Genomic DNA, 61,657 nt, shown 5'->3' with positions numbered 1-61,657 from the left:
AAGTGATTCGCCCGCCGCGTGAGGAAAGTGATTCGCTCAGTGAGGAAAGTGATTCGCTCAGTGAGGAAAGTGATTCGCCCGCCGCGTGAGGAAAGTGATTCGCTCTGTGAGGAAAGTGATTCGCTCAGTGAGGAAAGTGATTCGCCCGCCGCGTGAGGAAAGTGAGTCGCTCTGTGAGGAAAGTGATTCGCTCTGTGAGGAAAGTGATTCGCTCAGTGAGGAAAGTGATTCGCCCGCCGCGTGAGGAAAGTGATTCGCCCGCCGCGTGAGGAAAGTGATTCGCTCAGTGAGGAAAGTGATTCGCCCGCCGCGTGAGGAAAGTGAGTCGCTCTGTGAGGAAAGTGATTCGCTCAGTGAGGAAAGTGATTCGCCTGCCGCGTGAGGAAAGTGAGTCGCTCTGTGAGGAAAGTGATTCGCTCAGTGAGGAAAGTGATTCGCCCGTCGCGTGAGGAAAGTGAGTCGCTCTGTGAGGAAAGTGAGTCGCCCGTCGCGTGAGGAAAGTGCTAATACAGATCGACCGCCGGCCTATCAGTGGGTAAGTCAGTAGCTACTGGTTATATCACCTGTTTAGCATCCTACAAACCAGCGCTTTGATGGGCGTAGGCTGTTGCTTTCGCTCTCTCTCTCGCTCTCTCTCACGCGCTTCCGGTAGAATTGTCCGTAAGGCCCATACAAGGAAATTCCGCCCCCACTAACGTCAATGGGGACGCATGATCTCAAAAAACTTGCCGAAACTTATGACTAACCGGAAGTAGTATTTTTGACAAAGAAATACTCCCATCAAACGTCCACCTTAACTTTTGAAACTTTGTCTATGTTTAGTATGGGATTCCAAGTCTTTAACAGTGTAAAAAGATCAGTATGCATGAAACAGCATTTCACCCCCCCTTTAAGTTACCCTCTTGTGAAAACAGATGCTGCACTTTTCCCAAAGACACTAAACCATTTCTATCAAGTAAATATTCAACAGAAGTGAGTCAGTTACCGTAAGAAAGGTGTCAGGAACAGTTGTGTGTATTATTTGTGTGGTTTTAGGGACTAAACTCACCTGAAACTAGTGAAAACAGCGCCTGAGGAAGTGCTGCTCGTTTGACTCCGAGTCCCCGTTTCCATGGCAACTCTGCTCCAGTGTGGTTTGAAGAACGCGATTCGAATGTCCAACGCGCATGCGCATTAAAACGCCACTGCCACACATCATTTACATAAATAACCATCTAGATTTAAAACATTACATTAATAAAAAATCTCATTGATATTAAATCATGAATTTAAAATTAATTTAGTCATATATGAGCCATTCATAGGTGCAAAATGCCACCCCTGCACTAGATAGTGAGACAAAATGGCACTTTTTATTTGAAAGTGTGATTGTTTTTCTATGCAAACGCTTTGCTTTGGTTATACAATATTAAGCCAATCTCTGTGTTTTTTTTCATTGAAAAGTAAAATTCCATTAAAATAAATCAGAATGTCCAATAGGATTCTAAGAATTCAATAAGATCCAACAGGACAAAGTGAAATTCCATTAAAATAAATCAGAATGTCCTATAGATTCTAAGAATCCAATAAGATCCTACAGGACAAAGTGAAATTCCATTAAAATAAATAAAAATGTCCAATAGGATTCTAAGAATCCAATAAGATCCTTATAGGACAAAGAGGAATTCCATTAAAATGAATCAGATTGTCCTATAGGATTCTAAGAATCCAATAAGATCCTACAGGACAAAGAGAAATTCCATTAAAATGAATCAGATTGTCCTATAGGATTCTAAGAATCCAATAAGATCCTATAGGACAAAGTGAAATTCCAATAGGATTTTTTGACAAGGGTTGACACAATCGTGATTGTAAAAGCGCTATATAAATAAAGTTGATTGATTGATTGATATGAATCAGAGACTTCAGCAAACTATTTTAAAAAAATCTGCTGCTCATTAAGGCTGCCTTTATTTAATCAAAAATACAGTAAAAACAGTAATATTGTGAAATATTATTACAATTTCAAATAACCTGGAATCAAAATCTGAGTTTCCTGATCAACTAACGAATAATGACACCAATATTGGTGGTTGTCTATGTTACTAGAATGTTTGTTACATAAAGTTTGACAATAATAATATTTGTAACATGTGTAATGGGGCTAAGGAATGTTTTTTTTTTTTTTAAACTGCTCTTGACTATATCACTCTAATTTTATTTGGGTAGAAGATCCCAGTAGCCTAGAAATCTAGACGCACCCTAGTGGCAGCAAATGTCATTTGCTGCGAGTGAAGTCTAGCAACTCTCAATAGACTTGAAAAAACAAACTGGTTAGGCCAATCACATTGTGTAAAGAGTCGGTGGACGGACTTAACATGATGATGGCAGAGTTGCTTTCTACTTGTAAACAAAGAACCTGGCGAATGGCGAAGCTCTGGAAAGACTTTGGAAAGCCTTGGTAAGCTTTTTCTTGAGAAAAGAACAAAGAATGGAACTGAAATCATTCTTAAGAAGGAAAGAGGTGTTCAGAGTTTTCCCGACCGCATACGGCGGAAGTTTAATCTATCAATTAGCTCCGCTTCACATGGCTCTGGTTGGTTGTAGCACTATCCAATTGTGTGTGGAGGGAGTTTAAAAGACATCTGTTTATCCCGCCCCTCGGATTGAGCCCTGACAATGGTGAGTTCTGGCTAAGATCCCCGATCAAATATAGGTATTTCCGGCTATTAAATTCAATGAATATACTTAAGGCAAAATTACTATAAACAAAGCATATTTTTATTTAAATACATGGAATGTGGTCTCATTTGGTTTCACTCAAAAGCTGGCCTGACTTATACAAGGTAGCGGCGACTAGAGGGTATGACATAACACTTCAAAAGAAACACCCAATTAAATGATACAATTGCTACAAAATGCACAATCACACAAAATTAATTTAGTCCAATCTAAGACGCTAAGTAAGGTAGTGATTGGTACTCACGTCACTGCTGACATTATTTTTTGGACCACCCGTAACTTTATGTGTGGTTATGAGTACATTAGATGACCGCCTTCCCCCTCTATTAGTTTGGGACACTAGTCAAGGTCTTCTCCCTTGGCTGTATAAGAACACTCCCTAACAGGAGGCTGTTCAATCGATTAGATTGAATGTAAAGTGGGGAAAGTTGGTCAGCTGATTTAGCTAAAAAACTGGTGAGATTTCTAACTTGTAGAGCCTCTTCTATATTATCAGCACAAGCAAGACACAATTGTAATTGTAAAGTGTATAAACAAAGATAAACAAGAATAACTAATACAACTACCAAATGAATACTATGAATGATAAAAGAATAAAGTGCATAAAATACATGTGATTAAGTTGAGTGTAACTATGGAAGTGTTGCATTATCTTATTAAAAAGATAAACTGTTGTTTCTCTAAAACTAAGATGAAGAACCTTATTATGCATCAAATTAAGAAACAAACGATAATTTGTTCTTAACTAGATTCAGTTACATTACCTCTCTGGAAAGAAGTTTCATTAAGTGATATTTACGTTCCACGTGGTTGAATAAGCAGTCCAATAGCGATGGCTTGCCCTGAAGTAGATGCAGAAGGTCTTTAATCCGGAATGCACAGATGAGGCCCTGAAGTAGGTGCAGAAGGTCTTTAATCTGGAATGCACAGATGAGGCCCTGAAGTAGGTGCAGAAGGTCCTTAATCTGGAATGCACAGATGAGGCCCTGAAGTAGGTGCAGAAGGTCTTTAATCTGTAATGCACAGATGAGGCCCTGAAGTAGGTGCAGAAGCTCCTTAATCTGGAATGCACAGATGAGGCCCTGAAGTAGGTGCAGAAGGTCTTTAATCTGCAATGCACAGATGAGGCCCTGAAGTAGGTGCAGAAGGTCTTTAATCTGTAATGCCCAGATGAGGCCCTGAAGTAGGTGCAGAAGCTCCTTAATCTGGAATGCACAGATGAGGCCCTGAAGTAGTTGCAGAAGGTCCTTAATCTGGAATGCACAGATGAGGCCCTGAAGTAGGTGCAGAAGCTCCTTAATCTGGAATGCACAGATGAGGCCCTGAAGTAGGTGCAGAAGGTCTTTAATCTGTAATGCACAGATGAGGCCCTGAAGTAGGTGCAGAAGCTCCTTAATCTGGAATGCACAGATGAGGCCCTGAAGTAGGTGCAGAAGGTCTTTAATCTGCAATGCACAGATGAGGCCCTGAAGTAGGTGCAGAAGGTCTTTAATCTGTAATGCCCAGATGAGGCCCTGAAGTAGGTGCAGAAGCTCCTTAATCTGGAATGCACAGATGAGGCCCTGAAGTAGTTGTAGAAGCTCCTTAATCTGGAATGCACAGATGAGGCCTTGAAGTATTTGCAGAAGGTCCTTAATCTGGAATTCACAGATGAGGCCCTGAAGTGGGTGCAGAAGGTCCTTAATCTGGAATTCACAGATGAGGCCCTGAAGTAGGTGCAGAAGGTCCTTAATCTGGAATGCACAGATGAGGCCCTGAAGTAGGTGCAGAAGGTCCTTAATCTGGAACGCAAAGACAAATTTAGATTCAGATGGGAGAACATCTAGAACCTAATTCATTGATATCAGATCTGTAAGATGATTAGCTATAAAAGGTATGTTTTAGTACACTGTTCTCTGTATGTTTTTGCTTCCTTGCGTGAACATAGAACAGCTAGCCAAACTCTTTTCAAGAGCCAGGATTTGAGCGTCTTGCTCCTTTAATGATTTCAACATTTAGTGCAGGACGTTTTAACTCCTACAATATATTACAGACATATATATATTATTTAGACAAATTTACAGCCAATGATTTCCACAGTGTTTAGAAGGAGGAATGAATCAGCTACAATGTATGTTGGCTTTCACTGCACCATGAGCTTGTTATTTCCTGCTATTCACTCTGCGTTGCTCGTGAAGACACATCATAATAAAAGTCCTCTCATAAAACCTATACAATCACTGCAGGCAAATCGAAACTTAACAGAATATCAAAACAAACCATACAAAACTAAATATTTATGACTGCAAATGTCCATTAAAAACGACACAGCCTCTTAAGGTGGAAGAACACTCGCCGCTTGGCATGAATTATGCCACTATAACAGTCTGTCTACTCTTACTTAGTCCTCTTTGGCTAGCAGTAAGATCACATCAGAAATAGGTTGTAAGAATGTCTTCACGTTACCACCTGATGTTGTTTTAACCTCTACCTTGCGGACCTTTCAGTCACTGCTTGGGAAGACGGATGTGATTAAGCTCAAAAGCCAGTCATTTCTTGGGGACTAAACGTGTTTCAACAGCACAACATCTCCAGCATGCAAGTTTCTGTGAGTTTTGTGCCACTTGAGTTGAGGTTGGAGTGTATTCTTTTTGCCATCGGCTCCAGAACTCGTTGGCCAAAACTTGTACTTTTCTCCACTGACACCTTAGGAGATCTTTTTCAGCGTAGTTTTCGAATGGGACAGACAATCTCGGCTTTTGGGTTAAAAGCATTGTTGGAGTGAGTATGCATGGAGAATAGGGATCTGGTGAGACAGGAACCAAAGGTCTAGCATTTATGATTGCGGACACCTCTGCCATCAGTGTGCAAAGTACCTCATGAGTCAAGTGAGCATGTTTCTTCTCCAACAACAGCGCTCTGCCTTGAAACGTCACTGGTGCCGCCAAGCCCAAGGGGTTGAAAAGGCTGTTCACAGTGGAGAGCACTTCATGGTGAGTGTAGGGCTGGTCATTAGTTGCGACTTTGAAGGTGAAGGTATCCATTTTAATGTTCCAGTATAAACCCAGGCTTCTTTGTGTGGGCCAATTCTCATTCCCAAAATTCAGATCTTGGAGGTCAGAGGCCAGGTCTTCTAATGGGAAAGCTTGCATCACCTCAATACTGTTTGAGGCTATTTTGTGGAGCTTGACCTTTGACTTAGAAAGCGATTCTTGAGTACGCTTGAGCAGATCAATTGCTTCGGCTTCTGTGGGAAAGGACATGAGACCATCATCTACATAGAAATGCCTATTGACAAAGTGCGAAGTGTAAGTTCCGTACTCTTGCTCACCTTGCTGTGCAACTAACCGTATATGGCCACTGCCGGAGAAGGGCTGTTCCCGAAAACATGTACCCTCATACGGTATTCTACCACTTCCTTGCTCAAGTCACTGTCTCTGTACCAGAGGAATCTCAAATAGTTTCTATGATCTTCTTTAACCAGGAAACCATAGAACATATTTTGGATGTCCGCCATAATCATAACAAGATCTTTCCTGAACTGTAGCAGCACACCTAACAGGGAGTTGTTTAGGTCAGGGCCTGAGAGAAGCACATTGTTCAGAGAAATACCTTGGTGTTGCACGCTGGAATCAAATACCACCCGTATCTGCCCCGGTTTTTGTGGATGATAAACTCCGAAGATGGGTACGTACCAACATGACATGTCTTAGAGAGGCAAAGTCTCTCAGAAGTAAAGATATGCAGAGGCTGTGGCTGTGTTCCTCTACGTTAAATTGCAATGGCTTTGCAAATCTCATCATCTACAGTACATCACATCATCAAACGATTCAGAGAAACTGTAGAAATCTCTGTGTTTAAGGGACAAGTCTGAAGACTTTTGAAGGATGAACATCACTCATCGCCCTGATTGTGACGCTTCACAATCAGCACTTCCTGTTAGAGGCCATGGTTCTCAGTCAAAAAGGGTGGTTTGCCTGCGTTAGGTTGGTGGAGAGTTCCCAGCCAAAGATAAGTAGAAGATGATGATGACATTACAAAATTGGCCCAGGAATACTTCCAGAAACCACTTTTGGTAAACACAATCTGCTGTAACATCTGCATATGCCAACTAATACTCTATAATGCAAAAAAGAAGCCATATGTGAATATGATCCAGAAGCACTGTCGTGTCCTGTGGGTCAAGGATAATTTAAAATGGAAAAGTGTTTTTAAGGTCAGACGATTCCAAATTTGACATTCTTATAGGAAATCACAGACACCGTGTCCTCTGTGCTAAAGAGGAGGGAGACCTTTCAGCGTGTTATCATCTCTCAGTTCAAAAGCCAGCATCTCTGATGGTATGGGGGTGCATATGTGCATACGTTATGGGCAGCTAGCATGTTTTGAAAGGCACTATGAATGCTGAAAGGTATATAAAGGTTTTAGAGCAACATAAGCATTGCTGCACTCACGCCATATCCTTGGCTGGATTGTCAGGACTATGTTGATAACAGTTCTCAAACACTCTTTTGATACTCACAACCTTCTGCTGAACCACGAGACAGCGCACCAGAGGTCACACAGACTATTCTCACATCAAAGGCACTTGTGAGATGTGTCAAGCAAATGGTTATAATAAGTCAGTTATCAACAACTGTCAGGCAAATGTCAGACACCAGGTATAACATGGTGTTCCTAACCTTGGATTGAATTAAGCAGGTTTATGCTGAGCTTCAAGAAAAACTTGAAAGCCACAGGGAAAGCCAAAAAATCAACTAAATATCTCCAGATGTCTTGGAGTTCTTGCTGGAATTTCTTCGCCCATTTTACCAGGCTCAAAGGGAACTAGAGGGTGACCAGTACATCACACTTAACATGGTTGTTTTGTGGCACAAGAGCCTAAAGTGCCAATGCAGACCTGTGACGTCAGACAGTCCTCACCAGGCCATCATTCGTGAGTGGCATCTTGAATGGTTGAACTGAAAAAAATCTAAATCCAGACACTACATAAGCTTATTCCTAAAACATAAGCATATTCCTAAAAGTTGTATGCATATTGCAGCATATGGCCAAAGTTCTGTCAGCTCTGCATGCTGTTTCTCCCTGACTGAGAGGATATACAGCAAGAAGCCAGCCATTGGATAGCCAGATTTACCATTGTGAACGAGCCAGCTGAACAGGTGTTCTTTTTCTCTTACTGCTGTGCTGATAGGGCTGCCGCTGCATATTTGTTTGTTAATGTATTTGCTTACCATTGCAAGCAACATTAAATACAACATATTGTAAAAAATGTATTTGCTGGAAAAAATGTAGTGGACCTCTGGTTCGGGCTAAACATGTAAATGTAATAGTTGGGTCAGGTTAAATGATCATGGGTATGGTCCAGTTTAAGGCTTCAGTTTAAAGCCTGTACAGACCTCCAGTTTTTCCAGAGACCAACAACCACCTGCACGCCAAACAATTTAGGCACTACAAGCGTTCAACAAAGGAAGTGCTGTATTTAAAGGCAAAACGTACTGTTTTCACATATGCACAGCAGCGCTCCCTTGTTGACTTGGCTACGCAAGATTTTTTGCATGGCAAATAATTGCACGTTTTAAGTTTTTTATCAAAATATCATATTGTACATAAGTTGGGGCAAATATCAAATCATAAAATATACAGTATTTAATTTAATTTGGTGAGAAGAAAATACAATTGGCAATGAGCAAAAGCAACTCACTCTATTGTTTTTCTCCAGATGTGCTGTAATTTCTAGTATCCCGGGAGGAGCTTCCTACAGCTACTCGTGTAATAGGATGGAGGGACGATATGTATTTGTGGTTATTCCTGGAAATTTTAAGATTCTGACTCTTGCTGAGGTGGAAGTCTATGTGGTTTATCCAGGTAATTCAACCTGGTCTAACCTCTTTTCCAGGGGCATATGCATTTTTGAAGCCATTCTGATTGCATTCCAGCTGTTTTTAATATTGTAGTTATAGTCTAGAACCAGACAGATCTGGTAGAAATGCATTCCTAAAATAAAGTAAACATGAATGCTTGAATGAATCTTATAAATAAAAATATTCTTGATACTGTTATTTTACAGGTAATTTGGCTGCAGGAGGAAATGTTACACAATCATCAACCTATGGCAGCTGGATCGCTGAGCAGGCCATTGATTTCAATCCAGGTGTTTTCCCACAACCATCGTTAGCGTGCTCGTCAACCAATATTCAGACTAACCCGTGGTGGAGGCTCGATCTGCGTCATATTTACAGAGTTAGTAGAGTAGTCATCACTAACAGACGAGACTGCTGTCCAGAACAAATAAATGGAGCAGAGATTCACATCGGAAACTCTTTGGATAACAACGGCAACAACAATCCTGTGTGAGACCCTCTTCAGTGGCTTAATATCCATAGAAATCCCTGATTCCTCAAGGCTGAAAACACAAGTGCAGAAAGAATAAAGTCTAAATGAAGTTTTCTCTGTCTCTCTGTAGATGTGCTGTGATTTCTAGTATTCCAGCTGGTGATTCGTCCACCTACATGTGTAACGATATGGAGGGTCGATATGTGAATCTGATCATTCCTGGAGATTCAAGGTTTCTCACTCTGTGTGAGGTGCAGGTCTATGGAGAAGGTCTGAATAAACAAACTATGTTGAAATATGTCAATTTATTATTGATTTCTTTACTGATTATAATACTATTAGCAGTCAATAAAACTAAATTTGCGGCCAACAGTCAGACACATTTAAAGTTACGTCAGACTGACGTCATGGGTCTCGTCTGGGAGCCCAATCAGATGCTGAAGTAAACAAAATTATCTTCCTCACACTGACTGACACATCTGAAGTGTGCACACAAAGATGCCTCTTAATCAGTACCCGATCCCGATATACACAGAATTACAGTTTTTCAAAATATCTGTCTTGTTGAGTATTCACGCAAATATTATCTGTTATGTGTTAAGAGAATATTTGTTTTACTGTTGGGGAAAAGCATCTGATGTGTATCATTATATTAGACCCGTGCAGTACACCAGGTATTATGATATAGGTGTTCTGTTCGATTAATGTTAATCAAACAATTATACTATCATAGGAAAAAAAAAGTTGAATATATATTGTTCCTATATATATTTGGTTTTGACTTGGTGTGAGACAAATTTGGGGTTATTACCAGGGATTTTAAGGTATGGTTGCTAAGTGATTTTGTTTTGCAACCTTCAGAAAACTAACTTGAATTTTCTCAAAATTAACTTTGCTGACTTTTTGACTTCAAATTGGTGTAGCTCATTATTTTTTGTCTGATTCTAACAAATCATGCATAATTTTGGAGGTTCTTTAATAGAGAATAATTAATTATAAAAAATAAAAAAAAATTCTCATTGCGACTTATGCCAACCTGGGTCACAAATATATCTTGATACCGTTATTTTACAGGTAATTTGGCAGCAAGAGGAAGCGTCACACAGTCATCAACATATGGCAGCTGGATCGCTGAACAGGCCATTGATTTCAATCCAGGTTTCACACAACCACAGTTAGCATGCTCATCAACCGCTAGTCAAACTAACCCGTGGTGGAGGCTGGATCTGCGTAATACTTACAGAGTTAGTAGAGTAGTCATCACTAACAGACGAGACTGCTGTCCGGAACTAATAAATGGAGCAGAGATTCGGATCGGAAACTCTTTGGAGAACAACGGCAACAACAATCCTGTGTGAGACCCTCTTTCAGGGGCTTAATATCCATAGAAATCCCTGATTCCTCAAAGCTGAAAACACAAGTGCAGAAAGAATAAAGCCTAAATGAAGTTTTCTCTGTCTCTCTGTAGATGTGCTGTGATTTCTAAGATTCCAGCTGGTGTTTCGTCCACCTACACTTGTAACGTTATGGAGGGTCGATATGTGAATCTGATCATTCCTGGAGATTCAAGGGTTCTCTCTCTGTGTGAGGTGGAGGTCTATGCAGAAGATCTGGTCCAACGGTGTTGAAATATTTAAATTACTTCATTGATAACACATGATCTCAGCAGTCAATAAAACACACATGTGGTCGACACTAAACCATGTTCATCTTCACTGCAAGTGAACCTGTATTTAATGTCATCTGGGTCACATTTTGTTTTACTTTGTGTAGTTTTGTTGATATTTTTTTTAGGATCTGTCCAATTTGTATCTGTTTAATATTAAGTGACAGGTTAATTTTCACCAGAATTCTGTTCTGATATTATAGACACACTGCCTTTGATGCCAAAAGCTATTCATATTAAAAATCCTGAAAAATGCATAATTATATGATTATTTGCATTTATATTTGTTTTCTCCTGCTGTGTGACCCATCAGATCCACTGATCTAAACGTTAGAGAGTGACATTATGTGTGTGTGTTTTAGGTCCTTTTTTAAAGCAAACTTTGGTGAAGTCCAGCTTGAGTCATGTGATCTCTTGATCACATCTCTTTTGTTGAAGTCCTTTGTTGATTCTAAATAAATAAGTAAACTAAATATATATATTTATATACAGGACTGAAAATAAATGATAGCCACCTTTGGACCCACTTTATATTAGGTGGCCTTAACTACTATGTACTATCATTGTAATTAACAATTTAATACAATGTATTTATTGTGTACAAACATGTTTTTGGATTGTACTTACACTTTAAAAAATACCTGCATGTAATTATGTCTGTAATTAATTTCTGTATTACATTTGTAATCACACAGTTGGCACTTCCCTTACACATAACCCTACCCTTAAACAGACCCACACCACCACACCTGTCCCTAACTCTACCCTTAAACTGACCCACACCACCACACCTGACCCTAACTCTACCGTTAAACTGACCCACACCACCACACCTGTCCCTAACTCTACCCTTAAACTGACCCACACCACCACACCTGTCCCTAACTTTACCCTTAAACTGACCCACACCACCACACCTGTCCCTAACTCTACCCTTAAACTGACCCACACCACCACACCTGTCCCTAACTCTACCCTTAAACTGACCCACACCACCACACCTGACCCTAACTCTACCCTTAAACTGACCCACACCACCACACCTGACCCTAACTCTACCCTTAAACTGACCCACACCACCACACCTGTCCCTAACTCTACCGTTAAAATGACCCACACCACACCACCACACCTGACCCTAACTCTACCGTTAAACTGACCCACACCACCACACCTGACCCTAACTTTACCCTTAAACTGACCCACACCACCACACCTGACCCTAACTTTACCCTTAAACTGACCCACACCACCACACCTGACCCTAACTCTACCCTTAAACTGACCCACACCACCACACCTGACCCTAACTTTACCCTTAAACTGACCCACACCACCACACCTGACCCTAACTCTACCCTTAAACTGACCCACACCACCACACCTGACCCTAACTCTACCCTTAAACTGACCCACACCACCACACCTGTCCCTAACTCTACCCTTAAACTGACCCACACCACCACACCTGTCCCTAACTCTACCCTTAAACTGACCCACACCACCACACCTGACCCTAACTCTACCCTTAAGCTGACCCACACCACCACACCTGTCCCTAACTCTACCCTTAAACTGACCCACACCACCACACCTGACCCTAACTCTACCCTTAAACTGACCCACACCACCACACCTGACCCTAACTCTACCCTTAAACTGACCCACACCACCACACCTGTCCCTAACTCTACCCTTAAACTGACCCACACCACCACACCTGACCCTAACTTTACCCTTAAACTGACCCACACCACCACACCTGTCCCTAACTCTACCCTTAAACTGACCCACACCACCACACCTGTCCCTAACTCTACCCTTAAACTGACCCACACCACCACACCTGACCCTAACTTTACCCTTAAACTGACCCACACCACCACACCTGACCCTAACTCTACCCTTAAACTGACCCACACCACCACACCTGACCCTAACTTTACCCTTAAACTGACCCACACCACCACACCTGACCCTAACTCTACCCTTAAACTGACCCACACCACCACACCTGACCCTAACTTTACCCTTAAACTGACCCACACCACCACACCTGACCCTAACTTTACCCTTAAACTGACCCACACCTGACCCTAACTTTACCCTTAAACTGACCCACACCACCACACCTGACCCTAACTCTACCCTTAAACTGACCCACACCACCACACCTGACCCTAACTCTACCCTTAAACTGACCCACACCACAACACCTGACTCTAACTCTTTACCCTTAAACTGACCCACACCACCACACCTGACCCTAACTTTACCCTTAAACTGACCCACACCACCACACCTGACCCTAACTTTACCCTTAAACTGACCCACACCACCACACCCGTCCCTAACTTTACCCTTAAACTGACCCACACCACCACACCTGTCCCTAACTTTACCCTTAAACTGACCCACACCACCCCACCTGACCCTAACTTTACCCTTAAACTGACCCACACCACCACACCTGACCCTAACTTTACCCTTAAACTGACCCACAACACCACACCTGACCCTAACTTTACCCTTAAACTGACCCACACCACCACACCTGACCCTAACTTTACCTTTAAAGTGACCCACACCACCACACCTGACCCTAACTCTACCCTTAAACTGACCCACACCACCACACCTGACCCTAACTTTACCCTTAAACTGACCCACACCACCACACCTGACCCTAACTCTACCCTTAAACTGACCCACACCACCAAACCTGACCCTAACTTTACCCTTAAACTGACCCACACCACCACACCTGACCCTAACTTTACCCTTAAACTGACCCACACCACCACACCTGACCCTAACTTTACCTTTAAAGTGACCCACACCACCACACCTGACCCTAACTCTACCCTTAAACTGACCCACACCACCACACCTGACCCTAACTTTACCCTTAAACTGACCCACACCACCACACCTGACCCTAACTCTACCCTTAAACTGACCCACACCACCAAACCTGACCCTAACTTTACCCTTAAACTGACCCACACCACCACACCTGACCCTAACTTTACCCTTAAACTGACCCACACCACCACACCTGACCCTAACTCTACGCTTAAACTGACCCACACCACCACACCTGTCCCTAACTTTACCCTTAAACTGACCCACACCACCACACCTGACCCTAGCTCTACCCTTAAACTGACCCACACCACCACACCTGACCCTAACTCTACCCTTAAAGTGACCCACACCACCTCACCTGACCCTAACTCTACCCTTAAACTGACCCACACCACCACACCTGACCCTAACTTTACCCTTAAACTGACCCACACCACCACACCTGACCCTAACTCTACCCTTAAACTGACCCACACCCCCACACCTGTCCGTAACTTTACCCTTAAACTGTTCCACACCACCACAGTTGTCCCTAACTCTACCCTTAAACTGACCCACACCCCCACACCTGTCCCTAACTCTACCCTTAAACTGACCCACACCACCACACCTGTCCCTAACTTCACCCTTAAACTGACCCACACCACCACGCCTGACCCTAACTTTACCCTTAAACTGACCCACACCACCACACCTGACCCTAACTCTACCCTTAAACTGACCCACACCACCACACCTGACCCTAACTCTACCCTTAAACTGACCCACACCCCCACACCTGTCCCTAACTCTACCCATAAACTGACCCACACCACCACACCTGTCCCTAACTCTACCCTTAAACTGACCCACACCACCACACCTGTCCCTAACTTTACCCTTAAACTGACCCACACCACCACACCTGACCCTAACTTTACCCTTAAACTGACCCACACCACCACACCTGACCCTAACTCTACCCTTAAACTGACCCACACCACCACACCTGTCCCTAACTCTACCCTTAAACTGACCCACACCACCACACCTGACCCTAACTTTCCCCTAAACTGACCCACACCACCACACCTGACCCTAACTCTACCCTTAAACTGACCCACACCACCACACCTGACCCTAACTCTACCCTTAAACTGACCCACACCTCCACACCTGTCCCTAACTCTACCCTTAAACTGACCCACACCACCACACCTGACCCTAACTTTCCCCTAAACTGACCCACACCACCACACCTGACCCTAACTCTACCCTTAAACTGACCCACACCACCACACCTGACCCTAACTCTACCCTTAAACTGACCCACACCACCACACCTGTCCCTAACTTTCCCCTAAACTGACCCAGACCACCACACCTGACCCTAACTCTACCCTTAAACTGACCCACACCCCCACACCTGTCCCTAACTCTACCCTTAAACTGACCCACACCACCACACCTGTCCCTAACTCTACCCTTAAACTGACCCACACCACCACACCTGACCCTAACTCTACCCTTAAACTGACCCACACCACCACACCTGTCCCTAACTTTACCCTTAAGCTGACCCACACCACCACACCTGACCCTAACTTTACCCTTAAACTGACCCACACCACCACACCTGACCCTAACTCTACCCTTAAACTGACCCACACCACCACACCTGTCCCTAACTCTACCCTTAAACTGACCCACACCACCACACCTGACCCTAACTCTACCCTTAAACTGACCCACACCACCACACCTGTCCCTAACTCTACCCTTAAACTGACCCACACCACCACACCTGTCCCTAACTTTACCCTTAAACTGACCCACACCACCACACCTGACCCTAACTCTACCCTTAAACTGACCCACACCACCACACCTGTCCCTAACTTTACCCTTAAACTGACCCACACCACCACACCTGACCCTAACTCAACAAACACTTATCTCTTCTTCTTCACTGGCAACTATACGAATGGTGAGAGCGAGGCTATTATCAAAATATTTAAAGAGATTTTTTTTTTTTAGAAGACAAAATCAAAAGTAAAGTAACAAAATTTAAACTTTTCTTGATTTCCATTTCCTTAGGGACTATGGGGTCTCCAACAACACGAATGACTACAGTTTCGGCAGTTGATCTAACCAACAATAACAGCTCAGATGTTGCAATTATAACACCCACTACAAATACAACCTCTAGTACTACTACTACTACTTCAATCAATCAATCAATCAACTTTATTTATATAGCGCTTTTACAATCACGATTGTGTCAGAGCAGCTTCAGTGTCAAACAGGATAATATTGCGACAAAATTAGATTTGACTGTACAGCCGTACTGGAGAAAACAGTGATGTTATCAGCTTATTTTAATTTATCATATAGCGACAATGTTGGCAGATCAGTATTATAGTTTATAGAATTAAATAAGACCTAATTCATACATTTTATTTGTATAATAAGTTGAATAACTTTAATCATATTTTTAGTGTCCCCAACTACTTCTACTACGTCTACTACAACTACTACAGCAAAAACTACTAAAGGAGGGAGCAACTCCCTACAGCATTATTTTTAAACATATTTTTCTCCTTTGTCCTGCAGTTTAGACCGGGATCCTTCCGTGGCTTTTTGAACAACACAAAGATTCAGTGCATTTTCATAGCTCCAGGTCTCAACAGCAGCACCCGAGCGGCAAACACAAACACTTATCTCTTCTTCTTCACTGGCAACTATACGAATGGTGAGAGCGAGGCTATTATCAAAATATTTGAAGAGATTTTTTTTTAGAAGACAAAATCAAAAGTAAAGTAAGGAAATTAAAACTTTTCTTGATTTCCATTTCCTCTTTTCTTGATTTCCATTTCCTCAGGCACTATGGGGTCTCCAACAACACGAATGACTACAGTTTCGGCAGTTGATCTAACCAACAATAACAGCTCAGATGTTGCAATTATAACACCCACTACAAATACAACCTCTAGTACTACTGCTACTACTTCTACTACGTCTATTACAACTACTATAGCAAAAACTACTAAAGGAGGGAGCAACTCCCTACAGCATGCGGCTTCTCAGGGTAAGAACTTGATACTGCATGATCCTGAACTTGATACTTAAAACATAAAGGCAATGGAGAGGCTGCTCTCAGCAGAGCCAATAGGTGGCGCTTGTTGTCCAATTCCGCCTCTCTGGATGTAATGGGTGGAGCTTTAATTTCCAGTCATTAGGTCCACAACATAGACTGCAAAAAAGATGGATGACACCCCTTTACTATCTATCACATAAACGTCGCACACTTGTGTGTGATAGGTGCGTAGGAGAGCAGGACAAAAAAGTCCTATTATCATCAAATGAAAAGGAGAAGTCCCGCACACTATCAACTCGCAATTAAAAAGATTTATTGTTTCATTGCAACATTTCGATCTTTCGATCTTCCTTAAGCATGAGGAAGATCGAAAGATCGAAACGTTGCAATGAAACAATAAATCTTTTTAATTGCGAGTTGATAGTGTGCGGGATTTCTCCTTTTCACCCCTTTACTATCTCCCATTGTAGAAAAGTAAAGCCGCTGATGTCTGAAATGTGCTGATTTGGGACCTGCGTTTGTGCAGGAGAGAGCAGGAAGTAGTTAGAAAAAACAAAAAAAAACACTCATTTAGTGTTAATGCTTCTAAATTATGTAATTCACTTCTCACTTTGTAATATATAATCTTTGTCTACATTCAAGTCTCAGCTAAAAGCGTATCTATTTAATATGTATTTTAAATAATGTGGCTATATAAGGCCTGTGCTTGTAATGTGTATTTGGGTGTGCAAATATATTGTATAGCACTAGGAAAGGCGCTATATAAATACAACTACTTCTTCGCCCACACTCCCACAGTATCTGTTAGCACAGATTACAGCAGAACAACTCATGATATTATTTGTGAAATAAACAGTTATGGAAATGTAGAAATTAAAGCTAACGCTTCGATCTCCAGCCCCCCAAAAAAGTCTGTTGCTGTCTCAAGTGATAACAGCTGTCAATCATGATGTCACATCACCATTTTTACAGCATCGAATAACTAAATAAACCCAAACTTATTTTAAAAAACCAACACTTGAACTTACATCAGCGTGATAAAAACTCTAAAATGGCAGAAACCATCATTTGATGTGTAATTTGATTGTCTCACGTCCCATTAGAATACATGGACGGGGCAGGGTTTATGAGCTATACTGGGACCAGCCACCAGGGGGAAGCACTCAAGCCAGTTTAGCTTCACTTTTAAGGATGTGTTTGGCACACTTGGTTTACAGAGGTGGAGCTGGACATCATTTAAGTCTGCAGTGAGCACTGCTTTTTAAACTCTTATTTGAGATAGTATAGGATGTACTTTAATTACTCCTGTTTTTGTTGTCTTTTCAGCTGCTGTGATAATTCTATCAGGGATTCTTGCAGTTGTTCTGTTGTAAGGATGATGCATGGACGTGTCTATTGCTGTCTAGAACTAGTTGATGAGCCCTGAATGCCTGATGAATCCAACACGTTAGAGGGAAATACGTCATTTATTTAATCTGTGTGAGAAAGATTGTGTGTCTGAGTGTGTGTTTTTGTGTATGTATTCTGTAAATGTACTGATACCTAAAAAGGCTGATGAGAATTTGTATAAACTGTTAATGTAATGGCCACATGTGTGATGCCACCAAGTGAAATGTCTATCAATAGCTAAGAGAGTTATTTAAACATCTTTAATTTATTTTTTAATGAAAGTGCAGAAACTGCTGAAAGTCACTTGTATATTTGTTTTTTGAAGAATTATGCAAAATAAAATGATTTACATGTTCAAGTAAACAGTGAAATTGCTATATCAGTGGTTCTTAAAGGGATCCCCTGGTGTTGAGACTTGTATGGCTTAAAGGGGGGGTGAAACACTCAGTTTCAGTCAATCTCATGTCAATCTTGAGTACCTATAGAGTAGTATTGCATCCTTCATATCTCCGAAAAGTCTTTAGTTTTATCATATTTATAAAAGAAATATAGGCTGTACCGAGTCTTTCCGGAAAAAAACGAGCGCCTGGAGGCGTATCGTGTGGGCGGAGCTAAAGAATGACAAGCGCGCAAAGCGGTGACGTCCTCAAGCGTGGAGAAACCCATCTATCTCAGCTAATACAGATAATGATCCACAATCAAATCTGAGGGAGAAATAAATTGAACAGGAGAAACGGCAACAGCAGGACGTCCGTCTCTGTGGTATGTAAGTTACTGTATTTAATGGCCTCTCCACATTTCTGTGTGTTTACTCGCAGAGTATGAGGACATGATTCGGTTTATGGACTATTGTATGCGACTAGACCTTAGAAGTAGCAAGCAAAACGGTTTTGCACGTCAGAATACTGTAACGTTATACAGAGAACAACAATGGAGTAACCGTTAGCGCATTTGAATGACGAAGCACGCGATCGTGCCGTTTACTGATGTTTACTCATGCGACGGTAGCCAATAGCAGAGACATTTGAAGCAGTTTAAGTTAACTCACCGTCGAAGCTTTATCGCTGGGACCGCTCCGTCAGAAACACACTTCTTTGGTATGATTTGGTAAAGTCCTGTGACAGCAGTGGCGTGTAAATCCATTTTGAGACGCAACTGAAACGATGTTGTCAAGCTTCCCGTCATTTCTGCGTTCAAATCGGTTCAAATGCAGCGCTGCCTTCCCGGAATGCTGTGCTGAAGAGTCGAAGTCACTCGACGTCACCCATAGGAATAAAGTGGAGCGCGGTGCCACATAAGTGTTCACGGACGACTGGATCTGCAGCTGAGAGACTGTTTACAGCGTGCTCTAGTCACGCGCGCGCGCACCCTACCGGGAGAAGAGCCCGTACAGCCCATACAAGGACCTTCCGCTCTATTTAACGTCAAGTAGACCCATACTCGAAAAAAACTCGCCGAAACTTGTGAGAAACCGGAAGGAGTATTTTTGACACAGAAATACTCCATCAAACGTCCAACATTAGTTTTTGAAACTTTGTCTGTGTTTAGGATGGGAATCCAAGTCTTTAACAGTGGAAAGCTCAGTATGCATGAAACAGCATTTCACCGCCCCTTTAATATAACATAAATTATGTGTCTTACTGAAATATGTAGTAGAAACCCCATGAAAGAGCTATGTTATTTAAAAAATCGATTTTATATTTGGACCATGGGCGGCGACATTTTGTTTGCGTTCTAGGTTGATGACGTAGAATGGTTGCACTCGGCAATCAGCTGGCGTTACCTACTAGCTATTTTACCACAACGCAACTCGAAAATTGTTTCAGAGTTAAACAAAACCAATGAATTGCTTTATAATTGTACTTTAAAACACACTCAAACATAGATCACCTACACCAAAGTCACAAACAGATCGGCGGGCGCGCACACACTGACTGCTGTCTCAATCGAGATGGATTGGGCTGGATTGGGCTGCTCATTCTCCACGACAGGGGCTGAATCTGAAATCGACCCCCTATACCCTTAAATAGGGCATTATTTGAAGGGACGGCCATGTGTAGTGTTGTCCGACACCATAGTGGACATGTTTGAGTGCAGTCATTCAGTCTCACGTTGCACCGCAATAACGAGTGTACAGCCGATTTACACATAACAGCTGTCCGACTTCACGCACTCGTCTTCATTCACTCTTTTAAGTTGTATTAGTGAACAAAAGTAGGCAATGTTACTCGTGTCTTAAAGATAAAAGTTTAAAGATTGAGGTTTTAATTCACTGAGCTTGAGCTCAAACTTTAATGCACGAACCAACATCATCACCAAAACATCCTGCCTCTCTTCCTCAGGCCCCCCATCCCATGGTCCTACCTAGATAGTTCCCTCTGCTGGTCACAGTAGGTATTACAGTTAATCTACTGCATATCAACAGTCTTGGGGCCCTATTTTAACGATCTGAAACGCAAGTGTCAAAGCGCGAAGTGCAAGTAACTTTGTGGGCGGGTCTCTGCGCTGTTGCTATTTTCCCGGCGGGATAAATGGCTCTTGCGCCCGGCGCAAATCTAAAATGGGTTGGTCTGAAGTAGCTTCATTATTCATAGGTGTGGTTTGGGCGTAACGTGAATAAACCAATCAGAGCGGCATCCAACATTCCCTTTAAAAGCAGCTGCGCAAGTTCCATTATGGATCGCTATTATTATGGCGTATTTACCAGACGCACGCCAGGAGCGGTTCACAGCCGAGGAGACGGATGTTCTTGTAGAGCAGTGAAAGACAGAGAAGTTGTGTTGTATGGGGATGGAGAAACCCACACAAAATAGCGTCGGTTAAACAGATTTTTCAGTTTTTCAGTCGATTTTTTTTCCTGGTTCTTGACGGACAAACCAATTTCTCAGATGTCCTTATATATATACAGTCTTGTTCAAAATAATAGCAGTACAATGTGACTAACCAGAATAATCAAGGTTTTTAGTATATTTTTTATTGCTACGTGGCAAACAAGTTACCAGTAGGTTCAGTACTAAACTAATATTTAGTTGTATGACCAGTTTTTTAAAACTGCTTGACTTCTGTGTGGCATGGAGTCAACCAACTTGTGGCACCTCTCAGCTGTTCCACTCCATGATTCTTTAACAACATTCCACAATTCATTCACATTTCTTGGTTTTGCTTCAGAAACAGCATTTTTGATATCTCCCCACAAGTTCTCAATTGGATTAAGGTCTGGAGATTGGGCTGGCCACTCCATAACATTAATTTTGTTGGTTTGGAACCAAGACTTTGCCCGTTTACTAGTGTGTTTTGGGTCATTGTCTTGTTGAAACAACCGTTTCAAGGGCATGTCCTCTTCAGCATAGGGCAACATGACCTCTTCAAGTATTTTAACATATGCAAACTGATCCATGATCCCTGGTATGCGATAAATAGGCCCAACACCATAGTGGGAGAAACATGCCCATATCATGATGCTTGCACCTCCATGCTTCACTGTCTTCACTGTGTACTGTGGTTTGAATTCAGAGTTTGGGGGTCGTCTCACAAACTGCCTGTGGCCCTTGGACCCAAAAAGAACAATTTTACTCTCATCAGTCCACAAAATGTTCCTCCATTTCTCTTTAGGCCAGTTGATGTGTTCTTTGGCAAATTGTAACCTCTTCTGCACAAGCCTTTTTTTTAACAGAGGGACTTTGCGGGGGATTCTTGAAAATAGATTAGCTTCACACAGACGTCTTCTAACTGTCACAGTACTTACAGGTAACTCCAGACTGTCTTTGATCATCCTGGAGCTGATCATTGGCTGAGCCTTTGCCATTCTGGTTATTCTTCTATCCATTTTGATGGTTGTCTTCTGTTTTCTTCCACGTCTCTCTGGTTTTGCTCTCCATTTTAAGGCATTGGAGATCATTTTAGCTGAACAGCCTATCATTTTTTGCACCTCTTTATAGGTTTTCCCCTCTCTAATCAACTTTTTAATCAGAGTACGCTGTTCTTCTCAACAATGTCTTGAACGACCCATTTTCCTCAGCTTTCAAATGCATGTTCAACAAGTGTTGGCTTCATCCTTAAATAGGGGCCACCTGATTCACACCTGTTTCTTCACAAAATTGATGACCTCAGTGATTGAATGCCACACTGCTATTTTTTTGAACACACCCCTTTCAACTAATTCAACTAATTGCCCAATTGCACAGCCTTAAGAGCGTGCATATCATGAATGCTGGGTCTCATTTGTTTTCTGAGAATCTACTGAACCTACTGGTAAATTGTTTGCCACGTAGCAATAAAAAAATATACGAAAAACCTTGATTATTCTGGTTAGTCACATTGTACTGCTATTATTTTGAACAAGACTGTATGTCTTGCCACTATTGGGCAAACAGGTCTGATCCTTAATTAATACAATTAGCCTGAATAATTTGTAAGCTAGATTTATGCCTATTTTTTCTCATCTTCGTGGCACACCACAATGATTTCCGTCATCTCATGTGTTAATATTTTTTTAGTGTAACAATTTATGATTTGCAAAAATAACTGTTGCATCTGTGTAGATTACATGAGCAAAGTGTATGCGCGTTGTGCACGCTATACATTATGGTCAAGCATGCGCCCTTAAAATAGCAGAATGAACAACGCGCCGCTGACTTAAGACCAGGTTTTTTCTGGTCAGTGGTGCAATTGTTTAATGAAACAGCAAAATAGCACCAGGGATTGTTTGCGCCGGAACACGCCTCCTTTTTTGCGCTGAACCGCCCAGGGAGCGCAAGTGCATTCACTAGTTTAGCGACGCGCTTCTGTGGAGGGAAAAGCGTGCTTTGCGCGGGTGCAAAATAGGAATGACACATGCGGCGGTGTACAAAGTCAATTGCGCTGGGTGCAAGATAGGGGCCTTGTTCTCAACACAGGGAATAGTGAATGAGGATGATGTATGTGCGCACGCAGTGCGTGTGTGTGTGTTCGCGCCGATGTGTGTGTGTGTGAGTCTGTGTAAGAGAGAGTTTGTGTGCACATGTATGTTTGAGTGTGTTTTAAGTACAATTACAAAGCAATTCATTGGTTTTGTTTAACTCTGAAACAATTTTCGAGTTGCGTTGTGGTAAAATAGCTACGGGTAACGCCAGTTGATTGCCGAGTGCAACCATTTTACGTCATCACCCTAGAAGGCAAACAAAATGTCGCCGCCCATGATCCAAATATAAAATCGATTTTTTAAATAACGTAGCTCTTTCATGGGTTTTCTACTACATATTTCAGTAAGACACATAATTTATGTTCTATTAAGCCATACAAGTCTCAACATCAGGGGATCCCTTTAACTGATGTGTACCAACCCAAAAATGGGTCAGTGATGGATGCAGAAAAGAACAGTGCCTAATAAAAACAGTTAGTAAACTTAATAGTCTTAACAGAAATGGAGAGACATGTCCAATATTGTTGGTAAAACCTGTTGTTCAATCAACTTCTTTGGTATTTTGCTGCTCATTTTTGACACTTTGTACAAGTGCGTGAGATTGTCCATCTTCCTTCCACCAGCATGTCACAACATCTCATCTACATTTAGTCATTTTCTTAGCTTCTTTCCAAAGAAATGATTATTTGCATATACTGTAGGCAAAAGATTGGTCTGCCTATTCAAATGATTCATTGCCTACTCAAATGAAAGCCAAGTCTATCTAAAAGAAAAAGAAAAAAGGACACTATAATCAGTCAGTATTAGGAATAAATAAGATTCTTGCCAGATTAATGTAGGTTTATCTTGATATATATGTCATATATATTAGCTTAAAACCAGGGCTGTAGTAAGAGGATTTGGGCCCCCACCACCCAAATCATATACTGTACAATATATGAGAATGGAGGCCCACATGTAACCTAATAAGGGTAATTACAAAATAACACAACAGATAAATGTAAATGAAGTTTTTTACTTAACGTTTAACGTTCATGCATTTGCTGAGTTGAGGCTCTGTAGACAACAAATACCATGACTCAAATAGTATCAAGAATAAGCCAATACTTTCCAATTCAGTTCAGTTAAAATATATGTGAATACTAAATACAAAAAAATAAAGTTAATATACCCAATGAGTATCTTCTGTACTTTCCCTCCATGTCATCTTTGGTATGGAGTTGTGAGTCAGATTATGCCACACCTAGTCCCTATGACAGTCTATATGTAACAGAAGATAGTACAAACCAAGAAATTGTTAAATAATAATACAATCAAAAAGTAAAAATAAATAAATGTATAAGAATTACTTAATTTATATAAAGATACTATGTAACTGTATAATATATTATTAAATTAGGCTACAGTTTCTTGACTGTAATACAATTAATTAACAGCCGGCAGGTGCATAATACTTGTGACATATGAAGCTAAGCAGGGCTGAGCCTGGTCAGTACCTGGATGGGAAAACCAGGTAGCTGCTGGTAGAGGTGTTAGTGAGGCCAGCAGGGGGTGCTCACCCTGTGGTCTGTGTGGGTCCTAACACCCCAGGATAGTGATGGGGACACTATACTGACAAAGAGCACCGTCTTTCAGATGAGACGCTAAACTGAGGTCCTGACTCTCTGTGGTCATTAAAAATCCCAGGATGTCTTTCGGAAAAAGACTAGGGGTGAAATCCCGGCATCCTGGCCAAATTTGCCCATTGGCCCCTGTCCATCATGGCCTCCTAATAATCCCCATATCCTGATTGGCTTCATCACTCTGTCTCCTCTCCACCAATCAGCTGGTGTGTGGTGAGCGTTCTGGCGCAATATGGCTGCCGTCGCATCATCCAGGTGGTGCTGCACATTGGTGGTGGTTGAGGAGTTTCCCCCCTTCAATGTAAAGCGCTTTGAGTGCCTTGAAAAGCGCTATATAAATCGAACGCATTATTATTATTATTATTATTATTATTATATGTTGTGACAGTTTTTTTCTGTGCGTTATACAAATAAACTCTATTTACAATAGCGTAAAAAGACGGGGATTTTGACCACGTAATCATTTGATCAATTTGACGGCGGTGCGTGCCGCGGTGCCGGTAATGATGATCTTAAAGAACGTCTTGATCGACTGGGATAAAGCAAATCTCCTGGTCCTCCCTCTTGTTATTTTGAACGCATTTCTGGTACCCTGATTTTATGTTTTCTTTTCCCCAACATTTTCAGCCTGTCAGCCAGTCAGTCAGTCTCCTGTTCTTTCAACAAGTTCATTGTTAACTTCAGCTGCCACCTCAACTCCCATTGGTTCTTTTGGGGTGGGACTTAAAATTGTATTGGGTCAAATGATCTAATGTTTGTCACTGACTGATTTAATTTATAAATACTAAAACGAACCAAACCATTTGTAGGGAGTGGAGAGGAGCAGATACTTGAAAAACTTCTTTAACCTGTTTAACCATGTTTGTGGTTTTTATTAAAATCTCAGGCATACAACTAATACAAATATTAGAATTGTTCACAGAACAGGGGCCTATATAGTATAACTTCGGGATTTTGTCGTCACCTCCTTTCACCCCACTAGCGACGGCCCTGTTTAAAACTCACAATGTTGGCCTTGTTGCTGGCGTCGCTACACACCAAACCCAAAGATGCCGGTACAGAGAGAAATTTGGGAACATTTACAAGCAAATTATATTCATGGCTTTCTAAGCAAACAACTTCCAAGAAAACTCACCATGTACATTGTCGAAACTTGCTTTGGATGTGTTGGTCAAGTCTAGATGCAGGTCCACCATCTGATCTGGATATGGCCCGGATCCGGCCGACTACAGTAAACCTCGGGATAAACAGAGAGACTAGCATTAGCGTAGATGCCGTTCTTCTTCAGATGTATCGAGTACATCAGGTGTTATGGGAAGTGTTCCCGGTTCCGGATGACCGAGTTAATGCAGCCGAACAATCATTAAACTGATGTGAATAATATAAATTGATAATGTTCTGTGTGTATGCCATAGTAAAGAGATGTGTTTTTAGTCTAGATTTAAACTGACAGAGTGTGTCTGCTTCCCGAACAATGCTAGGAAGACTGTTCCAGAGTTTAGAGACTGCAATAGACGTGATGGAGTATAATGGGTTAAGAGCTCGCTTAAGTACTGGAGCTAAACCATTTAGTGCTTTGTAAGTAATAAGCAAGATTTTAAAATGTATGCGATGTTTAATAGGGAGCCAGTGCAGTGTTGACAGAACTGGACTAATATGATCATACTTCCTGGTTCTAGTAAGAACTCGAGCTGCTGCGGTTTGGACTAGCTGGAGTTTGTTTATTAAGCGAGCAGGGCAACCACCCAGTAGAGCATTACAATTATCTATCTATCTATCTATCTATCTATCTATCTATCTATCTATCTATCTATCTATCTATCTATCTATCTATCTATCTATCTATCTATCTTATCTATCTATCTATCTATCTATCTATCTATCTATCTATCTATCATGGACCAGCTGGAGTTTGTTTATTAAGCGAGCAGGGCAACCACCCAGTAGAGCATTACAATAATCTAGCCTTGAGCTCATCAACCCCAACGAGAGCAGACTCAGTACTATGAGTACAGTGTGGGAATTAATGTTAACAAGAATAGTCACTGAAGAAAAAAAACACAACAAGAGCTACAACTGACTTCAGCCACAGCCTTAGATTAAATCAACTGAAGATAAAAGAAAACTTTAAATGTCTGAAAATCAGAGCAGAGGAGGATTAAAACAACTCCTCTTGTTGGGTCTCTTTTCTTCAGTGACTCTGAGTAAATAGGACACTGACAACACACTTACAGACAGGACAGAGCAGGTTACTTTTAATATGAAACAAAGTCTCAACTTGTTTCAAGAAATGTAAACAATAAATGCAGCTTTTTGGCTCTTTAATGTGTGATGACAGGTCACTGTAGCGCCTCAGTTAAAGCTGCTCATGAATCGATAATCTCTTCCTTCTAGTTAATTTATAGTGTCAAATAAACATGAATGACCTTCAGAAGGAATGTTCTTTCAACCACAGAAAGACGTCAGTACACACTGTTTTTAAAGTTCAAGTCCACCTACGTTAATCAACTCTTGACTGCTTTGCATATTGTCAAAACTTGCTTCAAACATGGTAAATGTCCATCTGATCAGCCTGTTGAATTTGTTTTTTATAATATGCGAGTCTAATCAATTTTAAATAACATATTTTTAAGCAAAAGCTGTTAAATCTCAAATTTATCGAACATGAAACTACATTTCAATATGATCAAACAGACGAGCTACTGGAGCTCAAACTGCTCCAGAAGTTAATGCTGGTTCTGATAGAAAGCTGTCAGAATACACAGAGCAGCTCAGTTTGAGGCGTATGGGGCGGCATAGCTGCTGACCAGTCAGGGTGACCTCTGACCCCGCTCATGCTGACCCCTGACCCCGCTGAAAGCACTAACAGTGGCACGTGAGCATCAGAACTGGACCACGGAGCAATGGAAGAAGGTGGCCTGGTCTGAGGAATCACGTGTTCTTCTACATCACGTGGATGGCCGGGTGTGTGTGTGTGTGGCTTACCTGGGGAACACATGGCCTTGGGTCCTCCATCCATGTGGATGTTACTTTGACACGCTCCACCTACCTAAGCATTGCTGAGACCATGTTCAGCCTTTCATGGAAACGGTATTCTGGCGGCTGTGGCTCTTCCAGCAGGATAATGCTCCTGACACAAAGCACAAATACTTCAGGAATGGTTTGAGGAGCACAACAACCAGTTTGAGGCGTCGACTCGGCCTCCAGATTCCCCAGATCTCAATCCAATCGAGCATCTGTGGGATGAGCCGAACAAACAAGTCAACGAGTCCAATCCATGGAGGCCCCACCTCGCAACTTACAGGACTTAAAGGATCTGCTGCTAACATCTTGGTGCCAGATACCACAGCACACCTTCAGGGGTCTAGTGGAGTCCATGCCTCAATGGGGCAGCAAAAGTGGGACCAACACAATTTTAGGGAGGTGGTCATAATGTTATGCCTGAATGTTAATATGCACATTTTAAAGTGTTTACAGTGTTTTATCTCATCCCTATTAGAAACAGAGCTTCCCCTTGTGACAGATGAGTCTTGTGAAATGCCTTGTGAAAAAAAAGTATTTTAATATTGCTGTGTCTATGAAATGGGAAAGAAAAAACACTTTAAAATGGCAGGTGCAATACTCAAGATGACAAACAACATCCAGGAATGTATATAGCCTTCGAGAAAATAAAATAGATAACACAAGTGGTTTATCTTGTTATTTTGCTATTTGACAGCCTCAGTCTTCATTCACTTCAAAGACTCACCCCAAAGATTCAAAGATTCAAAGATTCACTTCAAAGATTCAGCCTTCGAGAAAATAAAATAGATAACACAAGTGGTTTATCTTGTTATTTTGCTATTTGACAGCCTCAGTCTTCATTCACTTCAAAGTTTTAGTTGTTGGAGTTTTGGCAGTTAGTTTTAGTTAGAACTGAGATATAGTTACTCTCTGCAATTTACACCTGGCACTAGTAGGTGTCTCTTATGACAAGTTAATGTGCCATTGTTAACCTGACTTGGTTTGGATAAAATAAATGTATCTCCCCCCTCGAGGTCTCCGATCTTCTGGCTGTGACCTCCTCTGTGAGCGGAGATTTCGTTTATCATCTATGGGTGGCAGGTCTTTCTGTTACAGCCCCTAAGCTATGGAACTCTCTACCCCTGCCTCTCAGGACAACAACCACGTTACATGAGTTTAAAAGTAAACTCAAAACACATTTGTTTAGTCAGTATTATCAGTCATGAAATTGTTAACTTGACATAACACAATCAATATGTTAACTCACTATCTATAATCTATTTCATCTCTACTCTAATTGCCCACCATGCCGTCTGTAATTAATTTGTTACTTATGTCTTTCATGTTGTATTATAAATGTAGTTCGATTTGCAACTGCAATCATTCAATTACTTGGACTGGGCAAATGTCCAAATGTCCAATGTTTAAACTGCTGTTATTGTGAAGCGTCCTTGAACTTGGGAAAGACGCTTTATAAATTAAACTTATTATTATTAAATGATTGGTACTGCATAATTTTCAAATTTTCTTTAGTAATTGATATCATCAATTATTACATGGCTCAAGTACAATATAGTTAATGCAGCGCTCTAAAGAGATCTAAAGAGCGCTCTAAAGAGAAATAACACGGTATGTTATTTCCAGATAACACACACCGCTCATCCGGGTACTGCGAGTTATTTTGACCGGTTCTACTTCTGTGCTTAACGCTGGCGTCATCTTGTGGCTTAAACAGCCGTGGGTTACAATGGAAGACTTCAAGGCGGGTTTCCTTTATAAAGTTTTAAATATGGATATTTTTCTGACACAAACGCATCGATTGGAATCAGAAGGCTCTATTAACCCATCGGAGTCGTGTGGAGCACGTTATTTGACGGACAGCTGCATTTAATGGACTTCAGAAACAGCTCCAACTACTGCTGGGATTAACGTTAGCCTGGACTTTTTAAATATAACTCTGATTGTATTTGTCTGACAGAAGAATGTCATAAACACCTATAATGACCTGAGGGTGAGTAAATCATAGGCTTGGTTTCATTTTTGGGTGAACTAACCCTTTCAGCATTCATTCTCAACATTTAGCAGCAATAGATAAAGGCTTAAAGCAGTCTGGAACTGTTTTTCTTCGCGGAAGCTTTGCGTAAGAGCTAATAAAATATTTAATCTCAAGACAATATTTAGTGTGTAATTTATTTGAGACTAGTAGGCGTGTAATAAGCGGGATAATGTCCACCCAGCCGGTTGTTATCGCAGAATAAACCCCTTCAGAGTGACGCTCCGCTTCGCCTCGGGGTCCTGATCACTCTGGAGGGGTTTATTCTGAGATAACAACCGGCTGGGTGGACATTATCCATGACTTACTAAAGACATTAATCACATAGCTTGTTTATACACAGGCATGAAAGATGAATTATTTGACAAATAATACTCTGTTATTTTTGTTTGAGAAATGTTCCAGCTCCAGTCAATTAGAAAGAGAGAAATATAGGAACGGAGGAGGAGAAATATGGTAATGTGACACGACTGACTGAAGTCACACTGGTATGTAAAGCTGAACTTTTGCATCATTCACTCTCTCTCTCTTTTTCTCTCCCCCAGGAACAACTTTCATCCAATGCTCAAATAAAAGCAGAAAGAATCGAGAAGTGAACATGAGGGTTTTCTTCAGGACTCTGTCTCTTTTACTGGGTAAGTGAGACATCTTTTCTAATATCTTGGGCGTTTCTGAAAGATGAGTCTGGAAACAGAACGTAGAACAATAACAGAAATAACTCATTCTAGAGGACACTGAATATTACCCAATTTATCTTTTCCTTTTTTTAATTGTAAATCTAACAAAATACTAGGGCTGCCTCCTAATAGTCATCTAGAAGAGGCTTGGTTGGCCAAAATTGTTGGTTAGTCACGAGGGGGGGAAATCTTCACAGGAAGTGTAGAAATGACACAGGCTGTCCTGGACAGGACGCTAACGGCAGGAAATCCAAACATTCACATATTCATCAAACTCAAATCTGGCGTATCACTCGAAACATGAGCTTGTCATGCTAAATGATCAGGAAGTGTATAAAGACAAAAGACTAATGTCTCAAACACAGAGGCTGATTAGCTTGAACTCGTTAGAATGTCAATCAATCAATCTGTACATCAAACTGTAAAACACTACGTATATAATGTTTTCAGTTTGTATACTATTACTTTACACTTTGATATAACAATTCATAAATGTGTAATCCCACAGCGCATATTCAGGTGTTCGGTTGTAGAGTGTGCCGGCGCGATTTATCTCAAAATAGTTGTCATAAAGATTAGAGTGATGAAAACTGTAAAGTGCCTACTTTTATTTCAGTAAATTCACAATAACAACAAAACTGAGCTTATGTATACTATATACACTGAATAGTATACTTATACAGTACATCGATGGACAAAATATGAGATGGGATGAAAAATCATGTCAATGTGTTAGGTGTTCTTGCAAATGTTTTGGGAGTTAAGGATTTTTTAGGGATTTTTTCCATCACCATTCCATCACCAAATATGGGACAAGTTCAAATGTACAGCAGAATTTGAGTTTGCCTCATATTTGATGACATTTGCATCATTGATTCTGTAAATTTACTGTTTATTACTGTGAGGCTGCTTTGAAATAATCAGAATTGTATTTAAAGTGCTGTATAAATGAAGGTTTCTCACTCTGTTTCTCATGTTAAGGGTTTTTCTCAGTTCAACTGAAGGCAGATGAAAGAGAAGGTGAGTTTCATGAATAAAACACTATTACATATTTTGTTATTTAGTTTTCCTAACCAATTTCAGACACATACTCACAAACTCAGAAAACTCACAAGCGTAAAAAGGAAAGGTCACCAGATTTACAAGAGAAAGTAAAGTATGTACAGAATCATTAAATTATTAGAAATGGCTCAAAGTATACATTTAGTGTTGTCAATTGATTAAAAAATATTTAAAAAATAATAATAATTAATTGAAATTAATCAATAAAACTTTGCATTAAAGTTAACAAAAAACTACAAAAAACGTTAAAAGCATTCATATTGTAATGCTAGCCAAAGGATGACCCGATCACATGCAAATGCGTATAAATAGTACGAGTGTGCAATGTTGTGGAATGTATATGCCAAAACACATTTTGGCGTGCATATGCTACGCTTTTTTCATGTGCATATGATACGCACTTTATGGTGTGAATATGACGCTCTTGGGTAGGATTAGGGTGGTGGGGCGGGTGGTTCGTCCGTATAATACACCATAAAGTGCGTATCATACGCATGCGGAAAACAGCTTAGCATATGCACGCCAAAATAAGTTTTGGGGTATACATTTCATGACATTGCACCCTCTTACTATTTAAACAAATTTTCTTGAGATCCGCCTGGGGAAACGGATGTTTCGTTAATAATTGGGTAAAAAAAAAAAAAAAAGTTAAATTGAATAAATTAATTGGACTAATACATTTACATCTATACTAAACAAAGCAGCAGTTTTTGTATATGGACTATTTAGGATCTATTATTTATTTTACAAAGTATGATAGATGCCAGGTTTTAAAATTTTTAAAAAAGCATTCCTGAAATCCATATTTTATTTAAATTTTAAATTGGCTGCTTTACAATCCCTTCCATCAAATTCAACAGAGAAATCACAAAAAGATTTGCAACTGGGCCACAAGATGTGTGTAAAAAGAGATTGTGATTTAGACCAGTAGATATTGCTTGTTAATAGGAGTGTTTATGAAATATTGAAGATCCACCCACCTACTGTAACAACACCTCAACAACTCACAATTATCGGCACTGGGCTTATTTCAAGCTTTAAAATGGTTTGAAATCTTTTGCACCGTTCCCATCGAGTGTAAGAGCAGCAATAACCAACAGTTAATGAACCTGCAAATGAGCAAAAGAGCACAAGAGGAGATCAAAAACATTTGTCTGGCTGAGGAAAGGCAGAGGAAAAACTAGCATTAGAAGATAAAGTCAAACTGCACAGCAAAAGCAAACACTGATCACCATAATGGTGACTTTAAACCAAACTATTATTTTCAACAGAACATCAGCATACCTCTGTTAAATCTCAATAATTCTTAACTAGTTAGTAATAAGTAAATCTGGTAATGCTGTTTTTGGAGTTGTTTAATCCTCATCTTCAGATATCTTCTTTTATCTTCATCAAAAGCTTGACTGGACGACTGTTTTTATGATTCCAGACTTGTTTTCCTCTGATCTTGTGTGGACTTGTGTTACTTCCTGTTTTACGCCATGTTTTGTAGTCCTTTGTAGTTTGTCTAGTGTATTAGTTACTTGACTGTTCCCAGGTGTGTCTTGCTTGCCCATTACCCCTTGTGTATTTAAAGCCCAGGGTTTCTTGTGTTCCTTGCTGAGTCTTGTCCTACAGGGATGCGTGTTTGTTGCTACTCATTCTGTTCCTTTGTTCTTCGATCGCTGTAGTTTTATGTTTATTTTAGCATTAAACTCACTGCATTTGGATCCAGCTCTCCTTGGTTTTGAGTTCACTCTACGTGACAACTGTTGTAGTTCTTGTGTTTTTCTTTTCTTCAGTGGCTACGTTTACATGTAACCAATAAATTCATTAGTAATCGGATTGACAGCTCAATTGGACTGAAAAGCCTTCATGTAACCCACTCAAAGGGCATAATGCAGGTTAAACATTTTTCAAAATGAATATATAACCTTGTATGAAAATACCAAATGAAAAGGTATTGCAGGATTTAAAATGTTTTAAAAAGACATGAGCACAAATTTAGTAGATACAGTGGCTGTTTAGTTGGCTGTTTGTAAAAAACACTTTCAATATCGTGTCATATTATGTCACTAGAGGGAGTCGTTTGCCAGGCTCTGTGTTGGCTCAGTGCAGAATAGATTGATATTCAGTACCAGTCTGTGTATTTCCAGTAGCTTTTCTATTTAATTGTATCATTGTCATGGTCAATTATTGTGTCCAGCCTGTCAGGACATTGAATCCACAGATTTCCTAAAAACAAAAAAGTTAGAAAAACCTGCATGGTGGCATTTTGTGCAGAAGAAGAGATAAGACTTGTCTTCTGCATCAAACATGCAGTGGTGTGTTTCGCCCTGTTCTCCACTGGTTCTCCTCACAAAACAACTCAATACATCTCCTCCAATCGTTGTTCTGTCTAATCCTGGCCTGTCCCTAATTGTATGTCATCATTTCACGGCTGTGGTCTGCCATATGAGTATTAATACACATTTATAATTTCCTCAGCGTCCAAACTTTCATTGTAATCCATTGCTCTCGCCTTACTTCCTCGCGTTACGTTACTTCCAGTTTTTTTCGCATTTTTAGATCCGGAAGAAAAATTTGTCACAAAATCGACTCCAAAAGCCTTAGTAGCATATTTATAAGTATATTTTAAATTCTATAATTTCCTCACAGGGGTCTCTTACCTGCAATATGCCCTTCTGACTGATCTTAATCTGAATAAAATGTCAAACAGATTGAAAGGTGGGGATTATTTATATTCTAATCCGATCAAGAGAACATTTAAACACTTGATTGGATTGAAAACCAAAACGGGAAAGGACTGCGGACATGCAATTACATAGAATTGGCATAATGATGCACAGATCAAGCTGCAGTTGTTGTTAAATAAAATGTCATTAATGTAAAAATTCTCCTTCCACTCATAGTCTGTGAAGTGGAGCAGAACTACACCCCATCACTCCACACGTCATACTCTCATAGTTTTTTTTGCATAGCTCTTTTCACAATACACACTGTTTTTCCCTTGAACATATTCCAGTGAACATAGCAGGATGGGGCACATCCAGCCAGTCGTCGGTAGCTTTCGACTGGTATTCCCAAAAAGCTCTGGATGGGAATCCCTTCACCTGCACGCATTCAGAAATAGAAAGTAACCCGTGGTGGAAGCTGGATCTGCTGAAGGTGTACACTGTGAGCAGAGTGGTCATCACTAACAGAATACTACACTGCTGCAGCGAGAGGATAAACGGGGCAGAGATTCGGGTCGGAAACGATTCTTCAGATGTTTTCAGCAACCCCATGTGAGTCTCTCTGAAATATTCTTGTTTACAGAAATTCTGTCCAGATGGCTGATAACTTTTTACATTTTTATTAAGCATCTCTAGAACCAGTTAACTGTCTGCTCCCACTGTTCACTCTGACCGGTTATACAGAACATCCTGTTGATATGAATAAAAAGACTTCAGCAAATTGTTTAAAAAAAATCTCTGCAGCTCACCAAGGCTGCCTTTATTTAATCAGAAATACAGTAAAAACAGTAATATTGTGAAATATTATTACAATTTCAAATAACCTGGAATCAAAAGCTGAGTTTACTGATCAACTTCTAACGTGAATAATGACAACAATATTGGTGGTTGTCTATGTTACTAGAATGTTCATAACATTACAAAGTTCGACAATATTACAACAATAAACATTAAAATAAGCTGATAACATCACCGTTTTCTCCAGATTGATTTGTTGCAGTATTGTCCTGTTATACACTGTGAAGCTGCTTTGAAACAATCATCATTGTAAAAGCGCTATATAAATAAAGTTGACTTGACTTGAATATTAATATTTGTAAAAAGTGTAATGTGGCTAAGGGATGTTTGTTTTTGTTTTAAACTGCTCTTGACTATTCCACTCCAATTTTATTTGGGTAGGAGATCCCAGTAGCCTAGAAATCTAGACGCACCCTAGGGGAAAACAAATATAATTTGCTGCAAGTGTAGTCTAGCAACTCTAAATAGACTTCTGAGCTGGAAAAACCAAACTCTGGTCAGGCCAATCACATTGTGTATAGAGTCGGTGGGTGGGCTTAACATATTGACGGCAGGGTTGTGTGCTACTTGTAAACAAAGAAGCTGGCGAATGGCGATCTTTCGAAATTGGCTTTGGTCGCGGCTCTGGAAAGACTCTGGAAAGCTTTGGTAAGCTTTGCTTTGAGAAAAGAACGGCAACTGAAATCATTCTTAAGAAGGGAAAAGGTGCTCAGAGTTTTGCCAACCGGATACGGCAAAAGTTTAATCTGTCAACTAGCTCCGCTTCACATTGCTCTGTTCGGTTGTAGCGCTATCCAATTGTGTGCAGATGTAATTTGAAAGACTACTGTTTATCCCGCCCGCGGATTGAGCCCTGTCAACTGTGAGTTCCCAGACCCAAAATCTTGATGTGGGTCTAGCTTGTCAGGCTAAGATCCCAGATCACCTAAAGATTCATTTCGGCTATTAAATTCAATAAATATACCTAATGCAAAATTACTATAAACAAAGCATATTTTTATTTAAATACATGGAATCTGGTCTCATTTGGTTTCACTCAAAAGCTGGCCAGACTTAAACAAAGTAGTTTCACGACTGGCTCAAAGCTGTGACAAATAAGGGGAGGACATAGTATGTTGGTGAGGTTTTACAGCCTATAAGGTTTATTTACATAAATAATCAAATATACAAGATGTTGAATCAAGGCCAAAATAACTAGAAATCTCTGTTGAACAAATGATGGGAAAGTCAGACAGAACCAAATTCCAAGTAATATCAAAAAGACAATAAACAAAACCATAACAAACTGAAAAAGGGCGCAACCAACCCAGGACAGTCTCATGGTGGTGTTGCACAAGCTGGAGCTCTCTCAAAGTCCCTCAAGCCCCATCCGTTGACTCTCAAAGGCTCAACTTAAATAGAGGAAGAAACAGGTGCACATAATTTGCTCAAAGAGCCTGCCCAGGTGCACATCGTTCTCCCGATGAGCCTAGGCCACACCCACTGGTTGGCAAAACCAATAGTAACAGGAGACTCGTCACAGTAGCGGTGACTAGAGGGTTTGATATTACACTTCAAAAGAAACACCCACAAAATTAAATAAATACAATTGTTGTGATTTTACTTTCGTCCATCCAAGGATGCCAAGTAATAACTTCAGTGGTACTCACATCACCACTGAAGTTATTTTTTGGACCACCCGTCACTTAAGGTGTGGTTATGAGTACATCAGATTGACATTTTTACATTTACATTTATGCATTTGGCAGACACTTTTATCCAAAGCGACTTACATTGCATTCAAGGTATACATTATACATTATTGACAATTCTTGCTTTCTTGCAAACCCATGACCTTGGCGTTGCTAGCGCCATGCTCTACTGGTTGAGCTACAGGAAAGCAGATGACCACCTTCCCCCTCTCTTAGTTTGGGACACTAGTCAAGGTCTTCTATCTTGGCTGTATAAGAACACTCAAAACAGGAGGCTGTTCAATCATTTAGATTGAATGTAGGGATGTACCGATACCACTTCTTTTCAGACCAAGTAGAAGTACTTAAATTTGAGTACTTGCCTATACCAAGTACCGATAAAAGTACTTATATATGAAAATTCATATATATATATATATATAATAAATATATATATAAAGGGATGCACCAAATCCAGATTTTTTGAGGTTCGGCCGAATACCGAATCCACTGGTTAAGATTCTGAAACCGAATACTGAATCCAACTCCCATCCTCAGTCCATTATCACAGTAAACACATTAATAACATAAACAACGTCCACAGCAGTGTTTTTTTTTTGTTTTTTTTTTAAGGCAAAATTATGCCAGGATGACTGTGCCGTATTGCTGTCTGTAGATTCCTTCATGCACAACTCTTATTCTCTCGGATGGGAAGTTCGGTTCTTTTCCACGAAACGGTTCTTTCGGAAAATTCGTTTCAATGAACCGGTAAAAAAAAAAAAACGATCACCGGTTCTTTTACATCCTTACGTAATGACGTAATTTCTATCATCCCGGCGGATTAAAATACATTCAAACACATTCATATAAAGTATTTTTAATCAAAACTTAGTATAGTAATAATTATTATTGTCATCATCATCCTCTTGGATACGTTTTTTAATTCATGTTTTGCAAAAGCACTCAATACAGCCACTGTCGTGCAAACACTGATGTTTTACACAGATTAAATACACTTACATTGACATAACATAAACTTACACAAATCCTTGGTTCACCCGTGCTCATATATTATCAGCATCAGTTTTCCGAGAGATACAACAGCCGTCCCACTCCGAGAGAAACAGCAGCCGTCCCACTCTGAGTGAAACAGCAGCCGTCCCACTCCGAGAGAAACAGCAGCCGTCCCACTCCGAGAGAAACAGTTCGGTTTAAGACAACGCTTACTTTACAACAGTTACAACATATACTTCAAGATATTAGTTTATTTCTAGTCTGAGGGCCTGTCACTCATGTCAGAAAGTGAGTAACTATAGTAACTTGTGGGATCAGTGCTGATTTGAGACGCGAGCCGTTTAGAACGATTCAGTCCAATTTGGTGAACTGGTTCGACCGGATCACTAAAAAGATCCAGTTAAAAAGAATGATTCGTTCGTGAACCGGAGGTCCAGCGGCTATTGTTTAGGGTTCTTGAGACAAATCAGCATTCCAAATTGAACATATAGCTTGACTTGAATTGCCTTCTTGTGACTGAAAGTACTGCCAAACAACACATTTTCTGTTCACAAGATCCATTTTCACTCTCTCACTGCCTACTGGATTCGAAGGGTCCACCGCCATAATCAACCGCGACATCATGTTCGATATATATATATCAGCATCGTGTTAATGTTATCTTGTAATTAATATATTATTCTGAAAAGTGTATCTGCAGCAAAACAAAATCACTGAATTTTACCTCAGGCTTTGCATGCGTTAGTTTTCTCTGACGCTCACAACGGCTTCAGATAAATAACCACGAAGGTGAGGGTGATTTGTGGAAGCTTACATAAACGTTTCTGTTCTCTTACATGTTATGTCAAACTAGTAGGCTATAACAATTAACGACAAGCTTTTTGCTCTTTTGCCATCCGTCATGTGTGCAGCTACTTTTCATACAAGAGAAGTGCATTCTTCCTGGACACGTAGTTGCCATGGTAATGAACAAGTATATGCCGTGGTTCATTGTTGACTAACATTTATTTGAGGAAATCTGTTGGTTATGATAGGCTATTAGGTTTGACGTATTAGTCCTGTGCTGTCCATTGACTCTATTGAGAACGCTGTTGATTTGAATCAATATGTCTATAATGGCTGACATTGCTTCATTGAACGTTCAAATTTAATACAGTGATCATAATGCAAGGTGAGCATTCGTATGCAATGAATCTATTTTTAGCGGCATTCAGGATGGCAATTGACTATTCATAGTGTTCTTTCAAATGGATCGCACATGCTTACTAAACAGACTTTCACTTTCAACACTACTCACTACCGAGAGGTATCTGCGAGAGGTTCAGCCATTGCAGTCGTGCGCGTTAAAAGCATGAGACCCCTTTTTACTTGGCGGTGTGCACGGCGAATGTAACTCTCTGCGCAGCTCTGCGTCCGAAGCTGCGTTAAAGCAGTATCGGGTGCGGTTGTATCGGGGTAGTTTTACGAGTACGAGTACTTGAGCACAGTATCGGACCGACACCCGAGTACTGGTATTGGTGCATCCCTAATTGAATGTATAGTGGGGAAAGTTGGTCATCTGATTTATCTGAAAGATTAGAGAGGTTTCTAACTTGCAGAGCCTCTTCTATATTATTAGCCCAAGGAAGATACAATTGTAATTGTAAAGTGTAAAGTGTAAATTGTAATTGTAAAGTATATTGACAAAGATAAACAAGAATAACTAATACAACTACCAAATAAATATTATGAATGATAAAGGAATAAAGTGCATAAGATGCATTAAAATACATGTGATTAAGTTAATTGTGGCTATGGAAGAGTTGCATTGTCTTATGGGAAGATAAGCTGTTGTTTCTCTGAAACTAAGGTGAAGAGCCTTATTATGCATCAAAAAACAAAACAAAGGATTATTTGTTCTTAACTAGCATCAGTTACATTAGCTCTAATGTAAATTAGAAAATCAAATACTGCTAATACACAACAATGCCATGGTGTCTGGAAAGAAGTTTGGTTACGTTCCACGTGGTTGAGTAAGCAGTCCAATAGCAATGACTTGCCCTGAAGTAGGTGCAGAAGGTCCTTAATCTGGAACGCGCAGGGGTGGCCCTGAAGTAGGTGCAGAAGGTCCTTAATCTGGAAGGCGCAGAAGTGGCCCTGAAGTAGGTGCAGAAGGTCCTTAATCTGGAACATGCAGATGAGGCCCTGAAGTAGGTGCAGAACGTCCTTAATCTGGAACGCTTAGAGAAGGCCCTGAAGAAGGTGCAGAAATTCCTTAATCTGAAACATGCAGATGAGGGCCTGAAATAGGTGCAGATGGTCCTAAATCTGGAACACGCAGAAAAGTTGTCACAGAGGCAACAAATGGCTAAAAAAGCAAGACAATTTTGATTCTGCTGGGAGAACATCTAGCACCTAATTAATTGATATCAGATCTTTTACATGATTAGCTATAAAAGGTATGTCTTAGAGAGGCAGAGTCTTTTAGAAGTAAAGATGTGCAGAGGCTGTGGCTGTGTTCCTCTACGTCAAATTGCAAAGGCTTTGCAAATCTCATCATCTACAGCGCATAATATCATGAAACGATTCAGAGAAACTGTAGAAATCTCTGTGTGTAAGGGTCAAGTCCGAAGACCTTAGATAGGTGGACATCACTCATTGCCCTGATTGTGACGCTTCACAATCAGCACCTCCTGTTAGAGGAAATTATTCTCAGTTGAAAGGGGTGGCTTGCCTGCTTCAGGTTGGTGGAGAGTTCCTGCCTCAAGTGAAGGAGTTCAAGTATTTTGGGGTCTTGTAAACGAGTGAGGGAAGGATGGAATGTGAGATTGACAGACGGATTGGTGCAGCTTCTGCAGTAATGTGGTTGATGTACCGGTCTGTCATGGTGAAGAAGGAGCTGAGCTGTAAGGCAAAGCTCTAGATTTACCAGTTGATCTATGTTACTACTGTCACCTATGGTCATGAGTTTTGGGTTATGACCGAAAGGACAAGATTCCAGATACAGGTGGACGAAATGAGATTTCTCCGTAGGGTGGCTGGGCACTCCATTAGAGATAGGGTGAGAATATCTGTCACTTAGGAGGACCTCAAAGTAGAGCTGATGCAACTCCACATTAAGAGGCGTCCACTGAGTTGGCTCAGTAATCTCTTTTGGATGGATCCTGGACGCTTTCCTGGGGAGGTGTTCCAGGCATGACCTACCGGGCAGAGACCCTGGGGAAGATCTAGGACATGTTGGAGGGATTATGTCTCCCGGCTGGCCTGGGAACGCCTCTGTATTCCCCCGGAAGAGCTGGAGTAAGTGTTTAGAGAGAGGGAAGTCTGGGTGTATCTACTTAGACTGTTGCCCCTGTAACCCAGCCCCGGATAAGCAGAAGATGATGATGATGATGATGATGACATTACTAAATTGGCCCAGGAATACTTCCAGAAACCACTTTCGGTAAACTCAATCTGCAGTAACATCTGCAAATGCCAACTAAAGCTCTATCATGCAAAATGGAAGCCATTTGTGAACATGATCCAGAAGCACTGTTGTTTCCTGTGGGTCAAGGATGATTTAATGCATGATTGCTGCACTCGCGCTCATTGGCTGGATTGTCAGGACTATGTTGATGATAACAGTTCTCAAACACACTTGATTCTTCTGAACTACAAGACAGCGCATCAGAGGTCACACAGACTTTACTCGCAGCAAAGGCACTTGTGAGATATGTCAAGGAAATGGGTATAATAAGTCAGTTATCAACAACTGTCAGGCAAATGTCAGACACTAGGTTTAGCATGGTGTTCCTTACCTTGGATTCAATTAAGCAGGTTTAGGCTGAGCTTCAATAAAAACTTGAAAGCCATAGGGAAAGCCAAAAAATCAGCTAAATATCTCCAGATGTCTTGGAGTTCTTGCTGGAATTTCTTCGCCTATTTTACCAGGCTCAGAGGGAACTACAGGGTGACCAGTACGTCACACTTAACCTGGTTATTTTGTGGCACAAGAGCCTAAAGCACCACTGCAGACCTGTGACGTCAGACAGTCCTCACCAGGCCATCATTCGTGAGCGGCATCTTGAATGGCTGAACCGCAAAATCAAAATCCAGACACTACATAAGCTTGGCATATTCATGTGGCCAAAGTTCTGTCAGCTCTGCATGCTGTTTCTCCCTGACTGAGAAAATATCCAGCAAGAAGCCAGTCATTGGATAGCCAGCTTTACCATAGGCAACAAGCCAGCGGAACGGGTGTGCTTTTTCTCTTACTTCTGTGCTGATAGGGCCGCTGCTGCTGTCAGGTTAAATTATCGCGGGTACGGTCCAGGTTCAGACAGGTTCAGGGGGGGGGGGGGATGCTGTTTCATGCATACTAAGCTTTTTACACTGTTAAAGACTTGAATTCGCATCTTAAACATGAACAAAGTTTAAAAAATTAAGTTGGAAGTTTGATGGAGTATTTCTGTGTCAAAAATACTCCTTCCGGTTTCTTACAAGTTTCAGAGAGTTTTTTTTTTTTACTACTGGTCTGCGTGACGTAAATGGGGCAGAATTTCCTTGTACAGGCTCTTCTCCCAGAAGGGTGCACACGCGACCAGACCGAGAGAGCAAATGCACGCCCATAAACGCTGCACTTACTGCTGTCACAGGACTTCACCAAATCAACATTGTCACCAAAGAAGTGTGTTTTTAATGGAGCGGTCCCAATGATAAAGGTTCATGGTCATGCTTTTGAAGCAAGCGGTGGGTAAAACTGCTTCAAATGTCTATGTGTAACTTAGTTGGATATCGTCACGTAAGTAAACATCAGGAATCAACACAATCGTGTATAGGTAATTTATCAATGGGGCTTGCGATGTATGGCGTGTGTTTAAATACATTTGTTTAGCTGACCACTATAGGTGTCTGTTTGTTTATTGTAAAACACAAAGTGCACTTCTTCATTATAAATGCGCTTCTATTCCATTGTTTTCTATGTAAACACTAGTCTGACATGCAAAACCATTTCGCTTGCTACTGCTACCGTTCAGTCGCATACAATAGTCCAAAACCAAATCATGTCCTCACAAACCACAAGTAAATACACGCAAATGTTGACAAGCCGCTAAATAGTTACATTACCACAGAGACGTCCTGCTGTTGCTGCTGCTTCTGTTGAATTCCATCCTCTGGGTCAGAATCTGGATCATATATGTATGGTTGAATCTGATTGATAGCCATGGTTTATTAGGGTAACGTGTTCTTTTCCACGCTTGAGGATGTCACAGCTTTCAAGTGCTCTCAATGCAAAAGCTGCACGTGCTTGTGACTCTTTAGCGCCGCCCACACAAAACGCCTCCATCCGCTCGTTTTTTTCCCTGGAAAGACTTGGAACAGCCTATCTTTCTTTTATAAATATGATAAAACTAAAGACTTTTCGGAGATATGAAGAATGCAATACTACTCTATAGGTACTCAAGACTGACATGAGATTGACTGAAACTGAGTGTTTCACCGCCCCTTTAAAGGCAAAACATACCTTCTTCAAATACGCACAGCAGTGCCCCCTGTTGACTTGGCTACGCAAGATTTATTTGCATGGCAATGCAATTGCAATTTCAATTGCATTTGCAGCTTAGCTGCAAACAAAAAAAAAAATGTTGAAAACATCATAAATAAGTTTGCCATAAATAAGGCAAATATCAAACCATAAAATATGCAGTATATAAATTAATTTAGAGAGAAAAAATACAAGTCATAATGAGCAAAAGCAACTCACAATTTTTTTTTTCTCTCCAGATGTGCCATAATTACTAGTATCCCAGGAGGAGCTTCTTACAGCTACTTATGTAATAGGATGGAGGGACGATATGTATTTGTGGTTATTCCTGGAACTTCTAAGATTCTGACTCTTGCTGAGGTGGAAGTCTATGTGGTTTATCCAGGTAATTCATAACAACCTGGTCTAAACCCTTTTCCAGGGGAATTTGACTTTTTGAAGCCATTCTGATTGCATTCCAGTGGTTATATATATATATATATATATATAAATATATATATATATATATATATATATATATATAGAGAGAGAGAGAGAGAGAGAGAGAGAGAGAGAGAGAGAGAGAGAGAGAGAGAGAGAGAGAGAGAGAGAATGTAGTTCTAGTCTAGAATCTAGAACCAGAAAGATCTGGTAGAAGTGCATTCCTAAAATGAAGAAAACATGAATGCTGGAATGAAGCTTATAAAATAAAAATATTCTTGATACTGTTATTTTACAGGTAATTTGGCAGCAGGAGCAAGCGCCACACAGTCATCAACCGTTGGCAGCTGGATCGCTGAACAGGCCATTGATTTCAATCCAGGTTTCTACCCAAAACCATCGTTATCGTGCTCATCAACCCATACTCAGACTAACCCGTGGTGGAGGCTGGATCTGCGTCATATTTACAGAGTTAGTAGAGTGGTCGTCACTAACAGAAACGATTGCTGTTCGGAACGAATAAATGGAGCAGAGATTCGCATCGGAAACTCTTTAGATAACAACGGCAACAACAATCCTGTGTGAGATCCTCTTTCAGTGGCTTAATATCCACAGAAATCCCTGATTCCTCAAGGCTGAAAACACAAGTCCAGAAAGAATAAAGTCTAAATGAAGTTTTCTCTGTCTCTCTGTAGATGTGCTGTGATTTCTAGCATTCCAGCTGGTGATTCGGCCAACTACACTTGTAATGATATGGAGGGTCGATATGTGAATCTGATCATTCCTGGACATTCAAGGGTTCTCACTCTGTGTGAGGTAGAGGTCTATGGAGAAGGTATGATCAAACAAACTATTTTGAAATATGGCCATTTATTATTGATTTCTTTACTGATTATACTACTCTCAGCAGTCAATAAAAGACATTTGTGGCCAACAACATGTTCCCATTCAGTCAGTAACGTTCAAAGTTACATCAGACTGATGTCATGTGGTCTCGTCTGGGAGCCCAATCAGGTGCTGAAGTAAACAAAAAATCTTCCTCACGCTGAAGGCGGGCGTACACGGTGCGATTTTTGCTGTCGTACGAACTCGCAGACGATTTTTTTTTCTCGGGAGAAATCGCGTGGACATCGTGGATGCTCGTATGGTCGCGGCTCGCACCGTGTGAGAGGAAATACGAGACGAGCCGAGCACGTTAAGAGCACCTCCCGACCTTACGATCATTTTTAATGATCATTCAACATGTTTAAAAAGTTCGGGGAGTCGGCCCGATTTTTACCAGCATATGGCTGTCCCCTATTGCCAAATCATGCACAAGCACGTCACATACGCACAATCTATATGACTATTATTAGCTCAGTGGCTGCCACATACTGCTTTCACACACACACACACACACACACACACACACACACACACACACACACACACACACACACACACTTTCTCTCTCTCACGTGCACTCTTCTCTCTCCCTCTGGTTGTTTCGGTTAAAAGGAATGGCTGTTCTCTGCTTTTCAACAAATCATTTTCACATCTTTTTTCTTTATTTTTTGTATCTGAAGCTATAGCAGCAACATTGAAAGCTCCGGTGTCTGTGTTACATGAAAACTCGTGTGATCGCGGCCGGCTCGCGGTGCAAACAGTCGTGCCGTGTACCAGCTGATTTGATGCGATGATCAAATTAAATGACTCGTAGCGTCTGCAATATCTCACGACCTTCCGAGTGTCCGAATTCGCACAGTGTACGCCCGCCTTGACTTACACGTCTGAAGTGTGCACACAAAGATTCCTCTTAATCAGTTCCCGATCCCAATATACACAGAATTACAGTATTTCAAAATATCTGTTTTGTTGAGTATTTACTCAAACACTATCTGTTATGTGTTAAGAGAAAATTTGGTTAACTGTTGGGGAAAAGCATCTGATGTGTTTCATTATATTAGACTTGTGCACTACAGTAGGTCTTAAGATATGGGTTGTCTGTTTAATTAATGTTAATCAAACAATTATACTATCATAGGATAAAAAGCTGAATATATATTGTTCCTACAGATATTTGGTTTCAACTTGATATGAGACAATTTTGGTGTTATTGCCAGGAAATTTTAATGTATGGGTGCTAGGTGTTTTTGTTTCGCAACCTTCAGAAAACAAACTCGATTTTTCTCAAAAGTAACTTTGCTGAATCTATAGACTTCAAACTGGTGGAGCTCATTCATTTTTTGTCTGATTCCAACAAATCATGCATCATTTTGCAGGCTCTTTAATAGAGAATAACTAATTAAAAAATATATATAATTAAAAAAGTCAAGTTATTATGCCAGCCCGGGTCACAAATATACCTTGATACTGTTATTTTACAGGTAATTTGGCAATAGGAAGAAGCGCCACACAGTCATCAACCTATGGCAGCTGGATGGCTGAACAGGCCATTGATTTCAATCCAGGTTTCACACAACCATCGTTATCGTGCTCGTCAACCAATAATCAGACTGACCCGTGGTGGAGGTTGGATCTGCGTAATACTTACAGAGTTAGTAGAGTAGTCGTCACTAACAGAAACGATTGCTGTCCGGAACGAATAAATGGAGCAGAGGTTCGCATCGGAAACTCCTTGGAGAACAACGGCAACGACAATCCTAAGTGAGATCCGCTTTCAGTGTCTTAATATCCATAAACATCCCTGATTCCTCAAGGCTGAAAACACAAGTGCAGAAAGAATAAAGTCTAAATGAAGTTTTCTCTGTCTCTCTGTAGATGTGCTGTGATTTCTAGGATTCCAGCTGGTGTTTCGTCCACCTATACTTGTAACTGTATGGTGGGTCGATATGTGAATCTGATCATTCCTGGAGATTTAAGGATTCTCACTCTGTGCGAGGTGGAGGTCTATGCAGAATATCTGGCCCAACGGTGTTGAAATATTTTTCTTGATGACACATGATCTCAGCAGTCAATAAAACACACATGGGGTCGACACTTAACCATGTTCATCTTCACTGCAAGTGTACCTGTATTTAATATCATCTGGGTCATTTTTTATTTATTTACTTTGTGTAGTTTTGTTTATGATTTTTTTTAATGATCTGTCCAAGTTGCATCTGTTTAATCTTAAGTGACAGGTGAATTTTCACCATAATACTGTTCTGATATTATAGGCACAGCCTTTGATGCCAAAAGCAAAATAGGCAATCATATTTTGAAATCCTAAAAATGCATGATTAGATGATTACTTGCATTTATCTTTGTTTTACCCTGCTGTATGTGACCCATCAGAACCACTGATCTAAATGATAGAGTGTGATATTGTGTGTGTGTGTGTGTGTGTGTGTGTGTGTGTGTGTGTGTGTGTTTCAGGTCCTTGTTTAAAGCAAACTTTGGTGAAGTCCAGCTTGAGTCATGTGATAATTTAGTGTGTACCAAAAGGGGTTCCAGGTGTGTATATTACTCAGACAAATTTGAAGTGTTCATAAAATTAAACTGTCCAAAATAAATCTAATAAAGATCTATTTATATTATCCATATCATATCCTGTTTCTTTGAGTTTATTTCTTTTTTCCATCAATTCAAATGAACATTCACAGACCAAAACAGGTAAAACAACATTAATGACGTTCATGAAGTGCAATACAAATTTATAAGACCCATTCACAGATTCCACCAGTACATTAAATCCAAACTTATAGATATAAAAAAATACAATTAATTTACAAATTCATAACTCCTCTGTTTATCATATAGCTTCAATCACCAAATACATTTAGCAATTTCTGTTGAGTTCAAATTAAAGAAAACCCATAAATAACTAAAATACAATTAGCACAAAGTAAGGGTGAAATGTACAATATCCCATAAAAATGAAAAACAGCAAAAAAGAGTAACACTTTCCCTAGCATGTCTGGTTTATACTCAGTCTCCGTTTAAACCAGGTTGGGTGTGCAAGTTCTCTTAATACAGAGCTTCAGATTTAAATATTCCATACATGATGTTTCATTAACAAAGTTTGAGAGGAGCACCTTCAAATGATCTTTTACTTCCTGCTTAGCTACTGTTTAGACACTCTTGCTTACTGCTTTGGACTATCGCTTCTATATTTTATCTCAATTTCAACTCCAGCAAATCAACATGTAACTGGTCTGTTCTCTGCATTGTGTTGAGTTGTTATGAAGGAAGAACAGGACAGCACTCGTGGTTTCATTGATCTATTCTCTGTTAAAAAAAATATTTAAAAAAGCCTCTTAATGCAATTCATCAGTTTTCCGAGAGCAACAGCATCAGCTGTCCCACTCCGAGAGAAACAGTTCAGTTCAAGACGACGCTATCACGCATACTCAGTATCTCAGCTCATCAGTTCTCAGAATTGAACATGTCCAAAAGATCGAACGTGTCCGATAGAAACGGTTCTCGACTCTGTACCGGTGATCCGAAAGATCGAACGTGTCCGATAGAAACGGTTCTCGACTCTGTACTGGTGATCCGAAAGATCGAACGTGTCCGATAGAAACGGTTCTCGACTCTGTACTGGTGATCCGAAAGATCGAACGTGTCCGATAGAAACGGTTCTCGACTCTGTACTGGTGATCCGAAAGATCGAACGTGTCCGAAAGAAACGGTTCTCGACTCTGTACTGGTGATCCGAAAGATCGAACGTGTCCGATAGAAACGGTTCTCGACTCTGTACTGGTGATCCGAAAGATCGAACGTGTCCGATAGAAACGGTTCTCGACTCTGTACTGGTGATCCGAAAGATCGAACGTGTCCGATAGAAACGGTTCTCGACTCTGTACTGGTGATCCGAAAGATCGAACGTGTCCGATAGAAACGGTTCTCGACTCTGTACTGGTGATCCGAAAGATCGAACGTGTCCGATAGAAACGGTTCTCGACTCTGTACTGGTGATCCGAAAGATCGAACGTGTCCGAAAGAAACGGTTCTCGACTCTGTACTGGTGATCCGAAAGATCGAACGTGTCCGATAGAAACGGTTCTCGACTCTGTACTGGTGATCCGAAAGATCGAACGTGTCCGATAGAAACGGTTCTCGACTCTGTACTGGTGATCCGAAAGATCGAACGTGTCTGATAGAAACGGTTCTCGACTCTGTACTGGTGATCCGAAAGATCGAACGTGTCCGATAGAAACGGTTCTCGACTCTGTACTGGTGACCCGGAAGATCGAACGTGTCCGATAGAAATGGTTCTCGATTCTGTACTGGTGATCCGAAAGATCGAACGTGTCCGATAGAACATGGTTCTCGATTCTGTACTGGTGACCCGGAAGATCAAACGTGTCCGATAGAAACGGTTCTCGATTCTGTACCGGTGATCCAGAAGATCGAACGTGTCCGATAGAAACGGTTCTCGATTCTGTACCGGTGATCCAGAAGATCGAACGTGTCCGATAGAAAGGGTTCTCGATTCTGTACCGGTGATCCGAAAGATCGAACGTGTCCGATAGAAACGGTTCTTGATTCTGTACTGCTGATCCGAGAACTGCTACGTTCGGTTACACGCACATGCTCAGTATCAGCTGCTCGTGAGTTCATCAGATCTGTCAGCAAAACATGTCTCAGTTCAGCTAACTGTTGGAGTTACAACATCAACTTCAAGATATTAGTTAATTCCTAGTTGGAGAGACTCACTCATGTCAGAAAGTGAGTAAATAGTAACTTGTGGGATCAGCGCTGATCTGAGACGAGAACCGTTTAGAACGATTCAGTCCGATTTGGTGAACTGGTTCGACCGGTTCACTATAAAGATCCGGTTAAAGGGGGGGTGAAACACTCAGTTTCAGTCAGTGTCATGTCAATCTTGAGTACCTATAGAGTAGCATTGCATCCTGCATATCTCCGAAAAGTCTTTATTTTTTTAATAATTATATAAGAAAGATGCGCTGTTCCGAGTCTTTCCGAAAATAGCCGAGCGGGTGGGGGCGTGTCGTGTGAGCGGAGCTAAATAATGACGTGTGCAGCAGCGCGCTGTGTGTTGAGTCGAGCGTCATCCCTAACAGCGGGAAAAAAAACTTTATTCAAAATAAAAATATGGCTTTTAATCAGATACAGCCATACATCTATGATCCGGAATCAGACCCAGAGGCTGCAGTTGAACAGGAGCAGCAGCAAAAACGACTAGAGCAGGACGTCTGTATGTGGTAAGTTACAAGTTATACACTAACTATATAATATGCTTAGCGGCTTGTGTTATTTACATATTTATACTTGAATTATATCGTCGTATTTTTGTCTTTGAAGGTGTACATGTGGGAAGTGCAGTTGTGCACGTGTGTTTGTGTGTTTACGCGTGGTTTGTGTAGACAGTAAGCGGACTAAAAAAACACAGACATTTGAAGCAGTCTCACTCACCCTTCTAACGTTGGGACTGCTCCATCCTTCAGCATTAGGCGATTGGGAAAATCCGGCGTCGAGCTGGGCCTTGTTTATGAAACAGTCGGCACCGAAATGCAGCGAACAGATATAAACATTCGCGCAACTCAGTTGCTGATCCGGAAAAGCAAATTACATCCACTGTTGCCTTAACGCGGGGTTTTGGAGAATCTGTGCAGGACTGTCTTGGTCTGGCAACCAAAAACGCACTTTTTTGGTGACATTATGTGCTATGTGTAATTGTCACCTGTCCAGCATCCTACAAACCAGCGCTTTGATGGGCGTAGGCTGTTGCTTTCGCTCTCTCCCTCGCTCTCTCTCAGGCGCTTCCGGTAGAATTGTCCGTAAGGCCCATACAAGGAAATTCCGCCCCCACTAACGTCAATGGGGACGCATGATCTCAAAAAACTTGCCGAAACTTATGACTAACCGGAAGTAGTATTTTTGACAAAGAAATACTCCCATCAAACGTCCACCTTGAAACTTTGTCTATGTTTAGTATGGGATTCCAAGTCTTTAACAGTGTAAAAAGATCAGTATGCATGAAACAGCATTTCACCCCCCCTTTAAAAAGAACGATTCAAACCGGACATCACTAATTGGAGTCACTTTCGTTCCCGCTGCAGTGCATCACCAATGCAAAGAGCATAAAATATAAAATAAATCAAATTTAACAAGAAAATAAATGTAACAGAAAACATACCCGTTAAACAAATATAAAAACAGCCTCTTAATGCAATTGGAGTCACCTTCGTTCCCTAAAAATTAATATGAACCCATCACCATGTGCTTCACTTACAGAATAAAATTACAACAACAAAAAAAACATACAGTTGAGTCAATTAAGAATATACACATAAATTGGAGTGAAAATATGGACATAAAAGCAACAATTAAAATAAGGATTAAAAAAGATTAACAATAACCCAAAATAACCTCACCTCTCCAGAGTATCACCACTGCAAAAAGGAAGAGGAGGGGCAAGAACAGGAAATGACAACTCGTGATGTCATCACAATTAAAGGGGAAAGTGCTCACATTTCAATTAGGTAGTTATATATCAGGTATATATCTGGGTGAATTCTAATAAACAATATAAGCAATTAACAGGAAAGTTTCTGAACCTGTTACAAACACAATTCTCAAACAGCAAAGCTTAACTTCAATGATAAAACTAGAAACTCTGGTGACTGGATTACTACAAAAACGCAGAATATTTCATCCGACCAACCTCCACACCGCCATCAGTTTACATTCCCGGAAGGGAAAACACAGCTGCCAAAAAGGATTCAAAAGGATAAGAAAATGCCTCTTCTAGCTAAGGAATCTACTTGCTGTGCACACTGCCACAGACTTTTACAAATGATGGCAGTTCTTGAAGCAAAGTTACTTTCAGAACCATCAAACCGGACGAATCACAAAGCGGAGCTTCATCATGAACGCCCTTTACACACAGCCGGTGAGTCCCATAAATTTAGTGCTAGTAAATGATCTACTCACTAATCGATGGCACAAACAGGGGGCAAGACCCAAATGCACTCGAGACATCAGATTGTCACGAGCTTCATATATTGCCACAGTAGCATGCTCTACCCCAGACACAAGGATTGCAAACACTGGTTTTCCTACCACTGCCTATACGTGTTGAAAACCGATTTGAAGTATTACTGAATGTGGGTGAGGAATCCCCAGTTGTGATGAATGTGATCAAACACAGACTAAATCAGTCCGCAGCGAACACTGAGGCTAAGAGTCACTCAAGGTCGAGCAGACAGCGGCCCTCAGCTCAGAGCGCAGCCGAGCCAAGGACTCTGATAGTGGGTGACTCTACAGTCAGAAACATTCGCAGCAGAGATACAACTACATGCTGCCTTCCACAAGCAACAGTTTCTGATGTAAACAGGGAAATTGAGAACATTCTGATGAAACACAAGACCGCAAATCGACTTATTATCCATGTAGGGAAGAAAGATATTCAGAGAGAGCAGTCGGAACTCATTAAGAGGGATTTCAATGAACTTTTTGAAACAATTAGAAAACTGAAGGTTCAGCCGTTCATCAGTGGACCACTGCCAGGAAGAGGAACAAATAGGTTCTCATGGTTGCTTGGGCTTAATAAATGGCTACAAAAAAACTGCGTCATGAACTTTAATCTCTTCTGGGGGGTATTTCAGAAAGCATGTTATGTGACATACACAGGTATGTTTAAGAGTAAGTTAGCGGATAACCTCAACTTTCGGTTCCAAAAACGGAGGCAACTTTCAAGGTATGTAAGTAACCATGGCAACTCACTCTCTGAACAAAACCTGCTCCGGACCAGGTTATGTTCCAGCGTTAGTTTGCTTAAGAGGCATTTAGATGTTTTATATAATTAATATAATTATTAATATAACCACATTTGTTTCATATAATATACAATATATATTAATTTCTAAAGAATTATAATAAAAAAATAAAAAATAAGTTTAAACGTTAATGCAAATCAAATATATTATTATTTATTTTATTCTCAACACACACATGGATCTGCATTCAACTAATTAGCATCAAACAAACAATATAATCCTTATTCTCAGTGAATAAAGATTACTTATTAAACAAAGACATTGAAAAAAATATTGCATAACCAAATAGGTGGCGATGTCCACTAAGCAGGTTATGTAACTCGCCATTAAAAAAAAAAAGAAGAGGAAGTAGAATGGCGCGCTCTTTCTTAGCGTCTGTTTCCATGGTGAATCATTGATTCGTCGCTCTGTTGAGAATGTATTGTGTGTTAACCTGAAACATACTCTGAGTTGTCTGAACTGATGGTAAGTTAACCTTGCTTTATAGAATACACCACCTGGAGTCAGAGACAACTGTTTACATCAAATGGCCTTCACCCAAACAAACTTGGAGCCAGAGTCCTAAAGGACTATATTTATTTTTCCCTTCATCATCCTTCAGCTGTGTGCCAACCCACTCAACCTGGATGGCACACCTGTATAGAGTATGGATGACTGCTCACGGACAAACTCCCAGCTGACCCTGCCAACAGAGCTCACCACAGATTGAGGCACTGAACTGTAACATCTCACCCCGGACTGCGGAGGCGCAGGAAAGGGTGGGAATCATCGGGGTCAGACTGGTGAACTGTTACACATTATGACTGGTCTGAACATTAAGCTGAATTAAATGTCTAAGTCAAACCATGAACCGGACGATTCTGAAAACAGCTTCTGAAAACACCAGAGCAACCGCCCCCCCTCATCAGACATGTTATTCCTCTCTCCAGCATCCCCACTTCTGAGCTTCTCAGAGAAAATGGAGGACTTGGTTCATGCTGGAACCAGACTATCACACTCAATTACTGCAAGCCCCCAGATGTCAACCAAAAATCATCAAGCCCCACAACCACCAAAGCCTGAGGGCCCAGCTTGCCCTCGCCCTCCTCCTGTGAGATTTCTTCGGTCACAACGCCAGGGCCCAAACCCTCCTCCATCTTTTGAGGATGAACCAAAGACAACTGATTCCAGCTCTCAGTGATGTGTTTTGGGTCCCGCTATGATAACAGTAACTTTATCAAATCTTTACAAAACAAGTGGGAACCCAGTGTACCTGTCTCTTTATCTATTTCTGTTCTTTTACATGATATAAAGTATATGTGGTTCTCAGGCCATACACCAATCTCTTCTAACCTGCTGCCTGTTACTTGTAAAACTAAGATTAATATGGGGGAAAAAAATAAACATCCGTTCACTTCAGAACAAATAATTTCTAGTCAACGACAACCACAAACAACCTAGATTTTCTGCTTCTAAATGAAACATGGTTAGAGGAAAACTGTAGTGCAACAGTCCTCAATGAAACCCCCTCCTAACTTTACTTTTATGAGTGTCTGCAGATCTGTTAGGAGAGGTGGAGCTGTTGCTGCTCTTTTAGAGATGTCTATTAGTGTAAGCAAGTGTCATTTGGTGACTTTTTGTCTCTCGGATATCTGGGTATTGTGTTAGCAAGGTGATCCACGTATTCTGCTTATCATTATTTACAGGCCTCTGTATTCTCTCCAGCCTTTATTGAGGACTTTACAGAACTGTTATCAATAATTTCCTCAGAGTTTTACTGTTTTGCTATTGCTGGGGATTTTAACATTACATAGACAATGCTGAAACCAGTACAACAAAAGAGCTCATGACTGTTCTTAACACTTTTGATTTGACACAGCATGTACATAGACCCACACACTCTAGATTTCCTCATCAGTAAGGGTCTAAACATTTCATACATTTTTATTAAGGATGTGGCACTGTCTGATCATTTCTGTATTTTCTTTGACATATCAATCTCTCCTGCCATTGAAGCTAGATCTGTCTCTGTCAAAAAGAGATGCTTAAATGAGAACACTAATGTGCTGTTTATGAAGGCTATATCTCTAACACCAAGCATATCTGCAGACTCTGTTGATTCTCTCCTTGACTCTTTTAACTCAAAAGTTAAGAGTGTAATTGATTATATTAATCCTCTGAAAGTCAGGAAAAAGAGTGGCAAACAAAAAGCACCTTGGAAAAACTCAACAGCAGTTCAAATAATGAAAAGACAATGCAGAAAATTTGAACGAAAGTGGCGGAAGACAAAACTTATAGTCCATTATAACATCTATAAAGACAACCTTCATGGTTTCAATGTGAAACTAGGCAAAACTAGAGAGACCTTCTTCTCAAATGTTGTAAACAGAAACATAAACAAAACAAACAATCGTTTCCCAACTACACGTGCGATGCGACAAGTAAACAACGCGAGATCACACGTGCATCAGACCGGAGTTCTCGCGCGAGACTTGGAATTGTTATTAAAAATTATAAACTGCACAATGTTTGCTTCAAATTGTATGTGCGCTGATTTGTGGAGAAAAAGAAAAAAGATTATGGTGGGAGAAATTGTTGGAGAGACAGAGGGAGCCAGGATTGTGTTCTGTAAAGACAGTTTGAGGTAAATAAACAATTTTGTAATGTGCTGCTGCTGCTGCTGGCTGTGCAAATGTTTGGCCTTTATTTCTGTTTAAAAGAATTGTAAATATATATCTATTAAAATACTGGTATTCTGCTCTATAACTCCTCCATTATCCTCCCGCTGCCATGTAGGCCTATCTCACTCGTTCATTGGCTGTCGGTCATTGCCGATTCAATTTTCAGTCAGAATGCAGTTCACACAGCAGGAGTTTCAATCACCGACAGCTCCAGATATTAAACATGCCAAATATCTCACCGGCGTTGGCGACTCGTCGGTGATTCTTGCTGATCGCGTCTTTGATTATTCACACTGCGTGATTGTCACTCGCATGCACGAGCACCAATTTGCCTATGATCTCGGGCATTTGTCGGCGATTTCACAAAACCTGTCGGCGACTCAAAATTGGGGAAAAAATCGGGCAGTGTGAGCTAGGCTTAACACGTAGGCAAAACATTTAATGAACCAGCAACACACGAGGGAAAAAGCACACAATATAAAGGGAGCAGAGGACATGAGGAACAGGTGAACACACTCAGACCAACAAGGAGCAGCAGGGTAAGCACACTCAGATAAGGAACAGGTGAGCACACAATTAGTGAACCGAGGACTAAACAAGGGGGTGTGGTTACCGGAAACAAGGAGGTGGGACACAAGGAGCACAGGGCAAACACAAACTAAGACAAAAACAGACGTTCAAGCGCAACACAAACCAAAACACACTGGACAATGACAAAATAGACAGAGCTGTCCGAGGAGAACCCTGACAGAGTGACATACACAAATTTAAAGACTCATAACTCCAAAACTATAGCAAGGAGGGTCATGGTTTGTTAGCAAACCTTTTATAGTTTTGAAAAATATAAATTTTGTTATATATTGACTATCTAATGCTGAGAAACTGCTATATAAAATTGTACAAATCTTACTTATTTAACATTCAATAACTCAGGAAGGAAATATGGTAGCAGACAAATTCTTTTTTAATGATGTTCCCCTGATATGTGGTCTGCCTCTGTTTTGTGGTGATATCAAAGTAATAAAAAGTTTCAGCATTTAAAGACTCAAAAATATAAATTATTATTAGATATGGACAATCTAATGCTGAGAAACTGCTGATAAAAGACAAATTATATTATTTCAATATTAGTTATATTGTATTACATTAGATATATAATAACAAAATCATTTTAATAATCACAAGGTACCATTTCAAAGCTTAGAATCTCTGCTTTCCCATTCATCTATGCATTTTGAACAACTCTTAACAAGTGCTGAGTTATTCCTCTAAACCAGAGTGCACCTTATGTGCTCCTGTGAGGTTACAATGTGTTATAATTTCATAAGTAATAACTTCTGATCCGAGTGACAGATTATGGTGATTTTGGTCTCTTTTAATTTTGAGGCCTCCGATCTTTCGAATATTCCGATCTAATATGATTTCTGACCTGTAAGGTTGCCGGAATAATAATCATACACTGTGTGCTAATAGGACAGAGGAGAACTGGCTCACAGACTGAGTCTGGTTTCTCTAAGGTTTATTTTTCTCCATCATGCCCTGATGGAGTTTTGGTTCCTTTGGTCGCCTTTGGCTTGGCTTGCTCAGTTGGGGACACTAAAATTTCAACTAAATATCCCAAAAAATGTAATTACTAAATTACTCAACTAAATTAACTATATCAACTAAATTACGATCTGCATTTGATAATTCAAATGGACTGATAACATCACCGTTTTCTCCAGAACGACTGTACAGCCGAATCAAATTTGTGTTGCATTATTTCCCTGTTAACACCGTGAAGCTGCTTTGAAACAATCAGCATTGTAAAAGCGCACTATAAATAAAGGTGAATTGACTTGACTTAGTTAGTTAGTTAAAGCCTTTATTTTTCCCACAGTAGGGAAATTGTATTTAGCAACAGTAGTGGTACAGTGGTAAAATAACAGTATCTCACACACACTAAGATAAAAACAGAGAACCCAACATTTGTTGTGCATTACATGGGCTGTGGTTATTTAAATGAGTGACATTGTGACTTCACAAGTTCTGAAGAAGTTCAGATCATAGAAAATGACACATTAATAAATGCTGTGAAAGTAAACATTGCTCTCATGCCTAATCCAAATTTTAACAGATCGAACCTGCAAAGTGTTACCAATACCAATATGTATTTTTATTTTCAGATATGGGTCTCTTCATACTTTGAATGTTTTATTATTCAGATCTTTGGGCTGTAGAAACTTTTTTAATTTGATCATTTGCATTAAGGTTGCATTTGTTTGTTCCACCCATCAGTTTTAAGACCATTTGCAAAACAAATGATGCTGCCCTAGAAGTTTTATTTATATTTCTCAGATTACAAAGATTTTCATATTAAGATGCATTATTTAAGGTCATACTACAGAAAGTATCCATTAAAATGATTTGATCAGTCAACAATGCAAATCATGGCAACTTAGGGTTTTGCATTGCTTACATTTTTATGTGATAAAGTAATTTCAACTTTTTAAAGTCATTTTAATGAAATCAAGCTGATTCTCATGAAAAATGTAAGCTAGCAAACTAGAAACTGAATTTAAGTTGATAAATATATATATATATATATATATATATATATATATATATATATATATATATATATATATGGAATATTTTTAGTATTATTTAGAGCTGGTTATGTGCATTTATCCATCATAAACACATTTTTGAGATATTAAGCTTAAACTTAACCAGCCTTTTTGCAGCCTATTTTACACTTTTACATACGGTCGGTCTCCACATCAGAACCATACATAAAACCCCTGTACATTCATTCTGTTGACAATATCACCACGTATCCAGAAGAAACCATCTTTGATAATATTCTGTACTTTATGTTAATATGGCAGATAGAGTTGCATAAGAGATTTTTCTGCAGGTGCATCGCAGAAGGGAACATACTCAGATGTCGTGAGATTGGAACTTGTGGTGAAATGCAAAAGACTCACATGCAAAAGACTCAAAGTACATATGAAGTTCAAATCATTTAATTAACAAAAGCAGTTCCAAGAGGGTCCTCGGACCATTGGTGCTTTTGTATTTTTGTCATTTTTATATTAATTCCTTATAAATCATTCTGATTAATTGAATCATTGATGTTTGTGTAGATTAAAAACGATTTGCATATAAATATTCATTGAACGAGATTTGAGCATAATAATAATAATAATAATAATAATAATAATAATAAACTGTGCTTTACTTTAAAGTTAAAACACACAATAGATAAAACAATACATACAATGATGATGCAATTATGTATTATTATTATTTTTAGTATTAGTATTATTAGTAGCAGTATTATTTTTATCATTATTGTTACTACTACTACTACTCACAGCCTTTTTGGTTTACAATGAAAGCCCAGACTTCATGATGGCTGAAGGTACTGGCAATTTCTGCACGCAGGACATGGGCATCCTTGCTGTCACGCCCTCACAGCCATCAGACACTGCCACGCCCACTCGTTCACCATCACCAGAATTCTAAACACCTGGGCACCATCACCAGCAACACTACATAAGCACTCCTCACCTTCACATTCACCGTCTGGTCTCGCACCGATCCAACCTTGACTACCTGTCCTTCTTCGAAGCCCTCACTTGCCTTCCTCTTCGTCTCCATCTTCATCGGCTTCACCTTCATCATCGTCTTCACCTCCATCGTCCTTCGTCTGAGTGTCACCACCCTTCTAAGTATCACCTGTGTCCGTAACCTCTGTTGAATAAACTTTGCACTAACACTTAGCCATCTGTGTCCTCATCTGTGTCTGACAGAAGACCAGACCAAATGCAGAGCTCTCCCGACACAGGCGGGGACCGCACCGCACCGCAGATTTCTTCACCACGCTGGTTCACGCTGTATGGTCCTCACTGGTTCACGACACTCCCTCCACTGCTACTCAAGCTAGCATATCATCACCTGTACCACCGGCACCCGTTACTTCGTCAGCTGCCTGCGTAAGTCCCATGGCCAAACAAGTGACCTACAGCGGCGCGGGCGGAGGATTGCAGCGGGTTTCTCGTGCAATGTTCCTTGTATATGGAAGCAAACTCCCATCTGTTCCACAGCGAGAGAGGCCGGGCGGCGTTCATCATTTCATTACTCTCGGGCCGAGCCCTGCAGTGGACACAGTCACTATGGAAAGCGAATACCCCCGTCATCGGCTCAACAACTGCCTTCTGCACTTATCTTAAAGAGATATTTGGTCAACAAACTGCTGAATTATCTGTCCATGATCAACTGTTTTCTATTCGCCAAGGCAAACGAGAAACCACGAGTTCCTATGCATTGCACTTCTGCAGGCTGGCCTGTATGAGCAGATGGAATGAATCAGCCCTCGTCACCGCCTTTCACCACGGCCTACTCGCTGAAATCAAACAACTGCTTGTGGTCTACGAGGACGCCATGGGCTTGGAAGCCCTCATCCAGAAAACCATCCACGTGTCTCAACGGTTATCTCCCTTTGGCCTTTCCTCACCCACCTCCGATCCTCCGCCCGCTCAACCATCTATCGCACCTCCAGCACCTGAACCCATGCAGATCACCCACACTGAACGCAGGATCTCGCAACATCTGTGCCTGTATTGTGGGGGAGATGGACATGGCATTTCGACCTGCCCCGTGCAAGCCCATCGGCCAGCGGTGAGTACCATCCAATAACCTCCTCTAACGGCAAACCTTACCAAGACACCGGTATTCGTTTGTAATTGTCACTCATCTGTTGCAGCACAAGCCCTCATTGACTCCGGGTCAGCAGGAAACTTCATCAGTCAGCAAACCCTCGAAAAAATTTACCTCCCAACGCCAACGTGGCCCTGTCGACCTCAGAATCACCACCAATCCGATCCTCAAGTCAACGTGGCCATTCCTCTAGCTTACTGGGTGTTCCAGGATGTCTTCAGCAAGCTATTGGCTACCAAACTTCCACCTCATCGGCCATGGGACTGCGCCATCGACCTCCTGCCTTGGGCTACTCTACCTAAGGGCCGCATCTATCCTCTGTCCATCCCGGAACAGAAGGCCATGGAGAAGCACGTGCACGAATCGCTCCAACAAAGGTTCATCCGACCATCGACCTCCCCTGCCGCTTCAAGCTTCTTCTTCATGGCCACGGAGGCTTGCGGCCGTGTATCGACTACCGTCACCTAAATTCTCAGACTGTCAAATTGAGTTATCCCCTTCCTCTGGTCCCCTCAGCCCTGGAACAGCTCCATGGTGCCACCATCTTCTCCAAGCTCGATCTCAGAAGTGCCTACAACCTCATTCGCATTCGCAAGGGAGACGAGTGGAAGACAGCCTTCATCACTCCCTCAGGTCACTATGAATATCGGGTGATGCCGTATGGGCTGTCCAACTCACCCTCCGTCTTTCAAAATTACATGAATGAGGTATTTCGTGAATTCTTAAATAAATTTGTCATCGTCTATATCGATGATATCCTCATCTATTCTAGTGACCTGAGGGAGCAAGTCTGTCAAGTCCTACAAAAGCTCAGAGACCATCACCTTTACCTCAAGCTCGAGAAGTGTGCCAACTCGTTCACCATCACCAGAATTCTAAACACCTGGGCACCATCACCAGCAACACTACATAAGCACTCCTCACCTTCACATTCACCGTCTGGTCTCGCACCGATCCAACCTTGACTACCTGTCCTTCTTCGAAGCCCTCACTTGCCTTCCTCTTCCTCTTCGTCTCCATCTTCATCGTCTTTACCTTCATCATCGTCTTCACCTCCATCGTCCTTCATCTGAGTGTCACCAGCTTTCTAAGTATCACCTGTGTCCGTAACCTCTGTTGAATAGACTTTGCACTAACACTGCAATAATAATGCTAATAGCATGATAGATAGCACAATGACACTGTAATGTGTTGATTCTGTTGAGTGTGTGACTTATTTACAATGTTTAAGTAGTATCATTGAGATATGGAACATAACCAGTCAAAAAAAACATTGGTGTGGGAAGATTGGTGCAAACCAGATCACACCTCATACGCACAGCCATATATATTGTACTACAACTGTCATTTCTGCTTCTTTGTATTTTGTCCATCTGACTTCCAATAATGTTTTGGTCACCCAGATAGAATTGTGACATTGAGTCAATGTTGAAATTCCATCAGAATCATCATTTTGGTTGAGGTTGAAATTTCAGTGCTAAGTAACATTGGATCAATGTTGTAAATTCAATGCTAAAACCCTATTGGACCAATGTTGAAAATTCACTGCTAAATAATATTGGATCAATGTTGATAATGCCATGCTTTTCAGTGTTGAAAAGACAAACATTGAATCAATGCTGATGTTGGTCATCTTATTTCTCCACTGGTGAGGCTTACGGTCAATCTATCTGTCCCATTATTCAACATGTTAAGGCAAGTCCAAATCAATTGGGTACATTTGTGTGAATGTGAGCACATTCATTATCCTCAAAGGATACGACGAGTACACCAACGAGTGTGTGGATTAACAAAGAATACATACATGTAAATTTTGTAAATGTAAGCCTTTCTTTAAACTTTTTCTGGAAGAGTTAAAATTGTATGCGTGTTTGATTTCTGACTCTTCCAATAAGAAAGCTGTAAAACTATGAATCTTTTTAAAAGGTTTATTATTTTTCCTGCTTCCTGGCATGTAATGTTGTCATTCTGTGTTTTATGTTATTATAATAATAGAATAAAAAACAACAAAGAACTCCTACCATAAATTTAGTTTAATCAGTTTTAAATAAATAAAAATGTAGTCTATTATTATTTAAATCATGTAGAATGTA

At 40.6% G+C, this 61,657-nt stretch overlaps 2 protein-coding genes across 2 annotated transcripts; one reads left to right on the top strand and one right to left on the bottom strand.

Moving 5' to 3' along the window:
* Positions 1-3,274: 3,274 nt before the first annotated feature.
* On the bottom strand, positions 3,275-25,844 carry LOC137081455 (uncharacterized). The gene is made up of 2 exons (XM_067447650.1): positions 25,693-25,844; positions 3,275-4,502 (listed from the first exon to the last, which is right to left on the bottom strand). The coding sequence occupies exons 1-2, from the start codon at positions 25,699-25,701 to the stop codon at positions 3,477-3,479; spliced, it is 1,035 nt and encodes a 344-aa protein (XP_067303751.1). The 5' UTR covers positions 25,702-25,844; the 3' UTR covers positions 3,275-3,476.
* Positions 25,845-31,767: 5,923 nt separating this feature from the next.
* On the top strand, positions 31,768-46,903 carry LOC137076259 (uncharacterized). Its single transcript, XM_067445154.1, has 7 exons — positions 31,768-31,780; positions 34,357-34,618; positions 43,294-43,439; positions 43,773-44,055; positions 44,170-44,309; positions 45,841-46,120; positions 46,235-46,903. Exons 1-7 carry the CDS (start codon positions 31,768-31,770, stop codon positions 46,392-46,394), a joined length of 1,284 nt encoding a protein of 427 aa, XP_067301255.1. The 3' UTR covers positions 46,395-46,903.
* Positions 46,904-61,657: the final 14,754 nt, after the last annotated feature.

This window comes from Pseudorasbora parva, chromosome 1, assembly GCF_024679245.1.
Source record: "Pseudorasbora parva isolate DD20220531a chromosome 1, ASM2467924v1, whole genome shotgun sequence".
Classification (NCBI taxonomy): domain Eukaryota; kingdom Metazoa; phylum Chordata; class Actinopteri; order Cypriniformes; family Gobionidae; genus Pseudorasbora; species Pseudorasbora parva.
The sequence above is the reverse complement of the archived record's forward strand: the minus strand, read 5'-3'. Positions and strand labels throughout refer to the sequence as shown.

Excerpts from the sequence above, each read along its gene's own strand:
- LOC137076259 (XM_067445154.1), top strand. Across the intron at positions 44,056-44,169 it reads AACGGCAACAACAATCCTGT|ATGTGCTGTGATTTCTAGCA; the intron begins GTGAGATCCTCT and ends GTCTCTCTGTAG. Across the intron at positions 46,121-46,234 it reads AACGGCAACGACAATCCTAA|ATGTGCTGTGATTTCTAGGA; the intron begins GTGAGATCCGCT and ends GTCTCTCTGTAG.